General features: G+C 41.5%; 2 protein-coding genes and 1 long non-coding RNA gene across 3 annotated transcripts in view; 1 reads left to right on the forward strand and 2 right to left on the reverse strand.

Moving 5' to 3' along the window:
• Nucleotides 1–379: 379 nt before the first annotated feature.
• On the reverse strand, nt 380–17,043 carry LOC116046190. Its single transcript, XR_004104061.1, has 3 exons — nt 17,032–17,043; nt 11,844–11,849; nt 380–504 (listed from the first exon to the last, which is right to left on the reverse strand). It is a non-coding gene; the product is annotated as an uncharacterized LOC116046190 (long non-coding RNA).
• Nucleotides 13,453–43,316, forward strand: ephb3a (eph receptor B3a). The gene is made up of 15 exons (XM_031294356.2): nt 13,453–14,032; nt 21,243–21,307; nt 23,770–24,442; nt 26,464–26,619; nt 28,446–28,781; nt 30,024–30,148; nt 31,132–31,288; nt 31,495–31,603; nt 31,897–31,949; nt 32,424–32,546; nt 33,262–33,509; nt 36,716–36,931; nt 37,251–37,400; nt 39,113–39,306; nt 41,640–43,316. The coding sequence occupies exons 1-15, from the start codon at nt 13,969–13,971 to the stop codon at nt 41,749–41,751; spliced, it is 2,781 nt and encodes a 926-aa protein (XP_031150216.1). The 5' UTR covers nt 13,453–13,968; the 3' UTR covers nt 41,752–43,316.
• A 25,462-nt stretch (nt 43,317–68,778) lies between these two features.
• mfsd8l2 (major facilitator superfamily domain containing 8-like 2) overlaps nt 68,779–71,795 on the reverse strand; it is a 10,863-nt gene continuing 7,846 nt past the window's right edge. Inside the window, exons 11-13 of the mRNA XM_031294400.2 lie at nt 70,856–70,978; nt 70,564–70,694; nt 68,779–68,990 (exon numbers count right to left, since the gene is read on the reverse strand). Of these exons, the coding sequence (XP_031150260.1) occupies nt 68,910–68,990; nt 70,564–70,694; nt 70,856–70,978 (335 nt within the window). The 3' untranslated portion in view covers nt 68,779–68,909. The remainder of the gene's footprint in view (nt 68,991–70,563; nt 70,695–70,855; nt 70,979–71,795) is intronic.

Raw genomic sequence — 71,795 nt, forward strand, 5'->3', positions numbered from 1 at the left:
CAAACAAGGTTTCAGGGACTACAAGGAAACCCCAAACATGGCAATTAAAGAGGGTCTTCTGAAATTAAAACACACAGTAGATACACTGTATGAATGTGAAAGGGGATTTTCAGCGATGAATACTATTGTTTCACCACTGATAAATCAGCTGAAGATCGTCAATGTGTCCTCTTTGATGTTCGTAAAGTTAGTGGGTCCACCATTAGAGTTGTGTAACCCAACTAAGTTTGTTAGGAAGTGGGTGATACAAGGAGGTCAGCAGACCATGCTGCCTGTAGACAAAGGCAGCATAAACCAGTGGAGCCTGCCTTTACTCCTATTTGGATCTGATGAATCCATGAATTGTAGCATGTGAATAAGTCAATGTGATGTATTTAAAGGGGTGATAGAATGCAAAACCGATTTTACCTTGTCATAGTTGAATAACGACAGTTCGGTGGGTAAATAGGACATACATAGTAGCTCAAAATCCTATTGATACCCCTTTACTATGCAAATCTTCAACTGTCGCTGAAAACTGGTGAATCTGAACAAAGCTAAAAGTTGAAGTAAGCATCTCAACTCCTTTATCGCGCCCCAACATTTGCATAGGCTACGCCACTGACCTGAAGTCAGCTTAGTCTTCTGAATCTAGCTAGGTCATGCAGATCATCAGAGGTCCGCTATTTAATTACTAAATTCACTTCTGAGACTTTTTTATGTGAGAAATCAACTAGAGGTCAAATATGGGCCGTTTTACGAAAATTGATGGCTAATTGCAAATTTTATCCGACTGTGTGTCGCAGTTCAGCAGGAGCTCAGCAGGCTACGTGACAGCGGCCGGTGCTGCCTTCATAGACTCCGGCTCGCTGTGAGCTAGCTTGATCTCCGTCACGAAGGGAAGCCCGCGGCGCTCCATACCCGCGCAAAGTCACCGTTTCTGGGTTACTGGACTACAAAATGGCGAGGCCTGCAGCTAGCTGCGATCTTTACCCATAGGATTGAAGGGACAGTAGCAGCTAACAAAATCCCTAGCTAATGTTCACAAAATGCATTACATTGAAATTGGACACCATTGTTAGCTTTATAAGACCTTGGGGTATATGTTATATATGTGCTGTGACGAAATTCAAACTGTAAATATACTCTAATTATGTCGAAAGTGAAGCTAACTAGCTGCGATCTGTACACATAGGATTGAAGGGACAGCAGCTAACGAAATCCCTAATGTTCACAAAAATGCATTAAATTGAAATCGGACACCATTGTTAGCTTTATAAGACCTTGGGGTATATGTTATATAAGTGGCGTGACGAAATTCAAACTGTAAATATACTCTAGTTATGCCGGCAGCTGGCAACCAGCCAGTGGAGCCCCGAGCTCCAGTAGTCCAGTAGCCGAGAAACGGTGACTTTCACTGGGTATGGAGGTTGCCGTTTTCTCGTCAGACTGTGTGGAGCTCCTAAAATCCAACACGTCTTACCAAATTTGCAATTAGCCATCAATTTTCGTAAAGCGGCCCATATTTGAGCTTTATATAGTTGATTTCTCGCATAAAAAAGTCTCGGAAGTGAATTTAATAACGAAATAGCAGACAAACAATGTATAACTTTGCAGTGTCTGAAATATGAGACCTGCTGTCTCGTCTCCAATGTGTTTCTATGGGGTTCGCTCAAACCAATCAGCGCGTAGCTCATCTAAATATTCATGAGCATACCATATTTGGAAGAAAAGCTCTATAGATAGAATAAAAAAAATAGAGCCATATTCACAGGGTAGTTAAGGACCTAATAAAATAGCATTCGGGCAATTTTCAGCCCAACCAATGTTACATACCCTATTAGGAGACCTTAAGGAACAGTGTGGAATACCCTATATAATCATTCTATCACCCCTTTAAAGTGTAAACTATTATGTCTGCACACAAGTGTCTCAAGTGTTGTTCGGGTTGTTTCAGAATGCATTGAGTTGAGTAATTACCTCTCGTGTCGGTGTGATTAAATCAAACATAACATAAATTGCTAAAGAAATTGGCCCTGATTCTCTTTAATCAACATAATTTTCTTGTTTAAAAAGATGTTTACATATTTGCCAACCAATATTTTCAAACATGTTCAATTTCATACATTTTCCGAGGGTGAAATCCATTGCCTGTCTGTTAACATTAAAGGTAAAAAATAATAATAAAGTAAGTGAATTGTAAAGTAGGCCTATTTCTCTTTGTTTGAATAACTACTCAACCCTACCTTACACATTAATACTGGAAAAATAGCCCCTTTGGTGTAAAAACACATTAAGTCATTTTACGGCGCAATTTTGAATGATGACCATTCACCGTAAATAAGGGCTACAAAAGCCAATTTAACCACTGGCTGTTACTAAGCAGGGTGCTTGAGGCAGTGCTAAGAGTTTTTCTTTTACCCAACAAGAACAACAGGCAGAGTGAGCGGCCATTATCACAAACAATTGTGGTTTATGTTTAACTGCGGATGTGATCTGTTTACTTTAACTCCTCTTAAAGGACCACTTCCTTTTTTACTTTCCTGTTTACGTGACAAAATTCAATATCCCTTGTACTAATAAACATAAGCAATAAGCATAAACCTCTGAAAACTTAATTTGAACCCATATCACAAACACAACTTATTGTAATCAAGCTAAAAAAAACAACGCTACTGCCATGGTTTCTTTATGAATACAATATTTTAATTTTAAAAGCAAGAACATTTATATTTTGGTTTATGAGTTCTACTGTATATTTTGTGTCATGCTGATAACCTGCTAGTCTGACACCCTGAATGACAGTGAACAGGAAGATTCCAGGATGACCTCAGAGCCATGCAGGGTATACACAGTTAACTACTGTAGGTGCAGTGCGGCATAGTGGTGGTGCAGTTCAGCTATCTGTCCTCCTCAACAACTCAAAATGGTGTAATCCATAATTATGTTTATCCCATATTTTGCAGAGGTTGTTAGACTTCCTTTCACTGACTTTAAGGAAAGGGCAGCTGTTACAATCTGGCGTACTACTGCCTCTCCAAACTTGGATATAGTCCTTTTTTTTTTGATTCAGCCACAGTTTACTGAAGAGTATGGGTGCCAGTGACATTGGCTCACTACAAACACGGTGAAGGAAAGCACTTAAGGACATTCTTCCGATGTAAACAGGCTAATAATTAATCACTGTGTGGAAAATAATCGAGAAATGTGGATGTATATAAACAGAGGGAAACCAAATCAAGTGAACAATGGACAGATGGTAGAGTGAACTCAGTGAAGCCAGCATGCTCATGTTTAAAATGTGAGCATGGAGGCCTTTACAGTAAGGAGATGTGACAGGTGCTATATGCCTGCTTATCGCATGACTCAGAGTGCCTCGTCAGAACAGATCTATTAAACCTTAGACTTTTCAGAAAAACTATTTATTCTGTGAAATTCTTACATAAACGTCTTCATAGTTTTGGCCAATATTGTTTTATTTACCTTACTTGCAGCGTCAACAAAGGATACATTTTTAGCCTATTTTTTCTAACATTCAGTGCACTAACTGTATCCTGCATGTACTACAGCATCACAGTAACATGACAGCTTTGTTTACAAGCCCACTTCTCATGGGATAAGGCACTGGAGGCTCTATTTTGAGCTTGTGGCTGACTTTGTAAAAAGAGGAACAAAATCCCTCATTTTAACTCTTTCACTAAGTGTCTTTTCATTATTATCCTAAGCTAAGCTAACAGTCTCCTGTATCTTCAAACCATACAGATATAAAGAGTGGTAACAAACTTCACATCCAACTCTCAGCAAGAAAGCAAATACATGTTTCTTCTCAAAAATGTCAAACTAATCCTTTAATTGTTAATTCATTTTTATTTATTACTTCTACTAAGCAGCATGGTGGCCCAATGGTTGGCCTCACAGCAAGAAAACATCTTTCCCCTCCTTTTCTAACAAACTGATGTGTGATGAATGTCTGGTGTCGTAAGACTGCTGTGCCAGATGGGTGCTACATATGAAGCACTTTGAGTGTCTATGATAAAGAGCTATATAAATGTAATGAATTATTATTATTTTAATATTCTTATAGTTATGTTTATGTATATGTTATAGTTTGGAACTGTGAATGATGTTTGTATGCACAATAATGCCATACAAAATGTATGGCGCTGATAAATTGAATTGCCAACGAAATGTCACAGAAAAACCAAAGCTGTTTTACACCAAGGTCATACTTTTATGTTTTTTGAGATTTTCCTACAATCATCATCATCATCATCATCATCACAATCACCATCACCATCCACAGTTTATTTTTATATTGTTTTGCAGCTGTGAATTGCTTTCTCTATTTCTTCTATTGTATTATGTGCATTGCATTGTGGGGCAAAGGTTTACATTAACAGCAAACGTTTGAAAATCAAGTGGATTGACTATGCAAACTCGCTTTTTTGAGTACACTTATTTGTCATTTAATTGTAATTTTTCCAGTCTGAATGGCCTTCATTCTCAACAGCTGCTTAAAATAAGTATGCAGTGAGGAATTTAGTTATTGCACTTTGCCTTTCTTACACTAGAAGGCGCTCACGGACCACGCATGAATGATCCTCCACTGAAAGCATGAGGAATATACCTACTGAAGCATACAGCAGGTTGCATCATGATGTAATATTCCCCGTGCCCTCATGCCAGATAAAATCCCCAACCCAAATTTCAGTTTGTTTAGCAACCATGCTTCTCCCCATCCTCACTCTGTGTCACCACCCGTCGCAGGGCACAGGAGGAGAGGAGGGCTCGGAGGGGGCAGACAGTCACAAGCGCTCATCATCATCACAGCTACCTTTAAATTTGGCTGTGGAGTCATTTCTGATACATACAATTTGTAGCAGCCTGCAATCCCCCCAGGGGTTTGGTCTGGCTAATCTGCTCAAACATGAAGAAAGAAAACCTTTCTCAAGGCGTGACACACACACACACACACACACACACACACACACACACACACACACACACACACACACACACACACACACAGCATCTTCACAACCTCATTATGAATAGGTTTCAGAGAGCCATCGACCCACAGATCGACTCCTCGGCTCTTTTCTCCAGGCTGAGGCCCATGAGGTCATGCTCAGTGAGTCTCCAGGTGAAAGTGATGTCTGTTTGATGCACAGCTCCTACTGTTGGTGGAGGAAGTAAGAAGTCTTACATTAAAGGGGCAAACAAAACTTATACGAATTTATGGAAGGCAGAACAGACAATTCTGGTTTGTGATATTACAGAAAGTGGCTTTTTAGCTGGTAAATGCTAGAATATGTGAGAACACTTTATTATAACCATCACTGATAAATGGTAAATTTAATTAACGTTAAATTGTGATGTTAATAGTTATTTTACTACAAACAATGAAATGATACAGCAGCAAAGAAATGATAATTAATAATGTTTACTTATTATAAGTAATGCTATAAGCATTTTCACAGTGTCGTATTGTTTAAAAAATAAGTAATATATAAATAATATAAATACTTTTATCACTGAGGATAACCACCCTGTGGCCTGTGTTGACCAATACAAAAATATGGGCACCATTATGAAAACTTAAAATACATCATATTTCAGGGTAATTGGTGGTTATACTGGTTGTATTTAGCCCCAGGGGAACACATGAGCGGCCTGTGCAGCAATCTGCTCAGCCAGCATGATCATTACTGTGCTTGAGTAAGACCTGAAGTGGCGGATGCTGCTGCCTGACTCACATCATTTTTGCAGATTGTGCAGGGTGAGGGAACACTTTGTTAAAGTGTAGACCTTTAACTGGAATGACCGCCAAACTAAGCTGGGACAGACCGGAGCGCCAAAGTAAGAAGCCAAACAGTCTGACACCAATAACCTCACCTGTGGGGGGAAGTGGAGAAGCTGTTGGATAGTGCAGCAGACACCGCTTCCCTGGCCACTTGTCGAGGAATGTCACATATGATTAAGAGGTCAAAAGCCCTCAGGTTTTTTAATAGCATGTGTTAATAATGGATGTAAAAAAACTCTGGATGTTTCTCAACATCTGTATGCAAAGTTGCAGCATGAAGGAAATGAATGGAACACATGAACACATTTGCATTCAGTGAGAAAACAGAGTGATCTAACACAACTTCAATGACCACAGTGTAGGCTACTTCACTCTGCCCTGTTGTGGCTGCAAAGAGTGAAACTGTCTCCACTTAAAGCTCAAGGGGGCCAGCCATTTATAGGCTGGCCCCCACTGCTGCTCATTAACCAGCAGTGAGCTTATAGTTAAAACCACAGATATGTTTACAAGACATAAGCAGCGGCGGAAACAGCCGGTGCGCTGTCTCTCACTCTCCGTCTTCTGTTATCTAATTTGTCCTGTTTGATCGTGTCCCTGCTCCATCTCAGCTGATGAAAAACAATTGTCTGTATTCATTTTCTGCCTCCACTATCCCTTCTTCCTCTCCTCTGCCTTCCTGTGGGAGCCCGGTTAGTTGCGCTGTAGGTTGGTGAGGGATGTGAACATAGAGAATTAGCAAAGGCGCCAAAGTCAGTAATTGTTCAATTGCAGCAAATAGACCCCATGTGACCCAGCCGAACAAACTCAGGAATCAACAAAGCCCACCCAGACCCAGTTTATCTAAATTCCAATAGTATGCTCAGTAATGGAAAAACACTGTAGAAATGCCATTTCAAATAGACCCCAATGTAATCCCCAGCCCACTGGGGTCCATTTAATCAATGCTACAGACACAGAGGAGGAACAGTCTGCAAATGGAAGTGGAGTTCTGAGTCAGCTCACAGGAGATTAAAAACTAGAGGTGGATGAATAATGGAGGAGGAGAATGGTGGGAAAATTGCCGAATGTGGCGAATCATCAATAACGCCTCCTGTGAATAATTCTGAAAGAAAAAGACTTCTGCTGAAACTGTCTGTGACCACTAAAATGGAATTGTTCTTAATTAGTTTTTGCTGTGTATTGCCTCACTCTGCAGATGAATACTCATTATTTCACAAGCAAGCTTCCACTCATTTCACCTTAGATTAGGCCTACCTGAAATCTCCAGTTCTTGAAATCCTGCATTATGCAAACTACGATGACATAAGTGACAGCTTTCCACTGATTAGCTGTGAAGTTTGGGAGTCAGAGGAAGTGTAGCCGGTGTCTGGTGGAGCTCTGCGCCCCAACACTGAGCCGTGGCTGACGCTGACAGCTTCGTGGGAAGAGGAGCAGTTTTCAGTGAGACAAACACGACAGCTCGCCAAACCAACACCAATGCATATTCAATCAATCAGCGGTGCACAGAACCACACGTTGACAGCAGTTTGTGTGAAAAGCCCAGCAGTGCTCGCGCCCTTAAGCAGCAGCTAACAGCCAGCTCCCTGTCTGAACATAATCATGTATCATTACTTCTCCAATCAATGTAGCAAAGTGCCACTCCTGCACTATTTCATGTTGTGTTTCAACGGTGCTCTTGAGGACAGAGAGCTCTTTTTTTTGGCTGTATTAGCAAACGAGCTCAGACAGACAATGACAGATATTCAAATATATGCAGAATTATGTGGAAAGTCTTCTCCTTATTGTTTTTCCCTCATTATCTTATTGTGTTATCCCCCATTAACTTTGTCTCCCAGTGTTTGTTGACATATTTTCTGGTTTTCTCACATCAGCATCCCTAAAGAAGACAGATTATCTATCTTTGTTGTTGTTGAGTGAATTGTGCCAGTTTAATGGTCAGTTTTGTTTTAGTAGCTTTGCCATACTTGTGCTAATGTTTTCGCTCTGACCTCTAGACTAAAGCTTATAAATTAAATGTAGTCATAGGAACAGTGTATCATTTTTGGGAATATTCTTTTTTTTATGAGGGTTAGATGAGAAGATTGATACCACTATTGATATAAAGAGCGATATTAATCTACTCTATTCTGCACTAAAGCAAATAAGCAAACTATATTTCCCAAAATGTCATTTGTCATGAGCTTCATCAGGAGATGGAGTTATCATGGAATTTTAAATTACTGTAAGAAGAAGAAGACAAGAAGTCTTTAAAGGAGACATTATGCTCATTTTCAGGTTCATAATTTTTGGGTTTCTGCTAGAACATGCAACACTAGAACATGCTTTAATGTTGAAAAAAACTTTATTTTTCTCAAACTGCAGTATATCTGTCTAAATATACCTGTATGGCTGTATTCACCCTGTTTGAAATGCACCGTTTTTAGCACCTGTCGCTTTAAGCCCCCCTCCCGAAAAAGCCCAGTCTGCTCTGATTGGCTTGCAAGAAAATAATGGCTCACCTTTGCAAAGTTAGTTCTCAAACCAGGGGGGGAGCCAAATCTGTTTTCAGATCTAATCAGCCAACTAAAAACGGGTTGACTGGGCTGTCTTAGGCCCTCTTTACACGAATATGCTTGCGAGTGAAAACGACAAAATATTTTATCAGATGTGCCTTTCGTTTAGACGGTGACGGCATTTTTGGGGCTTAAAAACGCAAAAAAGTGAAACCACCCTCCAGAGTGGAAATCTTAAAAACACTTCACCGTTGTGTTCCCGTCTAAAGGGTAAAAACGCACTGTGCGAGTGTGTGTGCTGTGTGTGTGTTTGTGTGTGTGTGTGTGTGTGCCGTGTGTGTGTCTGTGTGAGCACTTCGCGCTACTAGGGAGAGGAGAGGGAGAGAGGAGGAGGAGAGGGAGACAAGTAGAAGGAAGGTTCTACGCAGGCACGTGGACTTGGTGGATCACATTTCACACACTTTTGCGTCACCATATGCACGCAGATTTCCCCCCCATAACGCTCGTCTAAATGCAGAATAAAAAGTGAGAACGTAACGCCACGTTTGCGTTTTCTCTTCAGATTGTTTCCGTCTAAACATAGCCTTAGTTCACAGTTTGTGGGTTGTAGGTACTCCAGATATCCAATTGTATGTGCACAAGCACTAAAGGTGGGCTTTTCATATGTCCCCTTTAAAGCACTCAGATCTTTTTTTGGACTGAAATTCTACGACATCTTCGCAAGCTCTGCTGATGAAGATCACGTGATATGAGAGCTACTTAATGGTGGTGATCATATTATCAATTTTATGTTCAAGTTCAGTTTAAAATTGTGAACTGCAGATTTAAGTTGGAATAGATTGCTATTTCACATGACAAATAACCAGAATCCATTGATATTGTTTGATGGATTAAAATAATTTATTGGAAAGACTTTTGTAAATATCTTACATAAGCCATATTATTTGTTCCCTGATTTATATTATTATAAATTATGCATATAGGAAGAATATGAACCATAAGTATGAATTCTGGTTTCTAGTTTTTTATGTTTAGAGCATAAGCCTAAAACATCAGGGAAGAATTTGTTAGATTAATATACAATTCATAGAAAAATCACTGCATGCGTCCAACATAAATCCATGTTTATTATACGCACACAGTGCAGTGAACTGGACAGACTCCATAACTCACAAGTACTTAGCAGGAGACAGTCTGGCTTTGCGGAGATGTTCTGTCTTCCCCTCTTGTCAGCTTAACACTGCTGTGCCACAGAGCTAGTTTTCATTCCCTCCACCTCATCCTTGGCTCCTCAGCGATCCTCTCCATACACTGTAAAATATGTATTTTTCCCCCTGGGCCCGAGAACTGATTTCTCATCTGCAGCAGGATGGGAAGACTCTCCAGACAACAATTCTTTATTCCACCTGTCGCGGCAACAACTGAAGCAAACACAATCCCCGGTCCAGTCAGCAACTGTAGAGTTTGAGATTTAACTGCCAGTTCATCATGTCTGAGGAGGTGAAAGGTCACACTGGAACAAACACCTGACTGCATGGGGCCCTTTTCAGTCAAAGTGATACAATCTGTTCTTTTTTTCTTCACATAAGGAACGCATATATAATGGACTGGTGGTATTGGTGGAAGTGATTTTTTTGTATCCATTAATACTTCTTCTCTGTTTGTGTGTGTTTTAAGACACACACACAATTCAAGGACTGTTGAAAAGCTGAATTAACAAGCAGATTTGTAAATTCAATTCAAAACACTCTCTTGCTCTCTTAGGAACATCTTCAAAAGACATACAAACAAGCGAGCTATAAGGGATTTTTAACAAATAAGAACCACACAGCAGCAGCAGCACTGTCACATATTATTCACATGACCCGTTCATAATGACTGTACCAATGCTGCCACGAAGGACACTGTCTGTCTTTTTTTTGTCTAATGCCTCATTTCCATTGCATGGTTCGGCTCGACTCAACTCGACTAAACTCACTTTTAGGTGTTTTTCTCTATTTTGTTTTCCAATGCGGATAGTACTCCCTCAGTGTAGGCAGGATTCTCAGCTGATCGCCATAGCTACACTGCATGAAACTGCCGTGACATCATCTTCAATGCGACACTCACTGGATCCTTTCATCGGCAACAATCTGTGCACTTCGTCAATTGTACGCCGTAGTTTTGTGGGCTGCGATTTAAAAAGAAATCTGGGGCAAGTGATTAAAATATTTCCGATCGCTATTGACGGTAGCTTGGTTATTTAAAAATGTCGGGTTTGTGCAGGATGTCCTTGTTGCATTAGTGACTTTTCTCTCTGGCCAATCAATGGTCTGCAGTGTTTTAACTCCACCTTTAAGTATCGGCTCAGCTCACTTGGAACCTTTACCGAGGTGGTACCATAAAAGTAGCAGGTACTATCCACAACTATTGATAATGGAAAACCAAAAAAGAGCCAGTTGAGCTGTGTAGAGACGTGCAGGTTAAACAGAGCTGTCTATCACTGGTTTCAGTAGTGGATGCTGACCCAAGCATACTGGGAATTGAACTGTAGTTAATTAGTGCACAAAGCCTAGGGGCCAAAAGAAACTTTGAGGAGGAGGTGATGGGGGAGCTGCTTGGAAGTGGGGGGGGATGAAGATTTGGGAGAGGGGGGTAAAGCAGGGGATCTTGTTTGTAGCACAGGGGGACTTTTGGGGGGAAACTTTGTATGTGTGAGTTCTGGTGTCAGGGTGCAGCAGGAGGGGGTTGGAGCAGTGGGAGTGGGAACACACAGAAGGATGAATTAGCAGTGTGAAGGGGAGTCTTGTCCCTGAGCTGAGAGCTACTACCAGCCAGCACACACACACTCTCCCTCCAGTGGAACCCGCCAAGGGACAAAAGACCGGGTGGGTGTGGTAGAAAGGGACCTAAAAGGAGAGACTGCAAGGCAGAGACTGCAAAGGTCCAAGTAGCCTATGACATTCATGTCATAGTTCATGAACTAATGAGGCCAGGCAGTCTGTCAAGACACTGCTTGCACTGAAGATGTCGCTTTGCTGAGTAGTAAAACTGTATTTTCTTTCATAAACTCCACAAGGGAAACCTACTATTATACCAGCAGTAGCCTATCCCATGGGTAGTATCCTATGTGTCGGTAGGTCTCTTCAATGTAGACTTTTATTGTGAAATTGATCAAATGATGCTAAAATATTTGTATGATATCCTTACATGATTCAAATGATTAGACAAAGTAAAATATGTGGATTTGCTTTTGATAAATCACCCAGTGTAACTCGAATCACAGATGGTTAAAGGCCACTCAATAACCCGCGGGAGACGCTGTCTAGCCTTTGTTGCCAAAGCTCATATTGACGTTCCCCGCCAATGCGACCGCAGTCCCTTTAATGCCAGAATTGATCGGTATTTAACGGTGTTGAGCAGAGCGTTCAGGCCGGTGTTACCTGCCACCAGGGCGGACAAACACTGCGGGCTGGTGGCCGCTTGCTGGCCAACCAACCAGCCTCCTCCTCCCACCTTATCTTCCTCCGCGCCCCCTGGCAGCAGCATCAAGCAACACGAGATTCAGTAGGAAGCCGGAAGTGTATCACTTTTGACTTCAAAATAAAAGCGTTGGAAATCATTTTTAGTGTTGAAGAAAGCAGCGGAGCTTTGGCAGCTAAAATTTGAAATACACCTCATCGCAGATTATTCCTTCACAGCGCTGTGCAATGCGAGAAAATCTCAGAGCTGAACCGGGCAGACACAGCAGTTTTCAACAGACTCAACCCGGGGTAATTAAACCGGGCAGACACAGCAGTTTTCATCAGACTCAACCCGGGGTAATTAAGTCTCTCTCTCTGTCTCTCTCTCTCTCTCTCTCTCTCTCTCGCTCTCTCTCTCGCTCTCTCTCTCGCTCTCTCTCTCGCTCTCTCTCTCTCTCTCTCTCTCTCTCTCTCTCTCTCTCTCTCTCTCTCTCTCCACACACACAGTCCGGTTCTGGTGGCTGATTAACGCAGATATGTGCTGTTTAGCTGGCCGGGTGGGTATAGCGCACTGCTATGAGTCCATGAGGCTAATGTCTGATTACTCCACATTTTCTTTTTTAAAGATTCTTTTTTGGGCTTTTCCACCTTTATTCGACAGGACAGCTAGGTGAGAAAGGGGAGATCGGATTCGAACCCTGGACTACTGCGTCAAGGCATAAACCTCTAATTATATGTGCGCCTGCTCTACCCACTGAAACAACCCGGCCACATTAGGCTACTCCACATTTTCATTAAGATATTTTGTGATTACATTCTGAGTTCCAATGTTCTCTGTCAGGTAAATCAATAAGTTAGTAGTAGGGTATACAGGGGAGTTGCATATGGAGTGGTTTGGGGTCCTTCTGTAAGTAATTTGGGGGTACAATTTGGTTTTGATGAATTCTACAAGCAGCAATACCACAGGCCAAGCAATCGGCCCGTTCCAAACAGGCACATTTTCAACGGGCACTGCACTAGCAATTGATTACGTATAGAGCTCATCACCTCAGTCAGTGATGTCAGAGCAGGGTAGTTTGACAAGTTAATGAAAGCAGCTGCTATGACATCACTAGGATGAGGTCATCTTATGTCCACAGACAGCACAGCAGCTGTGGTTTTCTACCTGGTGTGAGTCACCTTTGAATGGCATTAATTAGTTAATATTGATTTGAAGTGTAAAAATAAACAATGTTCAACTAGGGATAATATAAACATTATTATATATATGGTTATATAGGCCTATGGTATTTCGACCACAGACTGTGAAATTGTGTTGTGAAAAAGTGCCTTATGGATGACCTAAATATTGGCTCATCTAAACTAAAATAGCCTTAAAATAAATAAAATGTCCAATTTATTAGTTTATATATGACTATATGTATACTCTCTCTCTCTCTCTCTCTCTCTCTCTCTCTCTCTCTCTCTCTCCCAATTGCATAACCTACTGAATAATAATAAAATAGATAAATAAAACTAAATAAATAAAAACATTAACAATAATAATAATAATAATAATAATAATAATAATAAATTATAAAAATGTGGCTTTGACTTTCTTTGGCTAAATCTGGCACATTAAATCATATTATTGCTAAGTAAAGAGTGAATAAATGAAGTAATACATGAGTAGGCTACTATTACTTTGAAAGTCTTGACCTGAAGCTTGACGTTCATTGTGTCTGCCTTGACGCTGCCAGAGCCCCCAGCCCCCTCTGTGTGTCTCTGTCCCAGTGTTGCCATTCCGACGCACATCCCTCGCAGAGGAGCAACAGCTATACGGAGTTGGCCAAAGTGGACTACACAGATTCTTCTGCGGACAGAGACGACTTCATACCCGGGTTTCTAGCCTCTGCTCGGGGAGGGCAGCAGCCGAGAGATGCGCCCCTGGACAGAGGTTCGGTGTCGTTAAAGTCAGAAAAGAGAATGAGACTGAGAAAGGGCGCAGTGTAGGGCTCCTGTAGCATCGCATTCACAACTCCGGAGGAATAACGATACCTGATTGAATGCAAAATAAAGAAGCGATAGGTTGTTGTTTTTTTTATATATATTTTTTTTGTTAGAATGGGGCGGTAAGAGCCCTCATCACATCTGAAGACATGCGAATTGGGAGAGGAACAAAAAGCTCGGCTGCGGTGCTCTGTGTTTGAGTCTCACACCATCCAAAGGGTCCAGTCTACACACCTTTCTTCATGTTGCAAAAGCCTGTTTTATGACAATGGATTACTTGCTGTGTGTGTGCAGCCTCATTGTCCCTGTGGTGCTGGCTGTAGAAGGTAGGCTATGTGGTTTGATATTTTTATGACTACTTCTCTCGTGAATGAACAATGGACTGTTTGGATGCATTAGAATTTGGCAATAAAACCCCTAATTGACACCGAGAAAAAAATGACCATTAGCCTAACACAAGGAAAAACACGTAGGCCTGGCAAAAGTAAATAGTGGGTATTTTATCTGACAATTTAAATCATATTGGGGTCAGTCCCTTCTGCCAGTTTAAATGCCAGATCAGTCATTTATGCTGTTTCTTTTATATATAGGCCTTGGTGAAATTAGATCTGTAAGCAAGACTCCGTTCATGTTTTGGATAATTAAAGCTGTTAATAATGCGGACCGCTCTGTTAAATAGGCAATTCCGCTGAGTGATTGTAATCCATGTTTACATGTATCAGCACGCCCCGTTCCCTTTGTGTGTGGTGTGTGTGTGTGTGTGTGTGTGTGTGTGTGTGTGTGTGTGTGTGTGTGTGTGTGTGTGTGTTTGTGTGTGTGATGACATCCCAGTGTTCCCATTGCGGCTGAAGGACTGCCCTGTTGCAATTGTCCCTGTTGTTGTCACATCCACAAGCTGAGTGAAGATGCCCACCTGCCCCACATTTTCTCCCCACAGCACCAGAGAGGTTAGATTCACACCACTGAGACAGTAGGCTACAGAGGAGCGTCCCTCTATGGTCACTGTAAAATAGGAGTAACACTCCTCATATGATGCAGAAGGGGTTTAAACCTGCTGTTGGGTTTGCCCACCAATCAGTGCTGTGGACGCTTAAAGACGCAGACCAGAACAGATCAATCCCGGCCCTTGAATCGCCACAGGGACACACATGTGAGACACATTAGATGACGAGTGTGAATTAAAGGTCAATGGCTTAACAAGTATGCTGCAGCCCCTGAAGCTCTCTCCATCACCGAGGGAGTGTTGCTCCAGGGAGAAGCCCACCCTCGCTACTGCTGCTACCCACCCTGCGACTCCTCTTTGTGTTGTAGCTACATTTCTCTGCCTTGCCTCCTCCATTCCCTCCCTGTCCAATCTGCCTCCCATGGACCGTGGCCAGACTGATCCCTCATCAATTCTGGTGTCAGCAAGTAAATCAATGCAGCAGCAGCAGCCGTCCAAGTCCCAGTGGGCTCTCTCACGTCGTGATGATCAGCCCCGTTTCCCCAACTGGACCACTAACTGTTACTCAAAGCTCAGGGGTTAAATTATGTTTGTCCTCTGAGGATAAACATGAAGGGCAGATCATCGGATGGGTTTAAACGAGGGGGGAAAGGGAGGCCTTTTTTCAGAGAGTTGCATGTCGTTTATTTAGCTGCTTACTCAGTGGATTTCAACACATGGCTTGAATCTGGATTTATTTTTTTCAGACTGGCAAGTGTTTGCGCATGGATAATGCAAGCTGGACTGCAACTTGAAGTGTGTGTGCTTATTTACAAAAGCTACAGTGATGACTTATCTCCAATTCTCACAACAGACTGCAGTAAAAGCCTCAGCAACTGTGACATTTTTATGTTGTATTTCTCTAATTTACAGTCAGCGTTTACTGTACTCTTATTTTAAAAGCTCATAAACTAGATGGATGACCACTCAGAAAGCATTTTATAAAGTAATCAGACAGTATGTATGTGTGTGTGATAGTAAGAAAAGCATTAAGCATCATATTTTCAAACAATTTTCACATTAATAGAGAGCTTCATTGGCATTTCCCTGTTTTCCATACATCAGCATATTAACAAGAATATTTGTTGACCTTTAAAAGCAGATGCAAGCAGCCCTGACGAAAGATTGAATTATGTCAGCTTGATTTGTTCAGAAAGTGCTCATCAAGCGTCAAACTAAGTATCATACTCAATTGTTATCACTGAGATTCTATAAAGAGAAACATGCACTCAAATACAGATGAACCGTGGTTTAGAATGAGCCCAGAAGTCACATTTTGGAGCTAGAACGGACGATTTTATTTACACCCATTTATAGACACCCATTTGATCTGATCTCTGATGATGATGTTAATATTTCATATGTTTGCTTGTTGGCAGCGAGTGTCAGTGTAGTACAAGGCGAGGCCTCCCTTTCATGACCCGCTCTCACAAAGTGAATAAAACATTAGCATGTGCGAGCTCCCAAAGCGTACTGGGAATGCAGAGTTGTGTGGCATTTTGGCTCCGGCGGGTGATTAAAAAAAAAACAGTAAATGCCATGGGTAGTGATGCTCTAAAGTTCCCACTGCAGCATTGTTTTCTTACCCCAGAGGCAGAATGACTCCACTGCTGCTGTAGTTTTATGGGAGATGGGGGAGATTTCTGGATGTGAGTTATAGCAGCGTGGCGATCTCAAAGGCACTGTAAATTGAACAGGGAGGGGGAGAACTGTGGAACAAATGGGATCTTTTTCAATCTTAACCGTTTTTTAGGATTTAGTGAGTTGACGATAACACACTTTGGTGAATAGAGTTGTTTGCGAACAATAACGTTATTCACACTTAAACTTGAGTGTTAGAGCAACACATGAGCCTAGACTCAGATGTTAAGCTTGAGGATATACAGTGTCATCCGCTTCAGCTGGCTAATAATAGTTTTTGTAAAAGTGCTATGATTCTTTGTCGAGAAATTCTGTCTTCTCTTGCTACATGGGGAGGTCAAAGGTCATGTTCGGAGAAAAGAGCACCTCTCAAGCTGCCAGGGATTCAGTATCTTGCTCAAGAATGCTTCAGCAGAGTGAAATCACAGGGGCTTGAATCTGGCTTTTTGCAGATGTAGGACGGTCATCCTGTTGCCCCTGCATTGTGAGAGGTGAAGCCTGTTGAAAGGAGCATCAGCTCAGGCCTGCGGTTAGTTGAGGCTGAGTAAACCTGTCTCTGTTGCCTCTGGGCAACAGGGAGAGAAGAGGGAAAAGGCGACACACCGGATCAGACACTCAAGGGACAGGCAGAATCAGCAGCCTGTAGTCCGGGAGCATTCACTCAGCTGTGAGTCACAGAGGGCCGAGTGTAGCCAAGCAGACAACTGCCGCTGATTAGTTCCTCCTCTCTGGCTCAAATCGTGCTAATCAGTAAAACAACCTTGTTCACAATCATATATTTGGGCTCGACAACCGAAGTCGTTAACTGCTGTCGCTCATGTCCTCGCACACACAAGTATAGAAGACTCCTGAGCTTGCTTTTGTATTTAAGGATTTATCATTAAATATACATTTTCGTTGTGGAAAAATATATTTTATTTTTTTATAATTATATGCAGAGATAAACGTGATCTCCATTGTCAAGGCAACCACTTATTCCTCTCTGAATGTAATTATTTTTATATTATGCATCACTACTCATGTTCATTTATATACTTTTCATTCTTTTTCATCTTCTGCACATAGAAGTATTCTGGTTACAAATCACATGCTTAACTAATGCTCACCATTAAGAAATTATCAAGTGACTATGAGTTCTGTGTGATTAGTTCATTCTTAATGGATCCTCACTTAATGATCGTTAATTCAAATGTACTCTAATTTATGTGCCACCAAATTAGCTGGAATCCAGTTACATAGGAAGGCACTTTTCAGAGCCACACATTTAAGCAGCTTGAAAACAGAACTGTACCTGTTCTCATTGAAATATGAAGATGTTTGTATCAAACTGGAAGTCATATGCAAACATCCACATGTTGCTGCGTATTGGTAATAGACGATCCATTAATAATTAACTAATAATCACATAAACTCATAGTGGCATCATTTCTTAATGGTAATGCATGGGATTCATGGCGCAACCTCTAGCTCACCCAATTGGGTGTGCGCCCCATGTTGGCTGAGTCCTTGACAGCGGTCCGGGTTGCGAATTTGCAATTCCTAGGATGGCGAATGAATGTGCCGCATGCTCTGCCTTTGAGTAGCTAGTACTCTACTCGTTTCCTTTGTTGGTTGGATTAGTTAGGTATAGGCATGAGGGGTGAGAATGGTTAGGTTAAGGGTAAGAATACCAGGTTAAGCTAATCAGAGGCAGAGTAAGGCAGGCATTCCTTCACCATCCTAGGAAAAGCAAATTTGTGCCTGGATTTGCATCCTACTAGTCTGGATTAACGACAGTACGTCTAGGATAGTAACCTCATATCCGGCGCTGCCGGACGTTCTGCCGGATGTCCCTCACCTTCCGCTCTCTGTGTGTAGCTGTTCTCAGGCTACATTTACATTGCTACGCTTTGGTTTTTAAGCGGAGTTTTGAGCCAAAAGTGCACACAAGTGTTTTTTAGCTCCAGTAGAAGAAATTTAAAGTTTAAACGTTTACGCCGCCTTCACACTGGCAGTTGAAATCAGCTCCGATACAGCTTCGAAATGACTGGAAGTCATTCATTTCCTATGGAGATTCGCAGACTGCATGCGAATGGGTCCGAACTGGGTCCGAACGAGTGCGGTGCGGAAAAAATCGTGTCAGTTGGTCATCCGGATGCGTTCAAAAAATTGAACTCTTGCGAAAGGCTACGGATGGTTCCTATCCGACAATTCCAGCGTTGCTATGGTACTGATAAACAAACCTGCTAATGCTAATTAGTTAGCTAGCAACATCGAACTATTGACATTATACCGCTATATCACATTTAACCGACGTGACCTGTCAACGTCCTGGGCAACTTTTCTCCACGCAGCAGCCTTTCTATTTATATCTGTATAAGAGAGGTCATAGAGAATCAGACATTCAGACACTTATCAGTCGTTCTAGTCTCTCTGCCATTTTTGTGAGTCGCTTCCGAAGCTTTTCAACGGTGTAGTACGACGTCTGCTGGGGGCGTATTGCATATTACAGAGCTGATTTCAACTGCCAGTGTGAAGGCGGCGTAAGAGGAAAGTACGTTTAACCATGTATCCAGCTAATTTAAATTCATATATAAACATAAAACAATAGCATATTGTGTCAACAGTTAACTTCATTTAATATTCTATGTGGCATTTTCTTTTGTGGGGTGCAAATGTTCCACCAAAACATGCTCCTTCTCGAGACCATTTTGCAGAGGCACCGTCACTGCGTCCGGAGCTTAGTGCTGCCCAAGCCGATTGTTATTGGTTTAAGAAATGCAAACAACCCAGAGCGTTTTTTTTCCTCCTATCCTAGAATGTATGTGTAGTCGAGCCAGACATTACTCCGCAGCGCTGTGGAGATAGGTCTGGCAATGCGAAACTAGTTTCAAACCTGTGGCCCTTTGCTGTGTGTCATCCCCCCTCACCATCACCCCCTTTTCTGTACTATCTAATAAAAAAGCCCCAAAAAACATAGTAAATAAAAATAGAAACGTAAAATACATGGTGCATTAATTCATGCTTTAAATCATCTTGAATCATGCTTAAGGAAAAGTTCCAACATTTTGGGAAATATGATTATTCGCTTTCTTGTCGAGCGTTTGATATCTGTCAGCTAAATATGAAGCTAGAGCCAGCAACTGGTTAACTTAGCTTAGCACAAAGACTGGAAGCATGGGGAAAAAGCTAGCCTAGCTCTGTCCAAAGGTAACAAAATCTGCCTGCAGTTGGACATAAACCCCCATAAAACGGTGATTTGTTGTTTTTACTGTTGTTTGTTAGCTAGCTGACCAGGCTAGCTATTACCCCCTGTTTCTAGTCTGTGTCCTGAGATAAGTTAGTCAGCTCCCAGCGGTAGCTTTATATTTAGCAGACATGAGAGTGGTATTAATCATCTCATCTAACTCTCTGCAAGAAAACGATTTCCCAAAATTTTAAACTATTCCTTCCAGCATGTGTTTTGTACCCATAGTATAAAGTATTACTGATTTTTATTCAGCTTCTAGCCAAGGTGGACCTTGACTTGTCAGACTTAACATCATTTTAAAGGGGAACAAAATGCTCTGACAACATTCCGTACGTAGTTTGGCACTGCACATCAAATACCAGTCATCATCTCTTGTCAACTTGTTTCCATTAACATACAGCTAAGTTAATTTGCATTGAAACATGGAACTAGGAAGTCTTACTACTTGCTTTTGATCTTGTCTGTAACTGCAGTGTGAACGTCAGCACCATTTGAACACAGATGTAATCTATCCTGTTGGATGTACAGATCACTGTTCTCTGTCCTCTAAAAAGAAGAAAAGCCATTGTGGTTTCTCTAATGAACACGCAGCGCAGACTGTAAACACTGCACTTATCTCTAGCTCAGCAGCTACAGATGGACCAGTGATCTATCCACTTAATCAAACTTCTATTATTGACACACACAAGCCAAGGGCAACACTGTACTTGTGCCTGTATTTAAAGCAGAACCTCTAACAACAGAACAAAGCCGTGTCTCTGCTGTTGTTCTACACAGGTCACGCTATTTGTTTAACCTCTCAAACCCTACTTCAGCACCGCTATCAACGACTTGTGAGCAAATGGTGCACAGCAGGCGTCGTGTCATTGAGTCTCCAATAAAGAAAGCGTCATTGTTTCAGTAATTATGTGCTAACAACAACAGCACAATGGGAGTCGTGACCACAGCTGAATATTTAGAGCCCAGAGAGAGGGGTTGAGTCTTCTGAGGTGTAATGAACTCACTGGACCACCAATCAGGTGACGACTGATTGACAGCCTGACAACAATGCTCATTGATCCTGCTGTTTATTCTCTGTATCTCCTCTGATTGTCTGCAGCTCTCACCTCCTCGCAAAGTCGTTAACAACTAGGTAAAGAAAACAACTGCTTAGATCAACTGTTAACTCAGATTTGTCAAATCTGAGTCAAGAGGCGTCACGCTTATGGTGTTTCTGGTGAACCCCCCCAACCCCCACCCCCTCCCCAAATGTGATCTATTAAATTTCTCTGTGCTTATATGACCTCTCTCAACCAGTGCTAGTTAATGGAATATTTCCCATCCCAAGGCATCTTGGAGGATTCTATGTTCTTAGTTCCACAAATGAATATTGAAGGGAGTGCATTTGCGAGTGCCAAACACGAGAGAGAGAGAGAGAGAGAGAGAGAGAGAGAGAGAGAGAGAGAGAGAGAGAGAGAGAAAGCCTTAATTAGGCATCACAGATATGCCATGATTGTCAGTGCTTTCAAAAACTGAGTGCATGTGAGTGGAGGATATGAAAGAATAGGAGAGGAAGTTTTACTTGCAATCTTTGTCAAACAGAGGGAACTTGTGTGTGTTCCTTAATGCTATGCAAAATTTGGTTTTACCCCCTCATGCCATTTAATTCAGGTCTGTCAACCTTTCTCTTACTTTTAATTTGCAGAAACCCTTATGGACAGTCGGTGGGCAACCACAGAGCTGGCATGGACCACATTCCCAGAGAGTGGGGTGAGTTTGTGTGTGTGCATGTTTTGTTTTGTGTTCCCTTTTTTTTCTTTCATTTAACAACATTTGTTCCATTTGCTTGTTAATAGGGCCCAGTCTGCCTTGAACAGCACACCTCCTACTGTTTTATATCTTTGTTTTTGCGGTGTATGTTTGCTTTCCTGGATACTAAAACGCAAATGAGAAACACACTGTGTGACATTGCATGGAAAAAGTCAAAGATTTTCAGTATTTAGAACATGTAAAAAGCTTGTCAAAGGAATATCATACTTTAAACAAACAAATGAGCAGACACACAGAGCAAGTCCCCACAGTGTGCAAGGACTATTAGGTAGGCTCTACCTTGCATGTCTCTCCAGGATAGAGAGCCTAATAATTGAAAGCATGTGTCTGTGTCTTTTATAGTATGGGCCCAAGAGCGCATTACATGGAGAAATTAAGGTTTTCAGTTGATACCCCCTATAGGAATGGTGAGAAAATAAAACAACATGAATTTGACCCCAGGGCTAACAGCCTGACAGACCTCCCCCACTCCTGGCCAGTGTAATTTGTCTTCGCTACGTGAGCGCAAAGTCAGTCAATGGAAATGGCAGGTTTCCATGGAAACGATCTTCGGCAGCCCTCCTCCTCCCTTTCCCTACAAGGGCCGGCTCTGAATGTCCTAGCATCCATGAAGTCATATGTCACGACTGGCGAGGCAGCCCCTCTCCTCACGCCTGACAATCCCATACGTTTGGGAGCCGGCAATTATCATATTTGTCAGGTAGTGCATCAACGTGTTTCTGGTGATTTACGACATATAATGCTGACTCTTGGGCTCATCGTTTGGGAATAAATTGCACAGGAGCTCAGAGACGTGAGATGAGTTATGCATTATTTTCTTCCAGTTGAAATAATCAATTTCTGGGAAGCTCATTTGTTATGGAAACGAAGCATTCTGTCCAAGAAGGAATTAGGAAAAAAAATCTAAAAAGATTGACTTCTCACAAGGTTATTTCCTAATGGACTAAATTTATTGACCAATGAAGCCATTTATCATAGCCTATAATGTTAGTTACCATATATAAAGATCAGGTCCAACAACATATAAAGCTATACATTGACATGGTTCAGATGCTTTTCTATATTGACACACATGACAGAAGTCACGTCAAAGCTACATTATGTAGAAAGACATCAGTCTACCTGGTTTATTAACCCCAACATATGCAAACATCTTCTCTCAAGCTTTATGTGTAGGCATGGGAAAATATATATACAATATATATCGCATAACCTGAAGTGCTCAGGAGTGCTGCCACAGTGCAATCACACTGACAGCATTGCATTTAAATGGCCATTTTAATAAGTAACTCACTGTTTGCATTATAGATATATGGGGGGAAGTTTCCATTTAAAGTGTACAGTTTTATGCTCTCATCTCTCTCAGCACACATAACACATTTATATGATATAGAAACCAAATCTCTTGAGGCTGTTTCGATTGCACTGCAGCAGTATGAGCACTGCCTAGCATAGGTGTGTGCATATCTATTGATAAAGATCTAACCTAGGGCTGGGCAATATATCGATATTATATTGATATATTGATATCGTGATATGAGACTAGATATCGTCTTAGATTTTGGAAATCGTAATATCGTAAATGGCTTTTCCTGGTTTTAAAGGCTGCATTACAGTAAAGTAGTCATTTTCTGTTGCCAGATAATTTATCTTAATTCTCATTGTGAAGATATTTTGTTAAAGCACCAACTGTCAACCCTATAATATCGCCACAATATCGACATTGAGGTATTAGGACAAGAATATCGCGATATCTGATTTTCTCCATATCGCCCAGCCCTAGTCCAACCAACACATCTGTGACGATCTTAGCTGCAAAACATCCTTCTAATTCCAAGCCTCCAACACATAATCAGCACCAGGACTGTTAGTCAAACAGGCATAATGCGTGAAATGTATTTTAATGGGAAAATGTTTTCTATTAATAGCCTGTAATGATTGGAATTTTCTGAATGATTCATGTAATTAGAAGCATTTTAGCTGCAAATTATTCCTCACAGGCCACATGTACACAACCACACTGTGGGAATGTGTGTGTGCATGTGTTGCATTTTTATATTCTGTTTATAGCAGACATCACTTTGCTGCTTTGGATGCCCTCTATGCTTGAATGGTTTGCATTAGGATGCACCGCGTTTAACATTACTCTATTTTAATTAACAACATATTGGATGAGCGAGTTTGTGCTGTAGCTAAGTTGTCTGAATGACAAATAGAACTGTTGTCGCATAAATAAAAAGCATTAGATAATCAATTTAATTTAGCCTCATTGTATTCTTAAATCTACTCTTTTCTCTGCTTTGTCTTTATCAATTGTCCACAGTGTTTATAGTACGTAGTTGTTCCAGTTTCACTGCTGTCATCTCTTCCTTTGTCACAGTGTCTCTCTGTTGTTTCCACAGTGGGAGGAGGTTAGCGGCTACGACGACTCCATGAGCCCAATCAGAACCTACCAGGTGTGTAATGTCCGACAGCCCAACCAGAACAACTGGCTCAGGACGGACTTTATCCCCCGCAAGGGCGTGTTGCGCGTCTACGTGGAGCTCAAGTTCTCTGTCCGTGACTGTGCCAGCATCCCCAACATCCCCGGCTCCTGCAAAGAGACCTTTAATCTGTTTTACTTTGAGTCAGAAGGGGACACAGCTACAGACACCAACCCTCTGTGGAGGGAGAACCCCTATGTGAAGGTGGATACTATTGCCCCAGATGAGAGTTTCTCTTTGCTGGAGGCGGGCAGGATCAACACCAAAGTGCGCAGCTTTGGCCCTCTCTCCAAGGCCGGCTTCTACCTGGCGTTCCAGGATCTGGGCGCCTGCATGTCTCTCATCTCAGTCAGGGTTTTCTTCAAGAAGTGCTCCACCACTATTGCAAATTTCGCTGTCTTCCCTGAGACTGCTACAGGGGCAGAAGCCACTTCCTTAGTGATCGCTCCAGGGTCATGTGTGACCAACGCTATGGAGGTGTCCGTCCCTCTGAAGCTGTACTGTAATGGGGACGGCGAGTGGATGGTTCCCGTGGGCTCGTGCACCTGCGTTGCTGGCTTTGAACCTTCTGCGGATGGCACCCAATGCCAGGGTATGTGTTTTTTATCAGACATTTGGACTTTTATTTAAACAAACCTCCTTTATATGCTCAGTGCAAGTCACCTCAGTCTGTGCCCTCTTCTCTGCATTTATTGTGTGGCTCCTGAAAGGGGGTGAAGGAGGGTGGAGGAGAGTATGAATTAATGAGGTGTTGCAGAGAGGAGCAGCATACAAATATTGCGAGAGCAGGGCGGGAGAGAAAGATAGCGGGAAGGCACAGAATAGGGAGCCAATAGATTTGTGCAAGGAAAATGCAGATAGTAGAAGGGAAAGCCGTCTGGAGTCCAGAGAAAAGAGATATTAAAAGAGAAAGAGAGATAGTGTGCGTTAAAAAGGTGTGAATTGCCAACGATGGGATGGTAACAGCAGCCAAAAGGAGAAGAAAGACAAGGGAGGGGGGCTGCAGGAAGTCAAAGGCAGACAATGGCGGGCGTGAGAAATAGTGTCTAACATGCGCTGGAGAGCTCATTCGTTGCCATTTGGCGGCTCAAGGTTAAAAGCTTGCCGCCAATGCTTGATGAAAAGTTCTCCAGGGCTTCAGCCAGTGGTTGAGATGAGGAAGTGTAATTTCCTCCGCAGCCTTCCGTTAGTTAATCTACAGGCGGCCACACTCATTAACACCATTCAGACCAACGTGAGCCAACACTGCCATGCTAACATTAATCACTCAGACATTTCATTTCTTACCTCAGTCTGGCCGCACGCTCGCAGCCAAACACTGCAGATGGAGAGAAGGCGAAAAAAAAGAGGATCAAAGAAGAGGAGAGACAATAGATGGGGAGAGGAAAACATTATTGTATCGAAAACAGGAGAATCATCGTGCCCTCCAAAGAGGTTAATGGATTGAAGCAAGACAGTGGGGTGATTCAGCGCCCTCTCGAAAAGAGGCGAGGAAAACAAACAAATAAAAGAAAATGATGATGCACTGTGTAATAGAAGAAAAATAAATCAGAGAGTGTAGAGCCTAAAGGTCTCTGTGAATTATGAGAGAAAAAAAAGTACATTTTCATCTTATCGTCTTTGGCTTTTTAGTGCACAGTGTTATGGCTACAATGCGGGGCCATTAGCTGTGCTGATTTTCCTAAAAGTGCCATTGTTGGGAATTAGGGTGGAACTTGAGTTCAAACTCAAAGACCACTTAGCCTAACTAGTTAATCACACTCTCTGTCTCACTGGCTGGGTTTTATGAGCCCTCACGCTGACAGGACAGATGTTTGCCAGAGACCCCACTTTTATACCACCAGTTAGGAATGTGGCAAACAATAAAATGTGGGGCTCTGGAGGCTGCTATATCCAGGCCTTTTGCTGCTAATCCCCTTTATCTGAATCCTTCTTTAGTGTGGGCTTATGCTGGTTTATCCTTAAGACTCGATATCAGCCAACCTTTAGCGTGACACCTTGGAATTCAAATTAATCGCTTGGACACATCGTCTAAGATTACCGCACTTTGTATATTTTTCTGATAACCCTCCTTAGCTAATTTACGTCTGATTTGATGTCATTTGAATTGATTTATTGGCTTATAATGAAGCTGTTTTGCATGCATGTGGAGGCCTTGTTTGTATTAACCGTGTGGTTTGGAGATCTGAGGATACAACCGACACTGATTGATGGGTTTAGGGTGTATCCCTTTTCTCAGAAGCATTCTCCATCCCTGTTTGTTTGACAACAGCTATCTCCTGTCAGCAGTCTATCTTCATCCTCCTTTTCCTCCTCTTCAACATGAAACTTAGCTTTCACCCCGACTCTCTCTTAATGTCACCTGCGGAGAGAGTGAAAATGAAAGAGCACATGCAAATATATAGATAAGACCTTATGCTTAAATGTTTGCCATCTCTCACGTACCTATCAACATTTTCTGCATACATCTTGAGCTTTGCAGATACTTCAGAGGAACAGCTATTGTTATGTGACAGATGTGACGGCCGCTTGTCATTTAGATAAGTGACAAGCACACAGAGTGGTTTTGTTTTGTTCTTATTGTCCTTTTTGTTTTCTCTCCCGCCCATCCAGCTTGCATCCCTGGGACCTTTAAATCCAAATTTGGGGAGGGATCCTGTGTTCCCTGCCCAGCCAACAGTCGCACCAGTGCACGAGGAGCCAATATTTGTCCCTGCCAGAATGGTTTCTACCGTGCTGACAGCGACCCTCCTGACACTGCCTGCACCAGTAAGTCATCCTCCACTGCACAGGCTAAAATCCTCAAATGTTATTATGCTGAGAAAAATCTGAGGAGTAGAAGTAACATTCGGTGAATCATCAGTGCCAGGTGGCATCTATCATTGTGTTTAAAGTCCAACCAAAATCTAAATTTATTTCTTTGCTAAAAAATCAGCATACATATCCTCTGTGTTTTTTGTCAAATGAATCACATTTATTTGTCACATACACAATCATACATTTTAGTACAATGTGTAGTGAAATTATTTTCTGCTAGCTCCTAACCAGTAATAGAATAGAATACTGTATTTATTTGGTTGAAATTGTAATTAACAAAAATAATATAATAGTTTTCAATGAAAAAGCCCTAAAAACATTACACTACATGCTCAGCACCAAACAGAAGACAGACAAAGTTAGCAACTAGCTGGTGCACATAGTGGAGTAGTTAGTAGCTAAAGAGACAGACATTTCCCTCAGGTGTTAGTCCATATTTCAAATGGAAATTGTCTGTTTGGTGATAACCAGTCTTATCTGGTGCTGTGTTCTGCATGGATAGGCCTCTGAGAGAAGTTTCCCAGCAGTGGTACTGATGGAGAGCCTTGACTGTGCAAAATCACCCCCCAGGGGCCTTTCGCCATGTTAAATGACAAACAGGCCTCGCAACTCTCGTCACAGGAACACTGTGGACTCTGACATTGACCATCCCGTCACAGGAACACTGTGGACTCTGACATTGACCAGCGCGCACAGACAGGCAGGCAGGGACTCAAGCACCACCTCCGACTAAACACGCAAACACACACACACACAGGCCTGACAGTTCTGTCCCTGCGGGCTGTCAGAGCTTGTGCCAAGCAGCCTGTGCTTCGTGTTGGAAGAGAGGCTCAGCCAGTCAATGGCCGGCAGCTTGGACTCGACGTGTGTTTTAGATGGGTGTCCAATTAGAAGAGCCTCCACTCTGAACTGTGTGTGCCTAATTAGAAAGGATGGGGTGAGTGAAACACGGCTCAGGGCAAGCCGGCTGAGGAGCTGAACTCAGAGGAGAGGCAGTCTTAGCCGACAAGAGAGCTGATGGCCTGAGAGCCTCCCCTCCTCTTCCCCCTTTCTCTCGCTGCTTTGAGACAGCTTAGACTTTCTCCCGCTGGAAGCTAAGAGGGAGAGCCTCTCTCTTCCTTCACTGTAAAAAGATGAAAAGTATGTTTGCTAAACCGATCCTTTTTGCCTCCCTTTGCGGGTTATCGTGCTTCATCCAGGTTTCAAACACTCTTCACTCAAAACGCAGCACTTCTTATTGAACCGTGGTGGCCTTGGGTTATACTGATACAAGAACATGAATTTCTATCAAGAGTGGATTAGCTAAGTTTCATGAGCACCAAGAGGGTTTATGCATAGGAGCTACAGTGTAGAGCAGAATAGGATTGTGCTTTTCATAAAGGAGCATTACTTAGTGATGAACAGTGGTGTTCTGCTTGTGCATGACAAGTTGTATTTATCCTCCTGTTTCTGAATATGTTGATTTATTCATTTACATCAGGAAGGATTTTTCCTTGTTGTTATGTTTTTACATGTTTCCCATGTCCTTTGCTCCATCCTGAGGATTTGGTTGGGGCATGTAAAGCAATTTTATGAAAAGAATAGGATTGCACTCTTTTCCTATTTCTGTACTTGAAATACTTCATGTTGTTGCTTTCTTATAGAGATATTAAAACATTTATTTCACCATTGGGAGGATAATGTAAGCACTGCATAGGGAATATGACTAAAACCTCAGTTGTGTGTTTTTCCATTCTGCCTGCCCACCTTTTTAAACACCTACGTTTGTGTTTGTGCAGCGATCCCCTCGGCTCCTCGCAACGTTATATCCAGCGTGAACGAGACCTCGCTGTCCTTGGAGTGGGAGGAACCCGAGGACACGGGCGGGAGGAGCGACCTCGTCTATAACGTGGTGTGTAAGAAATGCCTGCGGGACCGGAGCCCCTGCACACGCTGCGATGACAACGTGGACGTCGCTCCTCGCAGGCTGGGGCTGAGGCAGAGGAAGGTAGTGGTGAGGAATCTGCAGGCTCACACCCGCTACAGCTTCGAGGTGCAGGCTGTCAACGGGGTTTCTGGGAAAAACCCCACCACACCCAGCTACTCCACGGTCAACATTACCACCAACCAAGCCGGTTAGTAGAAGAAGATCTGTCAATGTCATTGGATGTGTCCACAAACCAAGTTAATTCATAGGCCATTCAATTCAATTCAATTCAATTCAATTTTATTTATAGTATCAAATGCCTTTTTGCATCATTTTTGGTTTTCCATTATGAAAAAAAGTACCTGGTACCTGCCAACAGGTACTTTTTTTTAGTATCACCTCCGTCGAGGTTCCAAGCGAGCTGAGGCGATACCAAAAGGTGATGTGAAAACCTGCAGACTACTGATTGGTCGGAGAGAATCGTCACTAATCACTGCGTCATCATTGCTAGCGACAGAAGGGGGTGTCCTGAACAAACCTGTCATTTTTAAATAGTTTAGCCAGCGAACATTCAACGTTCTGTGTGTCGTGTTAGGTCGTGGCAGTTTCCTGCAGCGTCGCTATGACGACCAGCCACGCTCGCCTCATGAATGAGGCGGTACTAAATCTGCAATTGAAAAAGGAGGACGGGGCACTGCGGCCGAGCTGAGCTAAGCCGAGCCGAGCCAAGTCGAGCAGGTACCATGTAGTGGAAAAACGCCATAAGGGGCTGGTAGCAGTACATACATGTGTTGAAGGGGAGTGCAAGGACGAGTGGTGTCCGGCTGATTGGGATGGGCTGGTCTGGGTCTCAAAAATCCAGGGCTGATTTTTTACCCCAGTCCAGCCCTGGTGGATCCTAAGTTCATTCAATGAGTGTCTTAATGAGCTCTTAGTATCCAGAGTAGTAACGCCAACAATAAACATTGTTTAACATGCTCAGTGAGAGTCACAAATGAAAAACTCTCAGGTGGCGCTCTGCTTTGTTGAGTTACAGGAAATGCAGATAAAATGTTAAGTATAGTTTATATCTCCACTGTCAGCATTCAGCACTCTGTCAACCAGGCCTCTCACGTTACATCACTGACAATGTCACCTTTTCACAGACTGTAATTACTCTCCCAGGTAACCTGCACTTAATCCACCTTACTGAAGTTTATGGACCCAGAACAATAACTGTTCACTTTCAGGCCTCACAAATCAATCAACTGCCAAACAGTGAAGGTGACACATGTACCGTTTTTCTTAAACCGTTCAGGTTGAAGTATTTCAAATAATAATTATCTTACTGCGATGGCTTGTGACTTTGAAAGAGAAAATCTTGGCAACTTAAAGTGGCTCACAAGTGAAGTAACTGTCCGGGACCTTATAGTGTAATGTAAACTGTGTCCTCTCTGATGTCCAACCGCAGCACCTTCAGCAGTGCCCACCGTCCATCTGATGCGCTCCACCTCAGACACTCTGAGTCTGTCGTGGCTGCCCCCTGAGAAACCCAATGGGGTCATCCTCGACTACGAGATTAAATACCATGAGAGGGTAAGCTCTAAGTTTTTAGCTGTTGCCTTAATGTAGGTCACAGTGCTCGCCTTATTGACTCTAAAAATCTGCTTTTCCAGCCCTGGGCAGAGAGAAGCATTTGTATGGATGCTGAAAAATGTAATATTGAAATATGATGTGTGATCAAGTCTAAAAATGTCTATTGTTAGAGAGTCAGCCTATGAGCAGGTCAGACTCAGCAACTGGTGATGTAAATGCTGCAACATTGGTTTGATTAAATTCCCTAGTAAAGCCTGCAGATATAATATGGCCATTTTATAACCTTTGATGGTAAAATCCTTAGACCCTGACAGGGTATTCAGACTGAAAACAGCACTACATTAAAATAATTTCAGGGTCTGTGTTGGTTCCAGTTAGGGCAGTTTCAGTAATAGGTCCATTTGTTTGAAGGCTTTGAAGGCCAGTAAGATGGATTTACATGTATTTGATTAGCCAGTTCATCACTTTGCTGGATGCCTTCACATTGAATTGCAGCAAAAGTTGAGCCAGTTCTACTTTTTTGCTGGAGAACCATGCATTTTTAAATTGAGGTTCATATGTTCAATACTCGTACAAATAAATCTTCTAAATCACAAAACCCCCAAGTTGAACTGACTGTTGACTGGATAGTAACTTGTTGCATTGAAGCTCTAGTCACTGTTAACTGAAAGAACCATTCAACTGTGATATACATTATGTTGTATGTTCATGCAGTGCTAATGTCAGTCTGAACACGGCCTTAAACGTAGTCTACAGTATAAGGTTAAATGTTAAAACGTAGTGTAACAGTAGCAGAATTAGAGAAGAGTCATTAAATTGAAATTTGTAAGATGTACATTGTGTTATTTCTTCTTTAAGTTACACAATATTGCTTCATAATGCTATCTGAGAACCAAAAGATTGGTTATTCACCTACAAGCCGCCTGCAAACCATCAGGAAACACTTGACTCTGCTGCTTTAATAGTCCTTTGTTTGACTTCAGGGCCAGGCCATGTCCCACACCGTAACATCCCAGCACAGTTCAGCCAAGGTGGAGGGGCTAAAGGCCGCTACGCCCTACGTGGTGCAGGTCAGAGCTCGCACTGTTGCTGGATACGGACGCTACAGCAACCCCATGGACTTCAGCACCAGCCTCCACAGTAAGTACAACCTCTCTCCTGCTTTACAGTCTGTTGTTGATGATCTGCTGCTACAGTTTTCTTAATAAGGGTTCAAGCGTAGTAGTTTTTTAGGGCCGCATTAATTGGTAGCCATTACATTTGCAGTACAGGCCACCCTTTAATATCTTAAGAAGTGTTCCTGCTGTTATTTACTCATATGTGTCTGTGTGTGGTATTTGCTCCAGGTGACCCTCAGAAGTCGGTGCAGGACCAGCTGCCTCTCATCATCGGCTCGGCCTCCGCCGGTCTGGTGGTCATTGTTGCCTTGGTGGTTATCGCTGTTGTCTGCCTTAAGTAAGTGTTTGATTTTTATTACTGACAGCCTGAACTACATGTTTCATTTTGTTAGTTAGACAAAGAGGCTCATTCAATTTTAACATGCTTTCAAAGGGTGTGTACTTACTATTTAGCTTCAAGAAGGAGCTTTGCAAGATAGAAAAAATAGACCTGCCCTGTGAGTTTCATCCTTGGCAGTCTTTGGTTTTTATCTGATTGCAAGTTAGATATTAGTTTAGTTTCGTTGAACCTGGAAAGGGTCAAGACTGATAATGTGAATGTGACTCTGTTTATGTGCTGCTTGTTTACAGGAAGCAGCGCGGCGGCTCAGAGCTGGAGTACACTGAGAAACTGCAGCAATACAGTGAGTTCATGTGTTCAGCTTGATAACTGTCTCCTCTATGATCCTTTGGTCATGCCAGTACAGTTAACCAACTGAATCAATCAATTATCCAATCACCTGATTGAGTCAGGGAACTAATTTCCCTATTTGCTCAGAGGAAGTCCTGACCATGTTGTCTGCTTGATGTTTGTCACAACAATACTCCTTTTTATATGTGAACTTTATAATATATATGATATGTTGTTTTATTGTATTTTTATGGTGTATTTTCACATTTGACACAGGACAAAAATCTCAAACTATTTATTTAATGATAATAATGAAATTTAACATAAATTTGATTATTTTACATCATATATATTTGTTTTATACATTTGCCATTTTGTGTTGGATATCAATATAATTACATTTATTATTAACATTGTGACATTAACGTCAGCTGGATAACCCAGGCAGATATGACGAGATGACAATTCTGTCACTTTTCCCTCTCAGTTTCTCCAGGAGTCAAAGTGTACATCGACCCTTTCACCTACGAAGATCCCAATGACGCCATCCACGAGTTTGCCAAAGAGATAGATATCTCCTGCGTGAAAATAGAAGAAGTCATTGGTGCAGGTAAACAACGCCGTCGTTTTTGTCCAAGAGGACAGAGAAGGATTCAGGTTTATTAATCATTTATTTGAGCTGGAGTGTGGCATCAAGCCCCGAGATTCTGTAAGAAGTCCTCCTTGGGAGAAAAGGTTTAGGATTCACAGAGTGTGTATGAGAGCTGCTGGTGGGAAGGATTGAAGTAAAAAATCTTCTCTGTAGCTCTTCTAGCTCTAGTCTTTTTTTCTTCTTCTCTCCAACGGCATGTTGTGTCCTAACTTCACCTCAAATGACAGTCTGCTCCTGCTCGTTCAACCTTCCTCCCTTCTGTCTTTCTTTCTTTCTTTCTCTTTCTCTCCTCCTTGTAAACACTCGTTCTCAGGCACCAAATGCAAAACCCCCAAGTTCCTTGCCCGTCCTCTGTCTCCCTCCACTGCTCCCAGGTTGCACACTCGATCGATTTGGGTCACTCCCTCTCTCCCCAACATCTTTGACCCTTGACCTTCCGTCCTTTCCTCTTCTCTTTTCTAATCCTCTCCCACAGTTGAAGTCGACCCTCAACTCTTTCAAATCAGCTCCTTCACTCCTGAGTCCCACCAGTTAACGTTCCCTCTCCCTGCACTTTCCCCAACTTCCTCTTCTCCTCCACGCCTCCTCTTCTTTCCTCTGCTCACTCAACCCATCTTCCCCATCACCCTCACCCCCTTCCTCTCCTTACCCCCACCTTCTTCTCTCAATCCAGGTGAATTTGGCGAGGTGTGCCGTGGACGTCTCAAGCAACACGGTCGCAGGGAGATGGTTGTGGCGATTAAGACACTGAAAGCCGGCTACACTGAGTGCCAGAGGCGGGACTTCCTTGCCGAGGCCTCGATCATGGGCCAATTCGACCACCCCAACGTGATCCGGCTGGAGGGCGTCCTGACGCGGAGTTGCCCCGTCCTCATCATCACAGAATTCATGGAGAATGGGGCACTCGATTCCTTCCTCAGGGTAAGCTTGGCGGCAGGTTTCATGCCGCAACACCTCTGACCGAGAAGATTACTTTCTGTTTGTATCAAAGCTGAGAGAAACACACACACAGGGAGTCATTCACGACACCTCTGGGTTATCAGAAGGTTTTACTCTCTGTGAAACACCCTGAGGCGCTTACTTGCAGAGTGATAGAGATTAAATGTGCAATATAACGCCTGGAGACAGGCATAGTGTCTCTGCTTGACGTGACTGACTGATGCTGACAGGGTTTTCAACGCACAAACTCCTGGTGGAAAACTGTCACACAGCAGACCTTTTCGGTTTGCTTCAGTGCATTAGAGAGTCTTTGTACGACTACAGAATATTTTACTGATCAGAGTTTTCGGTTCAGACCACCGCCACCTACACAAAATGCTGAACAAAGGCAGGATGAGAAATGAGGTGTCACACAGTACATTTCCAGCTGCGTGGGGCCTATTACATGTCATTTACATTCAATGAAATGTGTTTTCCTGCATGGCTGCACTGTGAAGAAGTCTACTTAGGCTGGATGAGGCTACTTAATGCTTCTGGTGAATCGATGCCAAGCTGCTGGTCTTAAAATCAGTTTATCTTTAAGTGATATACAGCTGCTTGTTTGCATAGATGAAGAATCAATGATATTGATGAGTCTTGACATTGACCAGCTTGTTTTGATATTTCTTAACTTAAGTGGGCTTAATTCCATATAACTGTGCATCTGTGGTTCAATACTGGCTAAGGACCTTGTATATATCGTACCTGTTTCCTGTCTGTATGGACACAAAAAGGCAATATGCCAAAAAAACAAAACAAATCAAACAATACCAGGGCTGGGTATTGTTTGAAATGTTTCAATACTAGTGCCTATACAAGAGTTTTATGATTAAAAGTTGTCAAAACATAAGCAGCCGACTACGAGAACTTTGCCTAAATAAAATACCAAAATTGGCAAAATAATGATTTAAATCTGTGAATATATAATTAGTAGGTATAAGCAGCAAATCCTAGCTAGATTGGAACTCTCAGTTTATTTTCAATTTCCAAAGGGGCGTTATCAATGGCCATGGAGTAAAATGCCTCTGACGCGATTGGATAGACCTACAACCAATCGGAGCAACGAAACATGTGACGTGGCACTGAGCAACAGACAAATGTAAATAGACTAAAGTGATGAGCATCAGAATGTCTGAACGAGTGTTGCCATCAGAATTTTTAAATACTTCAGCAGAAAGTTCCACATCAGCTGCAGCCATCTTGGTTCTTTTCAAAAATGCCTCAACGGCACTCCACATTAAGCTAGGTTTATGTTGCCGTAATGTCCTTGGGACGGAGGTACGCAAGCCAAAAATGATGTCATCATGTATTTTGTGTAAAGCACGAAGGCTGCCCCATATTAGATCAACGGTTGTGATTGGCCTGGCCAGGATCTTGTTGGCTGGAAATCTATTTGAACGAGACGGGTACCAGACATATCTGCTCGAGCAAAACCAGAGAGACCAAAACATGAGCTTGCAGTTTTGTCTGGTTTCCGGGCTAGCTTTTGCTGCTACCAACTTCCAAAATGTGTGAATTTGCTCTTTTGTATTGTTGCCCAGACAAAGCAAGCAATTTGAAATCTTGAAAGCTGCAACCATTATTTTCATTATCAATTAATTTCGATTCAATTTAGTTTGCTTTCATATCTGTCAAAGAAAAGCAGTAAATCCTCACATTTGATAAGCTGAAACAAATGTTTGGCTTTTTTTCTTGAAAAGCCTCTTCCCTCCTTCTCACCCATTCCTCTCAATCAGCTGTCCCACAAATAACACAAGAAACTCCACGGCCTGTGCTGTCCCCGCTCCCGCCAGTGTCACACTGCCAGAGGAACTCTGAGTTCTGCTCCAACAAGGAGACTATAGAGTTAACTCTCTCTCTCTCTACAAACACACACACACACACACACACACACACACACACACACACACACACACACCTGCACAAACTGTCCATATGGGTCACACACATGAGACTTCGTACTGCAGCTCCCTGGAGACATGAACACACTTACACACACACGACATATGCACATGAGGAAGCATTACAGATATACAGAAATAACACACACACACACATATGTACACACCACCGTGGCTTTGAATGTCTGCTATGAATCATGGCTGTTTACACATCTATCCATTCTGGCTTGTTTTGCTGTCAGACTTCATTGGAGTGTGCCGACTACAAAGCAGAATGTTTATGGTTTTGTCATGTCACATCTTGTGTTCTGTGCTTTCTCATTGTGGAGTCAAAGCAGGGATTGATTATATGTTTTTTTTCTACTTATATTAAATTAAATATGCAGGTCATAAAAAGAAACCTCACAGCATAGTTTCAGCTTCATCCAGGTTTGCAGAACCTCTCATTTTTTTACATCACATAAGTGTGTGTTGACATTTGATTGATCAGTTTCAATTCACACACATCAGGTTTCATGAGCCTTCACGGGTTGGACTGCTGATGTATTTCGATGAGGAGTTTATCCCTCTGTGTCACGCTTCATACATGTGGAGAATTGTAAATTAAACCCTGAAAGCGCTAATCTCAGATTTGTTTCATGCCTCCCAAATGTTAACATAAAATTCTGCAACTCAGGGAATTTCAAATGAGGTAAATAAGCTTTGAGCAACATGCCATTCTAATTCAGTCAATGGGACGATTTGCAAGCGAAAAAAAAGCAAACAAAGCTTTGTGTTAAAAACGTGCACTGCCTCTACCGGCAACTAGTTTGTCAGTCAGCTGCAGAATAAAAAAATACCTGCAGTTGTCTGGTTTTGATTTCAGCTTTGCAGCTCCCATTTTGTTTTTGTGTGGAGTCAATATAGAGCCTTAATGGTTTTAGTACGACAGTAAAGAGTCTAATTAATCAGCTAATTGGACAGCATGTGTGAAAAGGTCAGCTGTCACTGACTGTCAGGAGCAGCCGTGAAGCATTATGACAGATGTCATGTTTATGTGGCCTCAGTGACTGATTTGCTCTCTCTGGTGCTTTCTCCTCCTCCTTATCTCCCACACTTCCCTATCGTCCTTTTCTCCCCATTTCAACACACCCTTGTTTCTTGTTCTCATTTTTCATTCCTTCGCTTTCCTCCTTGTTCATTAACTCCCTCTTTTGCTCTTCTCCTCCCTCCTCCACCTTTGCTCCATCCCCGGCTGTGTTTTTGTAGCTGAATGACGGGCGCTTCACAATGACACAGCTGGTCGGGATGCTGCGTGGCATCGCTGCAGGGATGAAGTACCTGTCAGACATGAACTACGTTCACCGAGACCTCGCCGCCCGGAATATCCTGGTCAACAGCAACTTGGTCTGCAAGGTCTCTGACTTTGGCCTGTCGCGCTTTCTGGACGACACTTCCGCTGACCCCACATACACAAGCTCGCTGGTCAGTATTATTTGTGCTCACTCTGTTTGCACACTCCGTGCATGTTTAATTGAGCTTGTTAATTGGATCCTCTTCACTTGTTTCACATGTGCATACGGACGCATGTGTGACTGTTCATGTGTGCCAATATTTGCGTTAGCCTGCTAGACCGTCTGTGAAATGTGCATTCACTTCAGCATGTGTGTGTTGTTATAAACGGTAGTGTCTCCCAGAGTTTTGATACCAGCCCCTCTGTGTGTGTGTGTGTGTGTGTGTGTGTGTGTGTGTGTGTGTGTGTGTGTGTGTGTGTGTGTGTGTGTGTGTGCGCATGCGCACGCAGGGAGGGAAGATTCCCATCCGGTGGACGGCGCCAGAGGCCATTGCCTTCAGGAAGTTCACCTCTGCCAGTGATGTGTGGAGTTATGGCATCGTCATGTGGGAGGTGGTGTCCTATGGAGAGAGGCCATACTGGGACATGAGCAACCAGGACGTGAGTTAGTCTGAAAGTCTCATGGTACAAACATATCTGTAGACCAAATGCACATTCAGGGAGTTTTATGTCTAAGTTTAGGGCTGGCTGAGAGTTTCACTGAGCTGTTGCAGCTTTGATTTCCAGCGTGGCATGTTGGACCTGGGCCTGTTCAGCTGTCTTTATCTCCTCATTGCAGATGCTAGTGCAGCTGTGTGTCTGTATGTGTTTTTACCACCTTATTTACAGCCCTAGCCTGCCCAGCCTCTACAAATCCATACTGCAAAGCCTCCCTCACACACACACACACACACAAAGGAAAACTCAGGAAAAGGCTTCTTTTTTTTTTTTTTTTTACGGGCGTTGTTACCTGTAGGCTATCTGCACTACACAGACATCGTAACTACAGCAGTGAGCTTGCAGGAAAGAAAAAGAAATCTCTTGGTTCTCCTCCCTGAACAGATCACTGTGTACACCTCCACTTTATTCTCTGAGGAATATCACACTGTATTGTGCTTCAAAAAGAGAGTTGATAGCAATAAAGCACAAAGAAAAAGGAGCCGAAATGAAAAATGCCAGTAATGTATGTATAACTTCCATAACAAAACCCACATGCAGTAATGAAAGCATCAAAGTGGAGGTCCTCTATTGTTCCCAATAGCATTTGTGCCACAGTCATCGCTCAATAAGCAACAGAGTCAACAAATGCGAGATATAAACAGAGGTACTCGCCAGCTAGAAGCACGACATAAAAATCAAAGGACAAGCAGCAGGAGAAGAGGGTTGCAGCAGAAATGTTTTATTGTTCCCAAATGGCAATTTTTTATTGTTGTGGGGAGTTAAAACCCATACAGAGCTTATGGAGGGAAATGCTGTTGCTAGGCGAAAATCAAATCAATGAGCCAACGTTTTCATCCCCCACTTATTATCTCTCCTATCAATCATGGCAGTTTTGAAGTGACAACTTTGAGACTACTTGAGAATATTGTTTTTAGAGTTTTATAAAGATGATGAAAAGAAGGTTGGAATGTGTGACAGCATGAGCCAAGAAACTGTCTAATGTAGGACATAATACAGTAACTTGGGATTATTCTTCCACCACTCAAGCAAAGACCAAACAGAGTGAGCATAACACAAGTGAGTCAGAGCCAAATGTTAACACTTTTTAGAAGCACCACATGAAATGTCCTTAAATCCTTCCATGGAAGATATTTTGGGTCGATATTTTGCACTTTAAATGTGAAATTGAATGTTCATTCGAACGTGTTGACCCATGCTAGCAGCTCTATGGATGGAAATGAAGGTCGGCCACTTTGGTTCAAAGTGAACTATCTTCACAATTATTGGATAGATTGCTGTGAAATATTATACTGATATTCATTGTCCCCCAACTATTGTTGACAACTATTGGATGGATGCTGTGAAATTAGGTACAGATATTCAAGGTCCCCAGATGATAAATTGTAACAATGTTGGTAATTCCTTAAATTTGTCCAATACTTTGGATTGTAACCACATACCTGCAAAACTCATGACATTCCCATCTGCCTCAGCTGTACTTTGTGTACAGTACAGCTCTAATTGGCAAATGTTAGCATGCTAACAGGCTATATTAAGATGATGAACACAGTAAACATCAGAGTGTTAACGTTGTCATTGTGAGCATATTACCACCGCTGTGCTTCAGTACAGCCTCGCAGAGACTTTTTAAAGAATGACTTCCTGTCCCTCAGGTGATGACGGCAGTAGAGCAGGACTACCGGCTGCCCCCGCCCATGGATTGTCCCATGGTGCTGCACCAGCTGATGCTCGAGTGCTGGATGAAGGAGAGGAACCTGAGGCCCAAGTTCTCCCGCATCGTCAGCACCCTGGACAAGCTGCTCCGCAACGCCGCCAGCCTCAAGGTGGTGACCAGCACCTACTCAGGGTAAGTCCAGCTGCAGGAACAGAGGAAGACTGAAGTAGCTTTTTGACAAGCTTTTCTTCAATAAAGAAAAATTCATGTCATAGTTTATGCCTTAGCATTGTTCTCATACTGCCTTTTTGAAGGGAGAGAATTTTTAAGGCAGATGGAAACTGTTTGCTTTTAGAAATGTGTTTTCTGTTTTTAGGAAGAGCAAAGCACTTCACTGTTGCAACATTGGCAAGTTTGCAGTGAAATTTAGTAACTTTTCAGACAAACTTGCTGAATTTACTTTCTAAATAGCTGCAGCAAAAAGTCTCACTGGGTTTATATGCTATGTATAGAGGGTTGGACCAAATGAATGCTCAGCTGCAACGTAATCTTGCAACTTCAGACCATTCTGAAGAATCTTAGTTCACAACAGCCACCAGACTTCACAGTATGTGCAGAAGCTTGATTAGAAATGTTATAATAATTTATAGCACATTTGCAAAAACTTTCATCATCAAGTCTGTAATGTTGGCTGTGTAGTTTGTTGTGCTGTTGGCTGATGTGGCAGCTACTGTAGCAGACCTTTGTTGAAAATATATGCATTATTCTGCTGGGATTTCCATATAAGTATGTTATGCTTTTCAGGTTTTTCCACACTAACGGCTGAATAGTGCAAACGCAAAAAGGGGTGATGCAATTCTCTCTCTTTCACCTTGTGTGAAATTGTACCCTGTATTGTGTATGACGGCTGTGAAGTGCAGGATGAAGATTCCTCCTGGTGCAGAGCTGACCGGCGCTCTGCCTCTGGGTTGTTGCAATAAGTTGTTACAGTAAAAGAAAAAATGGCTGGCCTAAAGAGAGGCACACCAAGGTTCATGCTTGTTGGGTGTGGTTTGTTTTATGCTTTCTGTTGATTTGGGAGGATATTTCTTTGAGCTGAAGGCTTTTACTGCCAGACAGATGTCTGCCTTCTTTTCTCTGACACTTCCTTTGGAAGTGTAGAAATTGACTTATTCATAGGTAGCGGTCCTCACGTTGACGAGTTGTTTTTCAACTTTGTTTTCAGCGCAGTGGCTCCAAATGTTCCAGCCATTTTTACTGACGTGTTTGTTCTGAAATGTGTTAGCCTGGCATGCAGTCAACAGTATGATTAGTGCTGCTTTAGATGCTAGATCCTCAGCTCTGAGTGATGTATAATGAATCAAGCGCACATCCTCAACTCTGTGCCTCTGACTATGCAATAGTTTCTTGTTACCCACAAAAAAGGCAGAATTCATACATATAGTATCCAGGTCTTGTGCCAGCTCCTTGGCTCACAGTTTCACTCTAACACAGAGCCCCAAGGGTGATTCCTATGCCAGGATTTTGGCTCAGTGAAGCTAATTGTGTGTGGAAATGTAATGGCTGACCTCGGTTTAATTCCCCCTATACTTGGCTGGGTGCTGGAATCTAGGTGATAGGACAGACAGCAGCCAGAGCTGCTGATGTGGAAAAGCAGGAGGTGATGAAGTGTGAGTAATAAGGGAGATTGAGGAGAAGCTAAAAGAGAGGAATGTGTTTAATTAGGTTGCTAATGAGCTTTTTAATGCATCAGGGGAGGGCGCGCCCAATGCTGTGATGGGAAAATAGTAAAGGGATATGCGTGTGTAAGTTGCGTGTGTGTGCGATGCTTGTGCGTGTGTGCATGTTATGCTACGTGCCGCTGTGTGCAGATGACATGCCAATGATTAATTTATGGCCTCATCTGTATGCAACAGCAAGAGAGATAGAGGGGGGAGCGGGAGGAAGAGGAGGAGGGAGAAAGGATCATGTTGTCAGAGCATGATTTAGAGAGCGTCTCCGGTGTTTGTGGGTGCGTCTGTACGCTCGCTCCTGCTCACCTGCCATTGGCTGCTCAATGATGTTGGGGCAGATAACAGAGGGAGAGAGAGGATATGAGATGCAGCACTATCTGTAGAGTATCTTCAACTACGAGGGCCTTAAAGGACGCTGGTCGAGCAACAAAGGACACACGGAGGCTGCATCGCTTTTTCCAAGATAGCGAAGGAATATGTTGAACTTTTATTAAAACTGGAAATGTGATGAGTAGATTTGGCGCAGCATTTGACTTGAACTTTGTTTATAGCAGATGAAGCTTGAGATCAGCAGATTTGAGTGTATCCTCAGGATGCTGTATTTTTATAGGTTTATGACCATTAGGTCTTAGGTTAATATATACTATGCAGAATTTAGCTACACCGACTCTAAGATGGATTAGACCTTTATCTACCTTCAATGAGAGCTCTTAGCGGAGTAATAATGAGATGTACCTTTTGTTTAAAGTGGCTGTGAACCTGCTGCTGACCTGTGCGGCTTTGTGTTGGCAGGGACCTGCTGCGGCTCGGAGGGACACTGCCGGGGCACAACAGGAAGAGTCCGGACAGCAGTCAGGAAATCGTTCGGCAACAAATGAGCCAAACTCTCCCCATCAGAGTGTGAGCTGCTGCGGCCAGGAGGATACAGAACGAATAAAAACTACCTAGAAACTCTGACGTGAAGAGCCTAATGTAAAATACAAAGAAGAAGCTACAGAGAGAGAGAAAGAGGACCGTTTTGGAGATTTCTTTCCAACTGGAGATGTCCATTTAAAGAGAACTGTCCATTGCAGTGTGTGTGTGTTCATTACTTGACACTTGTGGATTTGTGACTATTGACATAAAGCCAAACTTCCTGTTGCCCCCTCTCAGGTTGTGTTTGCATGTCTGCATGTGTTCTTGCTGGTTAGGAATCAGTCTTTCCTTCTCTTCCCCCTCAGACTGAGGACTGGAGAGCTCATACAGATAATAGGATTCAGTGTATAGATGATACAACAGTGCCAAAATAAAGCAAACGTTTGCTTAAAACTGACTCTTAAGACAGCTCAACATCTGTAGACCTTCAATCCAATCAACCTTCTTTTTTCCAAACCCAACCTGTTCTTTTATTTTGCTTTTTTTTTTTGGGAAACAAGAAAAAAAAAAAAAATTTCATCTGCTTCCTCTTAAATACTGTCTTCCACATGTACTGGGAGATATACGTGTTACAAATCTGTACAAAGCATCCGAGTCTTCACACCGTCTCTCTGTCTAAGGAGAGATGTAACTGACACTGTGCGGGACACGTCATGTGCATGCCAAAGTGGAAACTTCTTCATGAGAAAAGTAGAAATAAGTTCCACATTAACTGTTGCTTTGGTGGCATTTTGCTGTATGGACTTTAACGTCCATGTTTTCTTAATCTTGTTTGATTCATATACGCATTGTTTTGAATGCTAAGTTATTATCTATTATTGCAAAGAGGTGTTTTTTTTGTGTTTTTTTTTACAAGCACTGGGGCTTAACTTTTTTATTGCAATGCTTGTTTTTTTCAGACATTAACAAACCAGACAGACATGAATGAATGAATTAAGATGTGAAATGTTCTGCTCAGACAGAATAATTATAAATGAAAAGCGCCTGTGGTAGTGCTGTGTTGTACATTCTACTTTGGCGAATGTATTGCAGATCAGTGAGAATTAAAAAGGTCAATATCCAGATGATAGCATTGTGACCTTAATATTGACCAGACCTACAAATACTAATGTAGAACAAATCACTCATTGGTTTATTTCTCCTGACATGTGTTTTCTTCAGCACGCCAGCTGTCAGCGCAGTTCCTATCTAAAACAACTGCCTGTATATAACTATATTTCTATTAGACCAGTCAGCTCAGCATTTACATCCATCTGAGCAGATTCTGGCCTCTCTATGACCCTCGTTTATATGCTTGTTTGTTTATTGTTGAGGAGCAAACAAATGGAGAAATTGCAGTTTAAATGGTCATTACATATCTGAAACTATATGTTACAATGAAAGAAGAAAATGTGTGTCTGTTAGGGCAGACTTTTTCCTGTGCAATTAAAGGTGTATTAGATTGTAAAAAAAAAAAAAAAAAAAAAAAAAAAACGCCAGAAAACTAGAACAAAAATAAGCATTTCTCTTTCAGTATTTTTACGATAATCATATGCAAATAAATTATTAAACGGATCTCTGGTATTCTCTTTGATTTCTCGGCGGGTTCACATGGGCTGAAGTTCCGGGTCTCCTCTTATCTGGCCGAGGGATGAAAAGAGAGAAGAGCAAGTTTGTTTTACCTCCTCAGTCGGAATATCACAGCAGCTTTGGATGAACTCATTAAGATGGAAGATTAATCAAAGGCCGGTCCACGCAGCTTGCCTATTAGTGAGAACATAGGACTATTCTGGGGATTTCAGTCTGTTGCTGCTGGAGAGGCTTCAAGGAGGCAAAGTTAATCTGGCTTCACACCCAATGTCAGTGTTGTTTGGCTTTAATCTGTCAGCCAGGACACAAACCGGGTCTCTTTCCAACCAGTGCAGATGAGTGAAGCTGTCACCTTCTGTTTTTATTGACTTAAAAGGAGCTCTTCTGTCGGGGGCTCCGGGGGTCCACACTTACCCATTTGTGACTCATTGCTCAGACAGCAGCCGCTGTGATGGTGATGTTGTGTTCTCTACATGTTCTCTAATCCTCTCTGCTGCTCTCACGGGATGTACATACACGCGGTCAACACAAAGGTCTTGTGAAGCACACGGATCGAAATGTGCAATATATGCAGACACTGAGCCACTGAGTGTAATTCCACTGGGCTACCCACGTAGCATGCTTCACAGTGGTATAGCTGCTCTTTCCTTCGATGCAAGACAGAAGATGTGTAGAAAAAAGCTTGACCTTAGAGGAGAATATTATGCACACAAGCCTGCTGAGGAGGACGTCTTCCAGTGAAAAGCAGTTTTTTTTCTATTTTAAAGTGGTCCCAGCTTTTAATGAAGCTCTAAAACACAAGAGAGGATGTGTTTGCTTGGTATTTACCATTGCGTCTGAGATCTGACACAATGTTGAAAGATGAGATTTTGCATCCGGTTTACCATTAAACATTTCAAGCGTCTTCAGCTTCACAGGCTATTCTGGCTCGCTGCTCACCAGAGAAAACATTTGTGGGCCTCCATCTCAGTAGAGCTGGATGGAATGTTTTTCACCGCTGCATCTTAAAGATGGTGCAAAATGGCAGCGACCCTAAAGGAAATATCTCATTATCGTATTACAGACAATTAAGTGATGAGAAATCAGCTGCGACAGGATCTCACAGAGGTTTTAATGAGCGTGCTTGGTGGAGGGAAAACTGAGGAAGTGATGGCAGGATGACAGACAGTTTTTATTTGGTGGCTGCTGGTTGCCTGTCAGTGACCAGACAATCTGTGGTTCAACGTCAAATCCCTACATCACCAGAGTGATCCCCACGATTACTGCCAGATTAACAGCGGTTCAGCCGTTATATGTACATAATCACGCACGAACCCCAGCCAAGACAGGGCAGAGAAAAAAAAGACACGTAGGCACACTACAAACACACTTTCAAATGCATAACTATACATATTTGCACACACCCCACTCACACACAAATCTGCTGGTTTGGCAGTGATTTGTCAGATTTAGCTGCATCTACTTGTGTAGGCCTTCTGAATACACCAGTCAGTTTTCTTCCAAGCTCAAAGCACTCATTTGCCATCCTGTCCAAAGCAAGTTTAATGCCTCCAATTACAGGGGGTCTGCAAGCAGGCAGATTTGGAGCGGGGAGGTTTGGCAGGAGAGTTTGCTACGCATCAGGGCCTTTTAACAGAGTAGTGATTTGCTGCTGCTGGTGCTGAAGCTGCCTGTGCCGGCTCATCAATGGAAAACTACCCTCTTTATGGTGAAGCACATGCAGCACTAAGCCGAAACTGTGAGGAGAGACACAAAAATATCAAGCTTTTTAACGACTCGGTAGCGGCTCTTCGCCGCACTCAGTGTGGAGGAATTTCTGCATCTCAGCACCGCAAGCACAAATGGAAATCAAAGTCTTTTCAGCAATCATTTTTATGTAAAATGGGCTGTATTTTAATTGAATATTCTAAGATCTTACCCTGCAGAGTGTAATGGTGCAAATGAAGGAAACAGAGCACACAGACAAGATAGCAGCAGTAATGCTGAAACATAATAGGATGTGGTGCATTAAATATATACGACAGTCAAGGGAAAACTTTCTAATATCTCCAATATGTTCTTTTTTTACTCAAGTCAGCTTTGATTTGACTTTAATGGTCATACGTTTTTGAGTTACTCTATCTTTGCGGTTAACTATATTGTCTCTAAAGATTTGTATGCATAAATCCCAAAGTGGCAGATTTTATTAATTCATTTTTATATTGATAATATGCAGCAGAATTAGAGACATACTGTATAGAATAAGTATCTCTATGAAACTGCAGGGCCACTTTCATCACTCCACATGGCTTGGCAATAAATTAACTATTGCTCTTGCACTGTACTCTGACAACTAAAACATTAACTCAAATATGTAATATCTTTCTCACTTACACCCAATTAATTAAATCTGTCCTAATTACAGTGACTCATTAAGAACCTTAAGAAAATGGTGTGTAATTTCCCAGTTTTCCCATGCTTTTACAGTAAATCTATAAATCAGAATAAAGCCACAAGTTATGAGACATTCTTCTTTTTTAATCCAAATTAATGGATTACATTTAGCTACTATTTCTTATTACCAGATTATTGTAATCTTGTTAAAGATAATCCGTTACTCCCTAACCCTGGTCTTTAAGTATTATATGTGGACATTTCAGCGAAGCAGCTGGCACTTTAATGCAACTGTAATCTTTGCTGCAGCATCACGTCTGATGAAAAGTATAAATGGGGGAGCTGCAAAACATCTCATTACAGAAATACTCAATGTACCCTCAAATGATTTGTTCACATTTAATTAAAAAAGCCCCAATACAGAAACACCCGTACACACATACACGTACCCACGGGTTGGGATGGTAAATAATGCCTCCCAATTTCACCTTTACCTCCCAGCACTTTCCTTGTGAAAGCCTTCAGTGTTGCAGGGACTGATAATTAGCATGACAGTGCACTTTGTTTAGGGAGGCTTCCCTACCTCTGCCTGTCTGTGGCTTGATCTCTGCAGTGTGTGATCCATTAAATGGCCTCTGAAGCTTCGGACATTGATTAATAGGCGTCAGTACAGTCAGCTGGGTTTGAAGGACGGGATAACATGCATCAGAAAAGTGTCTGTTAGCAATTGGCTTAGCACAAAGACTGGACACAGGGAAACAGCTTGATTCTAATCGTTTTTACACTTTCGTACAAAAGCAGGAGTGTAAAAATTACAATTTCCCATTTTGTGCCAGACTATTTCTTGGCCGGGACCTCTAACTTCTTGGAGTCGGCCAAGAAATACAGAGCCAAAGTGAAACTGAAACCGGAACTTCCTGAAGTAACAAAACCTCAGTCAAAATCCTGTTGATATATGTAGCAACACTAACTAAAAATCCAGCCTTGGCACACAGCACTTCTCAACAGAGTGGTTCATATATTCATATAAGGATGGTCATAATTTTCAGAAAAGTAAAAGTCCTGCATTATGCAAATGTTCCATTTCAGAATGTTATATTGTATGATGATTGCTGCATTTATGTGTTCATCACTTTAGTGTTGCAGCTAGTAAAAGTGGGGGTAATTGGAACTATTTTATGTACTGCTGGGTATTTTAAAGGTACTCTAAGCGATGATGGGTGACGTCACTTCTTGTTGACGTTTGAAGTATTGTCAAACAAAACGGAGGCTAGCTCGCCCCTCCCTCCTCCTTATCCCGTCCCCTCCCCCTCCCTTCCGCGCACTAAACCCAAGGGGGTAAGCCAGCCTCCGCACAGTGACCTACTATGGAGCCATTTTGATGCTAATAAGCCATCACCCGCCGTTAGCATTCCATTGACTGCCATTCATTGTGGCGTCACTTTGACAGCAAATAACTTTACATCTGAAGCGTTTAAAGACTTTATTTGTCCATTGTTTATTTCTAAAGAAACATGACAATTTATGAAAGGCTCCATTACCTTGTATCTCACGTTATGGCCCCGTAGCAGGCGTTTTTGTAAAAATAGGCTAACGATTGTGTTATAACCACGTGACTTTCTGTCGCATAATAGACAAATTACCGTACAGTACAGGAGAAGCTCGCAGGCAGTTTCGACTTACATTAGCTATTTAAGTTTAATTACTAAAGTTAACTAGCATTTTAGTTAGCAATAATTATTATGTTATACATTATTTCCTAACATATACCTATGCTCTCCATCTCTGCAAGATTGGGAATAATTGAGATTTCTCTTGGCACAGCTACCAGAAGACTTACAACTTTCAGACAGGTTGCAGTCACATCTACGTTGTCAAGCTCAGTTGGAGGCTGCGCAGTAACGCTCAGCCATCACTGAAAAAGAGCTTCTAATAGACTTCACTGGTCTCCGTTGCAAGTCTACGGCGTTACTTTATCCATTAATTTTACTGTCTATGACTAAACCCCCAACCCCCAGCCCCAAATCCTTCTTGTCAGTTATTGGCTGGAACACTGTTATGTTTGGTGGTGCAGGTTGGTGCAGTTTGTTTTTGTTGCCGTTTGTGGAACCTGGGCTGTCTACAGAGACCGCGTTTTTTTACAGTGTGTTCAGGGGACAGGCAGCTAGCGCATAGTGAGATGTTTGCTGTATGTGACAAAAAATGTTGTAGCCTAAAAAATGTGTGACATCACTTAGATCACCTTTAATCTATAACAATAAATCAGAATGTATTTGTTTATTAAATTTGTATTAATAATCTGGATTTGCAAAGTAACCGCTAACTACGTGCATGCGTGCGTGCATGTGTGTGTGACAGCGTTGGGAAGGATACTTTCCAAACGTATTTTGTTACAGAATACAGAATACATGCCCAAAAATGTAATTTGTAACGTATTCCGTTACGTTACTCAGTAATGTAACGGAATACGTTACAAATTACATTTGAATACTTGGATTACTTCCACATTGAATTGCATTTCATAAGTGTAGGAATGCGGCCATCACATACAGTTTACTAAACAGACCTATTCTGGTGTGTTCTTCTGTTCCAACTGGCTGAATCTGTACCTGAACAAGCAGATAGATGTTTGTATTTGTCCCGAACTGCATACTACAAAAATCTAACCGCAGTCTAAGCTACCACGAGCTAATTTAGCTAACGTTAGCTAGCATGTCAAACAGGGCTAGTCAGTCTTTCAATGGCTCTGAGGCTAGTAAATCAGCACATAGGAAAATGTAAAGTCATACGTCAACTATAAAATAGCAAGGTGACCAGTAAAACTACAGCAGAGGACTACCCTTGGCTAAAAAAATTACTTTAAGATGCTTCTTCAGGTTGGTGGTGGAGTAATTTGGACGCTGAAAGGAGGTTGGTTGCTGGCAAGCAGAGGTTGCACTGCACAGTTATATTTCGTTCTGCCTGTTCTTTCTTTAATGTGAAATGCTGTTTGAATTTCCAAGATAGAATAGATAGAAACGCATTCCTGCCCTGGCTCTGTTGTGCCGGTTCCGGCTCCATCTCTAGTGATCACGCAAATAGCAAATTTTTTCGTTTTCATATTGGGGCTTCTGGGAAATGCATGGAGTTGCCTTAATTTATTCAGAGAGTGAATAATCTCATGAAACAGAGAAGTATCGTCATGTAATCCATTGAATTCAACAATGTAACTGTATTCTAAATACCAACTATTTAAATTGTAACTGTAACGGAATACAGTTACTCATAATTTGTATTCTGAATACGTAACGTATGTATCACGTATGTAACATGTATTCCGTTACTCCCCAACACTGGTGTGTGAGATTCTTCATTGTACACTGTATAAATTACAACAAAATACAGCCTGACGCAGCATCTAAAGGACCACATCTGACTGCCAGGGTGTCTTTCAAAGCAACAAAGCAGTGAGCTCTTGATGAAAAGAGGGACCAACAGAGATTATTAGCATGCATGTGATGTGAATGGGTTCGAAAGAATGAACAGATTATGCATTTGTATGTTTGCTGATGAGATAGAGGAGTTTAGGTCCCTCAATCCAGTTTGAATGACAAATCCTCACCAGGGGAGGGGAAAGGCCACGGATAAAGAAGAGCAGGAAGAGACAGACTTTAGTCTTTTGAGTAAACGTAGTGGGGGTGTGTGATGCTGTGGTCTCAGAGCAGATGTCCCAAAATGGGGAAAAGAAAAGAAAAGAAGACCAAAGGGATCTGTGGATCCTGAGCTTAACTCCTATCTTTCTAAATCTGCAAAGTATCTGTGTGGAGCATCGGGGCGGATCGCACCGCAGGGCTGCCAGTCAAAGTTTTGAGAGCTTGTTTTCAGAGCCCTTTTTGTTGTGGCCTGTGGAGCGTGTTAGCAACAAGGCTGTGAGTGTGAAGGCTGGCTGGTTGGCTTCAGGGACTCTCCTCTACATGTGGAGGGCTTTACAGTTCGCTGGAAAGATGAGGAGAGACAAGGAACAAAAACATGTCCGAGCTGAGAGCAGCGACAAGCCAGTATGTCGCACTGGCTCGTCCTGTTACCGGGGTCAACGCCGCTGATGTTGACAGTGATACGTGTTTCCACAGGTTTGTAATTAAATGGGAAGAAGGTTGTTTGACTGAAATGCAGCGTGATCTCTTTTTGTTTATATCACACACACACACACACACACACACACACACACACACACACACACACACACACACACACACACACACACACACACATATTCTTATCGCCTGAAACTACCTGTATATTTGAAATAAATGGCCTGCCAAGCATTTGATGGGCTGGCTAGAAATCCCAAATGCTTATAGTGCCTTGGCTGCTTTCAAGTAATCATCCCCATGGTAACACCTGACACCAGCTATTCATCATGCAGCCCATATAAACTCCAGCATATTCACAACAACACATCACAGTCAACTTTTCATACTCGCTGCTGACAAATAGCCACACAAATAACATGTCTGTGCATGACGATACGTTAAAAATTAAATCCCTTTAGCTGCACACGTGTGTGTGTGTGTGTGTGTCTCGTGTTGCATCATGCACTACCATTAGCATTAATTGTCAGTCGTTAGAGTTAATATGACAGGTGAAAGTGAATTTGTTAAGATGGCAGTGACTCTAAAGTGTTGCTGTAGTTTATACCAGCCAGTCGAGTGTGCAGCGTTAGTAGATGAATATTCAGGAATCAGAGCATCATTTAGCATTAACACAAGCAGAAATGGAAATTATTTGGCTTTAAATGAAAGTAGATGAGGATGCACACAAAGCACAAATAGACCTACTGTATGTAGCTGTTGTTTTTTATTCCTCACTCTCGCTGCGTTTCAACTATCAGTCAGTGATATTGACGTTTCTCACAGAGTACTACACTGTGCAGAATAGAGGAAAGGAGCTAGGGTAAGGAAATATTTGTGGGACGTAGTCATACACATCTTCGCATCACTCCTTCACACTGAGTCTGGGGGCACATATAGAGACCCAGGTTTTATCTTGACGCTGGGCTTCAATCAATTTTAGTTGGTATCGAAAGAAGTGATCAGATCTTTTACTTAAAAGTACCAATAGCAATAGAACGATAAAAAAATGTTCAGTTACAATTAACAGTTGCAATGCTCATAGTTAAGTATACACTGTACAGTTCCTCCAGGATTTTGCGATGTCGCGATCACGCCAATTCACACGAATTCAACCAATCACCGCGAATTTGGTGCGACTCGCAATTGTGACCAATCAACGCAACTTTAACGCAAATTTGACCAATAACCTGAAGTTTCCGCGACTTCAACCAATCCCAGCAGTCCCACGCGCTGTCAGTATGTGACTCTGAGAGCCAATGACCAAGCGGGAGTGAGAACGGCCACGGGTTGATCATTTCCTTGTTTCTGATGAAAACAAGACGTGTGTGACTGACTCAAACATCTCACATTTACCAACAAAACGTACAGTGAAAGACTGTGCAAAACATTTCAGACCGTCCTGCCAACCTGTATACATTTTAACATTAATGTACGCTGTAACGATTTTTCACTCTAAAGTCGCTGAAAGCTGCTGCTGTTTCAATCCTGTCGGCTCTCTGCAGTGGACGGGGCTGCTCAGGTCCCCCTGCGAACAAACACACACAATCACACACGGTGGCTGCAGAAAAACTGGAGATGAGACGACACGATGACCTAAATTGAGGACAACTATGCTCGTTATTGTTAGTGCAATGATAAGTTAAAGTCCAATAAGTACTTTATCAAACCGTATGAATGTGTGTCCCAGGCCAGGCCAGGATAGGAAATTAACTAACAATGTAAAGATCAACAAGCCACTGACACATATGTTCAGATTTGATTCATTCAATAAATTATAATTTTTTGTCTTAAATCCACCAGCCATTTTCATATTATACCAACATTTGCAGCATCCAGATCCTTTTTGGTAAGGTTGCTAGGAAAACTCAGCCTAGAGTCATTTTATTCTCCACAAAACAAGTTAAAAGAACTATTAAAAAAAAAAAACTCAACTTTTTTTGCAACTTTCACTGCCTCCCGCAACTTCATTGCAACAAATATACAAAAGCTCCCATGAAATCAGGCATTTTGGGCCGCAACAATCTCAAAAAAAGGCCACGAAATCCTGGAGGGACTGACTGTATAATATTTCCCTCAAGTCAAGTACAAGTGGCCTACTTCGAAATTGTATTTAAGTATAGTACTTGTCTATATGTAATTAACATTTAATGACGTATTTGCCATGCTACATGCATGTATGTATGGAAACAGGATTCCCGGAAATACTCATCCAAACTATTTTCTGTTATAACCTGTTTCCCAAAGAAAAAATAATGGGAAAAAGTTACATTCTAGGCATAAACCAAATAGGCTGATACGTACATATCACGAATACGAAGTCCTTTAAGTAAGTCCTTTAGAGTATCTGTAGTCTCGCTTTGCCAGGCCTTCCTCCCACAGTGCTGTGGAGGAGGGTCTAGTCCATGTAGCATTCCGGGATGGGAGAAAAACGTGCTTTGGTTTATTGCCATTATTTTAAACCAATCACAATTGTCTTGGGCGGTGCTGAGTGCCGGACGGAGCAACGCTGCCTTTGCAAAATAGCCTCGGGAAGGAACTTGTTTTGGTGGAACACGTGTACGTTCAAAGGTTGTTTTAGTCGTGCAACAGAAAACTCAGATTGGACAGATAGTCTAGCTAGCTGTCTGGATTTACCCTGCAGAGATCTGAGAAAAGGTTAACCCATAGATGTATGCATATTTCTCCTTGTTGCATTTAGTGTTGCTTGTAATATGACCAATGCATTTTAACTGGAGCTGAAGTTATACCTTAAAAACAAATAATTTTCCCAGGATTCACAGGATAGTGTGCTTCTGCTCCCGGTACAGAAAATGTCTAATTTTCGTGAAAAATATGAATCCCTAATGGACTCATAAACACACTCAGAATTCAGACACATGTTGTGCACTATAGTGCACTAAATAGACAGTGATATCCGACACAGTTATGAACCTGCTGAACATTAGCATGTTTGCATTATCATTGGGAGCATTAGCATGCTGTCATTAGCTGTGCCTATTAAATTCAGCCTCAAAGAGTCGCCAACATGGCTGTGGACTCTTAGTCTTGTTTAAAGCTAGATGTCAACCTTTTTTGTCCACAGCCTACAAAGTATATTAAAGTCATAATTCAGCACAAAGAGTGCTACTTTTTAAAGTGTTCGTCAAGCTGAAATATTGCAGTTCATTGTTATTGCTTCAGCTTCAAAGAGTGGAGTAGAAGAAAGCTGTGCTCCCAACTGCAAGCGGTTTGCAATCTGTGAACTGCAGATAATGAGGTGGTATCTGTTAGCTGGAAGAGAGCAGCCCAGCCGGACCAGAGCTTCAGTCTGTGGAGAATCAGCGTCTCATCCAGCCAAACATAAGCATAAGGTTTTGTAAGGTACATCCTGAATTCCTCCAGGTTTAATGTCTCCATCAAAAGAAGATCAAAAGGAAGGGATTAGAGCAACATAACAGAGGTAAGTGTGGAGAGGAGACTTCGCTAAACTCCAGAGTGCTTTTGATACCGCTCATCCCTGCCAAACCGTAGCCATGGCAACAGTGGAGAGGGAAGTGTGCGGCATTGATAAGAGTGCGACAGGGGATGAAGGGGTTGACAGATCATTTTGGAGAAGTCTGACCCTTCTGCAGAAGGGCCGTCGTCTTCTCTGGAAAATTAATACCATACGCAGATGGTGTGTGGAGATTGACAGTCTCGGACCCAAGTCTCTCTGCGGTAGCAATTTAACACATATCATACTACAAAGTGTTAACTTCAGACACTATTGAGGGTATTTTCACACTGTAAATGTCTGTGACTGGGTCTCTTCTTCAAGTCCTTTAGGATTTATCTGCTGTGCCAAGCTTACTCTGCTACACATTGTTAGGGAAATATGCGCAAAACTCCACTACCATGCCTGTAGCTGGGCTTTAGCACGGTGCTACTGTACAGTAACGGATGTAGAAATAGACGTTTAAGGACTCCAGTTTAAACAGGATGGGATCACGTAAGGTGTCAAATTAAATCTCGACACTGTTCCCTAATTTGTTAAAAACTGCTGTTCTTGTATGTAGGATTTTGTGTAAACAAGACTTGGAAAAAAGGACTTACTAGCTATAGAAAACCACTGGGAATGCTTTATTTCGTCTCTGAGCACATGAATAGAGAGAAAAGGAGGAAGAGGAAAAGCAATGTACAGTAGAAGGGCCTCCAGCCTGCCTCAGGGGCAGCACGCCGGATACAGCGTATGATTTCACAAACAACGTGTTTTTGCACCACTGATTCAGGCCGCGTGTACTTAATTAGTAAAAATGGACACTAATTGAGCCCCAGCTGTATGTGGAGTGGAAAAAAAATGAATCTCTAAGCACACACCAACCCAAGAGCTCCAAGTCTCTCTGATCCTCTTCTCCCCCCTGAGCTCTGTCTGTTCACTCACTGAGCGTAGCGGCTTGTTAGCACACTGGGAGATTTGTAAGGATAACGAAAAGTCAGTAGAAGATGGGAGATTCAGCATGAGGACGAGGGATTTCAGGACTTGTTCTTTGCTGAACATGTTGTGCAAGTGTTGTAGCACTAAAAAAACTCAATTTTTCATGATCAGTAATATATGTTTTATAAATCTAATCTTATGTTAAAATCGAGATTTGGCATTGCACTGTGCATTTCATAATACACAGAGATTGTTTTGCGGCATCATTTGCACATTTTGTTTAGCGAGGGAGTGTTAGAGCTGTATATGTGATTTCAGGATCTCAGCCAGACTGACTCAGCAGCTGCAGCTAAATGAATAAACACAACCAACTTGAAAGCGGACTTTACTAAAACATGTAAATTTCCACAAACATATTACCTATACAGCCAGAAGGCAAAGTAAAACCTGTTAAATCCAATGATTTTGTCTTGTTATGTGCACAGGGAGGCTGCATGTTTTTTACACTGAACACAAATCTGTGGAAATGTTTTAAATCAGTCAGTCTGCTTTGTTGTATCTGCAGGTTTCACTCAGTATGTTTATTTTCACGTCACACCTTTTCTTGTGTTATAGATGGTAAACTGACAGATATGTTCATGTTGTTGTCACACACAGATGCTCTCACATGTCACACAGAATGATCATAATAATTACAATCATTGCATTTGAGTCACAGTTGATGGTTTTCAGTCATCTATCTTGCAGGATCATGCAGTATGTAGCATCATGTGTCCCTTGAGACCAAATTAACACAATTTATCGATCAAACAATAAAATCATTACGGCATACGCTGGAGGTCAAGAATAAGTTAGAATATTACCTCAAATATATAACAGGAAATTCAAATTAGCATTATGCCAGAACATACTCAAACTAATTTAACTGTTGAAGATAAATTATTTTCAATCAGTATGTTATTAATGTTACACTGGCAGATGCTTGTTGTTCATCCTTCCTCCTTACTGTACTAAATGTATGAGTGATGGTCAGTTCTCTTGACGGTGACCGTTGATAGCCTGCAAGCTTCTCTTGGCAAGAACACAGACATTTTTCCACCAAGGCAGACTCAGTGTAGTTAAAAAGCGTTTCTGTTTCCATAAACTCTATATGTTCTCTTGTGAGTTTTTATGTCTCCATTGTGTCCTGGTCATCAAAGGGCTGGCAGGAATTCAGACTCCCTGTAATCTGATTTTAGAAGGACTGAAGAAGACGAAGAAGAGACTTTCCTGCTGTTTCTGATATAAACAATCAGACTGAGAAACAGTGGCTGACAGAAGAGTGCGATATGTGTGTGCAGATCCGTGTTGAGGTAAAAGGGAAGAATATACAAGGTAATGCTGTTTTTCACAGAGTAAATAATCATAAAGATAATCAACATTTAATGGTGTATATCTAATAATTGATCCCTGTAAGTCAGCTTAAAGGGGCAGTCCAGTATTTTAAACGTCAAAGTCAATTTGATAGTCATGGTGAGCACGACTCAGCCTTGTGTAATGTTGTATAATGTCTTCTGTGGCTCTGAAGGAGCTTTGTCAAGTTTAACAAAATAACCCTGATGATGTCATAGTGATCTCACTGGGGTTATCACAAATTGGGCTTGGAGACACATTTTTACCAGACAGGGAGGGTTTAATGCTGCAATCCATTGCAATTATTTCTGAGGCTGGTATTCCCGATTTTCGATCTAAATGCGTCCCAACGCATCTGCTCGGGAAAACATTGACGCCCGCAGCAAACTGATGTCTGTATGGCAATTCTCTGAGCTTCACAAGCATCTACAGAGGGCCTAATTACATCAATTACCACAGAGAAACGTCTGTCTTGCTCGTCTTTGCTCATGCAAATGATGTTCAACAACTGAAAACAATGGGTGCGTAATACTGTTAACCACAGCCAATAGTCTGAAATTACATTACATGTCATTTAGCTGAAGCTTTTATCCAAAGCAACTTACAACTTTGCAACTATGGGTTAAGTGCCTAAGGTTGATGTATTGCAGTGGGAATCGAACCCTGATCTCCCACACCAAAGGCATGTATCATATCCACTACGCCATCACCATCCAATAGTTGGGTGCACTTGTTTTGATGTGCAAAAGGGTATTAAAAAGACAACGTTGTTACAGAAGGTTTTTACAACTAAAACAGTTGACATGTGCTATGCCATGTTGCTGTGACGTCAGATGTGTTTATGTCGGCGAACTTATGTTCGACCTGGAATTCCCACTTGTATGACCGTTTCATTGCACTTTTCGATGTCGGAGGCATTTTTTTGCGGATTTCCGAATATAATGGAATGGAGCATAACAATAAACGCTTTTGTGTTGCATTATGGTAAATGTAGGACTCAGTGGTTTTGGAGCTTGACCCATACTAGGTAACAGAAGTCAGGATATGGTTGCGTCTGCTGCTTCAGTTTTGACCATCTCTTTCTCGGAAGTCCTCCATTTTTATGGAAATACATCTAACTGTAACTGAATGTAAATTTAAGACTGACACAATTTAAAGCAAGGTGGAACCAGATTCTGTGTAACTTGAATCTGAATTTTTATTTGAACATTGGTTAAATAAACATACTGTACATTGGGAGTAATCTGGGATGCAATGACTTGCTCAAGACACTTCTACAGGTGGTCAGGGGAGTGGAAGCACCAACAGTTAATGAGCACCCGCCTCTACCACCTTATTTACAGCTGCCCAACAACCTGCCTCCCTTAAACATTTGGGTACCACGGCAAAGGGCGTATAAGTTGGGACTAATGGCTTTAATAATGGTTAATGAAATGCTTTATACCTCAGTTACAACTTTTGAGTTGCCAGGTTGTGAAAGAACCCTTTTTGACCATAATCCATTTATTAAAAATAATTTAAAAAATGAATGACTGAAACACGAGGCATAATGCCCTGAGGCATAAATAATAATATTTATTAATGAATTACCAACAGTTAAAACTGTGTTATTACCTAATAAAAAAGGCTAAACACCTGCAAGAAAGTTTTTTTTACAAACTGGCAACCCACCTGTTGTTCTTATTAATGGCTTATGACTGATCTATAAAGCATTAGAAATCTTCTTTGGTCTCTTTTTTCTTGTATGCTTCTCATTGTAGCCAGACATGCAGCCATGCTGGAGCACCTAACTTTGATTAAATGTCCTTAGATTATATTTTAACACTTCCCTTTAATAATTGTTTATAATGTGATGCTTTATATACCTAGAACAGAATGTACACCAATCCAGTATTTTCTTTCCTGAATACAAAATGCGTCAAAACAAGATTAATGAGCTTATTTTTAAGCCTGTTTCAAATATGGTGGTTAAGCTTCTATTTGAAGTCTCATAGCTGCAGCTGCTGGTCAGGGGTCCAAGATGAGTCAACCTCCTGTCTCATAAAGCACACCTTTTTTTCGAGTAATTTCCATTTAAGGATGCTGATGAATCCAGCAAGGGCCAGAGTTTAATCTTATGCTGAGAGTTTAAATTGTAGACTTGATTTTTCAAAATTTCCCATTCAGGTTACCAACAGCCGCCACGTGATTAAAACACGATATGGAAGTTTAGTGAAGTGAAGGGCACACTTGATTTAATTAGAAGAAAGATTTTTTTCTGACTCACAATCGCCTTGTTTTTTCTCTGCTGTGTCTTCCCATTATTTTCTAATATACAGTAATGAAAGTCTGTGCTGATTGCAACCACACTGGTGGATCCTCTCCTCATTTTAAAACATTAACATAGTTTGCAACAACTAGATGAGCTCTTGATGAAGGCTATTTGATTAGAAAGTGGTGGATGGTTATGAAATGAAAGCTAGAATACCTCAGTTAATTCAACTTTTATATGATAGTCACTGATTGCACTTCTCCTAAAAACACCTTTTAATACTGACATCAACAGATATTATGGTATTATTCACATTACTAGTACATTTACAAACCTAAAAATGATTTTGGTTATAGCAAAAATGTACTTTGAGTGTGAATTTGAGTGCAGATTTTTTAGGAATTTTTTACCAATATTTCATTGCCTTATATCAGATTGATGACATATGGACATTGTGGCAGCATTGTGGTGTAAAAAGAGGGAACTTCAACCAGAGGAGCCTTTTGGAAAGCAAAACCCTAAATCCACACACTCTGACCTCCCTGTGGAGAGGGGGGAAGGGAGAGTGAATTTACAAATGGAGATCATTTCATATTAATCCCCCCGGGTGAGTTGCAATGCCAATAAAATCAACCTTAAACATAAATCAAATAAGGAGTGACGACACCATCAACTTGCTCATGTCAATCAAAATTAATTTGCCGATGAGGTTTCATTGCAGCCATTTAAATCAATAATGTAGTTATCGAAGTGGAGGACTCATATATCAAATAGAAAAGAGATAAATGATCATCTTGAGGATCCTGATTTTGGACGCATTAATAAAGACTTTCTTCAGTTTTATCTATAGGATACATGAAAAGATAAATGTATCATGATATTATTATAAAGGATAAATCTGGTGATATTCTTTAATTTTGTTGTCAACAAATCCAATGAAAAGATCGAAGCCAACAATGCATGAGTCCTCCCAACACTGTCTGGAGCACTCGGCTCCAGGACGATTGGTTCTTTCTAAAGGTTCTTTTACAAATATGTAGTTACATTTTTTTGTCATGCCAGCTATGGATGGCAGCGCTGGTCTCGGTTGGTCCACCACTCCAGACAAAAGTATTCCAACATCTATTGGAGGGATTGCCATGACATTGTGTACAGACAGTCATGGTCCCCAGAGGTGGATCCTACTGACTGTGATCCCCTGGTTTGGATTTCCATGAAATTTGGTACACACATTTATGTTCCCCCCTGGGATGAATTGTGATAACTTTGGTGATCCCTTAACTTTTCATCTAGTGACATTATCGGGTTAACATTTTAATTTGTCCAATATTTATAATAAAATTAATGACATCCCCATCAGCCTCAGCTGTACGTTGTGTTAAGTGCTAACTGACAAATATTACCATGCTAACATGCAAAACTAAGATGGTGAACATTACACCAAATTAACATCAGCATGTTAGCTCTGTCATAGTGAGCATATTAGCATGCTGATGTTAGCATTTAGAAGTATTGCTGTGCTATAAGTACAGCCTCACAGAGAGGCCAGCATGGCTGAAGACTTAGGCCGCCAGTAAGCTTCATCAGACGTGCTTGTCTGGTGGTCACGGTGGTTGCTTATTCAGTCCTTCTTTCATACTCAGTGGTTGCGCAGAGACAGACAGAATTTGTGACCGAGATGAAGGAAGTTAGCAACAGAGGCTTCATAGCATCGCGCCAGCAAAAGGAGTGGAGATTAGCGTGTCCACTCAGATGTCATGTTTTTTATAACTGCTGATCGTAACTGGAGCCAATACATACCTGTGACTACTGCAGGGTCATTTGTCGCAGGAATGAATGCAGATTGTAACCTCTCCCACTGCATACAAAAGCCAGATATTAGTCGTGTAAATGGGTTTTTTGATCAGTGGGAAAGAAGAATAACTCTCTTTTTTCATTCCTGACATGACAATTCTGTTACATTTTCTGTGTACAGATTGCAACAACATAAATGTGGGTGTGAATGTTGGATCGTCGGTTTCGGAAATTAACAGAAATGATCGGACACAACCCCCCCCCTAATGAGACGTCAGAAAGATGTGGGGGTGAAGGTTTTCAAAGGTATTGGATCATCGGACAAGCAATTCTAAAGAAGTATACTGGCCCCTTTAGTCTGGTTACAAAACTTTCAGAAATGTCCTTAAACAGCTGGGCACTGTAGTTAAGCAGGAGTAAATAGTGCATATGTGAAGGATTATTTTCAGCAATGGATTAACACACATTTGGTGCTCCAGTGAGTATTTACAGCAGCAAAACAGTATGTTGGAATTATTTAAAACAAACTACAATGCTCATGTTCATCATAATTTAATAGTTGAATCATTTTTTAATAAGAATGGAGGTTTATGGCACAGCGGAATAGGCTTAAGTTGTTAGTAGGATGTTGGTTTTGGTTTTTTAGTGGGATTTGTTGACAATAACAAAAATATAGAATATCACCTTTAACTTATCCTTAAAGCTTGTTGAATTTTGTATGCATAAATTCTTTTAATGATTAAAGTATCTTCTTTGTGTGCGAAAGCCAACATATTTGTGAACTTTTCTGAATTTATGTTTCGCCATTACTTTTCTATGAATCACAACCGGAGACTAAAAACATCCTCAGGGCCACAAACATAAAAACAGCAAGGTCAGTATTTACTCTGGCGTTGGTAATATAAAGCTCATCTCAGCACTAGTGTCTCCAATTACAACAGACCACTGGGCTCGCTGCTCTTCCTTAATAGCTTCCCCCATATCTGACACTCTTCATTTCACGTAATGAGAGTCTTCAAGATGTGAATAAAGGTATGCATATGATTTGGTACAAGGGCTGAAAATGAGATATGCCTGGAGGCTCACTTCAAACAAGACAAAAATTACAGCTCAAGAGAAACTCTGTGGCTTCAAACCAGACATCTGTTCTTCGTCCCTCATTGGGGCTGAAAGGAAGCAGCCTGGGCCTCGGTGCCAAGGAGCTCTTGTCTAAATCTCTGCCAACTTATTTGTCACTGTGGTCTCATTGACCAGAGAAACAGCCAGCCACTCAAACTAATAGTACAGTCATCTGTTGTTTTATCTCACAACTTGCAGCAAAAACCTTATCACACAGAACATCAGAGAGAAGTGGAGGAGGAAGAAAGAGGGAAGTGAAACCAAATCCCTGACTGGATTCACTTCCCACTGTTAACACCGTAAAGTCACCTAAAGTTTATTGCTTGTCCATTTGCAAGCAATCCAAAGAGAGGCTTTACTCTCCCAGGAAGCCTCAGAAAGCTCTTTAACTGCCTGACCTTCCTGTGTTTTTATGGAGCCGGAGAGCAATTTAACATGTTTTAGTTGCTCTGCTACACCAGCTAAGATGCAAGAAAGTGATATGAGGCAGGAAATCAGCATCAGCTATCTGACCACGGAGAAGGTTGCCATGCCTGCCATATCTGCCTGAAACATCTCGACCCCATTCGTCAGCGCACAACCCAGCTGGCCTCATGGATGTCTCTGTCCAGCTAGAGTTTATCATAAACTGGTTTTAAAGCCCATTATGCAATTACCTTAAAAACTAAGGACATGTAATAGAGATATTTCAGTACACAATGAAGCTGGAGGCTGGTAGAGACATCAAACTGCATCAACAATAGACAAAAAGACAGGGTCAAAGAAATGAAATCTCTAGAAGCCAGCTGACTCCCGGATAAAGAAACTGTCATACAGCCGCAGCTCCAGTTTATCTTTTAATTAACATCTCATACACCAAGACAAACACACCATCAATAATGCAACAGTAACATGCTACAATATTGATGTCAGATGAAATGAGTTACTTAGAAGGAGGAACTATTTTAAGCACATGTCCAACCCAGCTACCATGTGGGGCCAAGTTATTCAGTTAAAAAGAAAGGGAAAAATAGAGACGTGAGAAGAGGAGAGCAGCTGATGCCATGTGTGACTGTGGCCAAACGGGAGGGGACAGAGGGCCAACATTTTGTTTGTCAGGGCGAACAAATGGTGACAAACGATGGCAAATTGGAGTGAAGGCCCCCTGCTGAGCTATGGTCTGCCCACTGGGGTCCCAATAGAGCAGAGGTGCTAGCTCGGGAGAATAAAAGACGCACACACGTATAAAGTTATTGAAATGTAATAAAATTCGAGGCATGGCGTGCATACAGAAACACGTTCACACACACAATAATACGATGCCAGAGAAAGGAGGCATTGGGAGACTGGAGACGACACACACAAAGGCTCCCTGACTATCTAATCCAATGTTTCACATGAAAGAGTTTCTGCTGAGGACTAAAACAGCATTTGTCTTAATCCTATAAATCTATATGATAGAGACAGATGGAAAGTAAGTTCTCTGTGTCTCAGTGTCTGGAAAAAAAAAATCACCCTCACCCCAGACCCCTGATTTCCAGCCTCAAAGTGGAGTGAAGTTAAGTGAAACTCTCTGCGGTGAGTAGTAGAAGTGGTAACCACAACACGCTCATAAATAGATTCCGGGGGCCCGCTCCAGCCATGTACAAAAAGGTGTATATCATTTAATTGGCTGGATGAGACAAAGATTTTTAATTTCCCCTGAGATCTGGGTTGCTAACTTTTGCTTTTGCACTGCAGAGAAGAACTGCACTCAGAGCAATGCCAGGAATTAACAATATTCTCTTTTCCACGGGCGATGCTGTGATTTTTTTCTCCGTAGAGAGCTCAACAGATATTGGATTAATTATGCAGATGTTTGAATATCAACCCTGATAAAAGACTCTTACTAGTCTGTGAACCTTAGTGTGTCTATGCTCTGTCTCCTAAGACCTATCATGGCATATGCTTTGGCACAGTGGACACACTCTTCCAGCTTTTCCTCTCTCTCTCTCTCTCTCTCTCGCTCTCTCTTTCTGCCTCCCCTTTCCCTTCCTCCCTCCTTCACACAGACAAGCCATTGTGTGCGGGCACAGATGAGATTTGCATGCATGTTAGACTGGATTACACATGCAGGCTCTGGGAACCTGGACCCCTGTGGTCTCTCTTCACTGTTTGGGCCCGAAACCCGCAAGCTCTCCTTTCAATCTACGACTTCAAACAAATCTCACAGCTTTATTGGCTTAGGAACATACAAAATCAGAGGTTAGATTCCTTCATTTTGGGAGAAAACGTTTTTTTAAATTTCTCCGCAGCTGGAATTTGTTTCAAAATCAATTTCATGAAACCCCCTCATCAAATTTTACATCCATCAGCGGTCAGATTCATAACTTAGGGAGATGAGAGTGTGCGAACAGGTTAATCCTCTGAGTGATATGTATAATGAGAAACTTAATCCTTGATCTGAAGACTCTGTGTTGAAGAGGGTGGAGATAGCAGATAAGAGCAGCCAAATCTCCTTAAAAATAGCTGAGGACACAACAGCAATCTGCCAGGAGATGCAACAAACATTTGATAAATTGATTTGAATGTCATTACTTTCCTTGATCATATGTGTGCGAGCGCTTTTTTGGTCAAGCCTCTCCATCATCCGTCAGTATATTTATAACCCAATTGTTGACAACGACACAGCATTAAAGTGCCTGCAAATAGACAATAAAAACATTTCATCTCAAAGCATTTGTGTGTCATTACATTTATTCATACGAGCAGTAAATTGTCAAACGCTGCCTTCTTTAAGCAGCTAAGCTCCACGGAGCCTCTCTGCTCAGCAGGATTATAAATGAGATAGGATTTAATATTGATCCTCGCCTGACCTCCTATGAAGTTCTCATCATTTTATAATATTCTTCACACATGCTGTTAATGGGATCAATGGGCTCCCACATGTCCATGGGCAGATAAACCTTGACCTTATCACTGTCAGACAAGAAGCATGACCGGGCTTTTTTTTACCGCCACAGGAGGATAAAGGAGGGTGAGATAAAACGTGAGGATTGGCTATTTACTGATTTGTTTACCACAGTCAGTTATACAGTAGACAACAGACAGTAAGAAGTGTGTCTTATTTGTCATAAATTTTTCATGTAGCGGGTTAGACAGGTCTGCATCCTCCAATAGAAATAAGGCGTCAGTTTGAACACCATTACATTTTTGGCTCCATGGCACATTGAGCTTTGCTGAGTAACGCCACCTTCAAAGGGCCACACCATGAAATATTGGATAATTTTAACTCACACTGGAACGAAACCAGTTGATGAGCAAATGTACTGTCTGCTCTGAGGCTCTCTGGTGCTGCTGCAAAGAAAAAAGAAAAAAAAAAAAAAAAACCTCTCTCTCCCTTCGCAAAGCAACGTCAGGTTCATAAGCAAACCACATACCTAAATGAGCCTGATGATTATCTGAATATATTTCCATAGCTATTACAATGGGCTGCAATCAATGAGCGAGGCTGCTTTAAACTCAGTGCTCGTGTATGTCCCAACGGCATTAATTTCACTAAGGCTCACATATGAGTATGGGGGTGGATGATTGGTGTGGGTGGAGGGAATTGATTCAATGTATCTGAGGTGATGCCAGGTATGCAGAATACAAACACACAGTGATGGGAGCTATAAGAAATGCAGAGGGGGCTACCTGAGTGACTGTACGCATATGCATACCCCTGAGCAAAGCCGCCACATGTAATAAATCAAATAATTTGCCTTCCAGCAAGCTAGTCCTACGTTTTGAATCTAAAGCTGCTTATGTGAAAGGGGACATGAAAAACTGTGATTCATCGATGCCGAGCCACGAACACGCTGTCCTCTTTTTCTCTTTTCCCACTCCCCTGTCAGCTCATTAGTCGGCCATCTCGATATTGCAATATTGCTATATTGCTAAGACTAGATTCAAACACAGCTTTATGCTAGCTCCACACATAATACTGCAAATTAAATGAAGAAAAACTTTCACATAATTGGTAGCAAATGTCCTCCCTTTGTGTCTGCACACACACACACACACACACACACACACACACACACGCACACGCACGCGCGCGCACACACACACACACACACACACACACAGTATTGGACTTGAGCCACACCCTGGCAATGACATCCAGAAGTCAAGTTCTTAAGTCAGCAACAACGGTGGAACAGTAAATCTTTGACCAAGCTGGCAGGAGATCAACTGCTGACATCTATTTAAAGGATTTTTTTTTTAATGAATTGCCTTCACCACAGAAACAAAATTACATTCCTAATAAATATATTCCTGTAAAATTAAATATTTTAATAAATGATTTGTAGGGATACATCTTTCTGCACAAAGAATGGATGGCAGCAGGAAGAAAAAAAAAAAAAGAAAGTGAATCATGGAATGAATATGGCTGACCCCCCTCCCCCCCTTCCTTTTTTTTTACCGGACGATAACTCATCTATCATCTACGACCCATTAACAACCATCCTCAGTCTGGCTTCAGTAATGCCATCAGGAAGAAGAAAGCCACTCTCTGCCCCTCTCCTGACGCTAACATAATTGTTACACACTTGCTCCAGTCAAATGCTGTTTTCCTCTTTGTGACCAATTACCTTTATCTTTGTTAGGCGGCGATTAGCTTTCATAGCAGCTAAATACAAAAAAGTGAAAATAAGCCTTGTTTTTTTTTTAAGTGTCAGTCAACAAATGTATCACTCCCATCCCCCGTCCAGATATATTTTTCCTTTAGGTCAACAGTGTATCATATGGGTATAAAAACAAGAAAAATCTGATTTCTGTATAAAAATTGTACATTTTTATACATGATCTCCGTCTTTATTACCTTTGAATTTGCTTTCATACATGAAACAGAGATTGGGATCATGTTTTCTGCACTCTGCATAAGAAATACTGTATATTTGTATGGTTACATGTTTTCTCTCCTTTTCATTACTTTCACCCCACTCCAACCTACACTTTGCAAACATGCTGTTTTTACTTTACATAAATGGTAAATATGGATCAGCCGACTAGGTATATATATACAATATACCTGTGTAGATTATTGACGGTATGCATCAGAAAATAGAAATAACATTGACCATCATTGAGCATGGTATTTTCCTAATAAGAGCAACAAAAGGAGAAACCTGGGTTTAGAAATATGCTGTATGTAAAAATGAAACACAGAGGTTTGCTCCTTGACGCAGCAGCCACAGGTTTGACTCCAACCTGTGGCCCTTTGCTGCATGTCAATCCCCCCTCTCTCACCCCTTTCACGTCTTCAGCTGTCCTATAAATAAAGGCCTAAAATGCCCCAAAAAATTATCATTTTGGCATTTTTTCCAAGAAGCTATCTCGATTTAAAGGCATTAAATAGTCAAATGTACCTCCGTCAACCATTTCTAAAAATTAAAGTAATGGGAAGCTGTTCGGGACAAATACTTGTGTTGTTGTTGCCTGCAATATGCAGAGAGATAAACCACTCTGGCTCGGTGTAATCTATACCTAAGAACAGTTGAGGATAAGCCTTGGACAAAACATTTAAATTCAGTGTTCACAGTTCAGTTTAGTGTACAGCAGCAAACACACTAAAAAAAGCACTCAACACTGAATAACAGTAAAAGCTACCAAGATATTTTTACACTCTACTGAATAGCTAAAATACTGCACATAGCTGAGTTGCTCTTCCTCAACATGGCATAAAAACAGTTAGAATATAGAAAGAAGGCTGAGCCAATCATAGTAAGGTTTTAGTACAAAATGCTTCCATTAAAGCTCTACTACACCTTTATCTATTCCACAAGCAGCCCCCCAGAGCAACCAGGGTTTCCACTCTTTTAATTACTTTTACAATTACAGTTGTAAAAGTAATTAAAAAAAAACTCTATCTCCATAGCGACAAACCCTCATCTTTGCTTCACATAAATAATTGTTGGCTCCTGCATCAAATGGTTGTTCTGTGTATGTTTAAAATTTCATAACTTCCGCGTCTGATCTTACCTTTGGTATATTTAACATAAAAGCCCAAGGCCTCTGACTTTTCTATTTATGTCCTTGGGGAGTTGTGTGCTGCCTCTATAGAAGCTGAGTCGGAGCATAGTTGACTGCACCGATACAGACAATCTTGTGTATGAAAGCAGGATCATCACGATGAAGATTAAGTGGATGCCTGGTACCTTGTAGAAAAACATTTTCATGGATTATATAATGATAAAGTTGTGCAATCTCATTAAAGGCACTAAATATTTTTTTCTCAATCAGCTTTTTACTGTGTGCAATGGGGTCCTACATGAACACAACATTTTCTGCCAGCGTTTGAACAGTTTTGTTTATTTCAAATCAGAGATTTCTGTATTTTTTTGTTTCGATGACACCATCCATGTAATCGCATTGTCACCAGTTCGAGTCCATTCAGGGACCTTTGGTGCATCGCCTTTACTCATTACTGTTTGTTTGTTTTGTCACTTGGTAAGATACCGTGTGTTCACTTCTTGTTTTATTTCTGTAATAAAACCATTGAAATATTGATCTTTTTGATTCTAAAATGTAGTGTGACATAAAGTCAACAACCAGTTTCAGTAATTTAATTTACTCAGCAGCAATATCAATCCAAAGTGTGCTTACTAAAAGCTAGGTAACATTAGCCCCCATACACTACGGGTCATACTAGACCAAGTAAGACTGCAGCAGCAATATAGCAGCAGTTCATTGAAATGAGAAAGGGTGCATATGTTTATGAATTGAACTTTTCATTCAGAAGGAATGTGTCATTATTATTGATTTCATGAATAATAATTATGACACCTTGAAAATTTATCTTTTAAACTTAAACACAAATATTTAACGTTATTGAAGAGAACTGAATATTTAAATGCAAGTTTTAAGGGGCTTTAAAATGATTGTGGCTATTTAGGTTGTTGTATAGGAGTTTCTTTAAGAACACAAAGACACCAGGAATCATGCTGAAAAAGCAAGCTTTTTCAAAGAGTAAAATCAGGTTTGACCTAATTTGCGCCCTGTTATCTCCCTCAAAATGTCAAGTACCTGAATACGCTGATCAGGGCATGAAAGTACTTATATGTATTATGTCCTTGAGTCGAAAAGATTAAAATTTCCATTTCAGGCGAAAAGCTTCTGGAAAGCCAAACATCACATGCTGAGTGTAGAAAACTGGAAAAGGTTACTGAGCCTTATCTGCAATTATGCAAAAACACAAAGATTGGCCAAACCAATGTTCATTGGTACAAAGGGACTCTACGATGCCATGATGTTGCTTACAGCGTTCTCCTCTCAGAGGCAGATGTGTAGCATGCAGCACATCCTAGAGGAAAATATAGGCAAGAACAGCTGACTGTACAAAAGTCACACCTTATCATGTTTTGAATTATAAATACAGCCAATTAAACTTTAAATCCCCCCCATAGTAAAATGATAGAGATGGCTAATTAACAAGTACTTCTTAAATTTGGTTTTAATTCAGGAGCTTCTCATTTGCACATAAGATATAGAGGAATAGTTTCAGATAACATCTATCTGCTTTAGTCACATCTCTGTATTAACACTGAAGAGAACTGCAGTTTTACTCCAACACTACAAATACATATCAAGAAATCTGACCCTATTCTTTCACTGAAATGGAGCTGCTAAGACGTTGACAACTCCACTGCTACACCCATTATTTCAACTGTTTCATTTTCAGCTAGGGTTTTTTGTTTTTGAAAGACAAGAAATGAAAGATTTGGTACATGGGTCACATGCAAAAAAAATGCTCTCTTATCTTTTCATCACCACCTGGGAATATAAATAGTTCAGTTTAAAAATAATGGCTTTCATCTTCATTTACACCTCTGAATATTCAATATGAGAGCAATGGTGCCCCCTTGTGTAAAGTATAATTAATAGTCCGATAGTGATATGCATGCAAGGTAGATTCTAATAAAATCTGATAACAGAGAGATTGTGCAAAGTTCAAAAACATCGTCTTTTTACCTGTGTGATCACTTCTATGGCAGGTTCTGAGGTACAGTATGTGTTTGAACATTTTTATTCCACGGTCATACAGTTTCCTCTGCAGTAAACTTTTATTGATTCTCTCAGAAGTGAAGGGCACTCCCTCTGTCCGTCTTCAACCTCTCGGGCTCTTCAGACAGACTGCGGCGCTAGCCTCCGCTGTCAGAGCTCTGGGCGCACTGCACTGCCCTGGGCTCAGTCAGCCGGTCGTAGGACAACACTGTCATAATCTGCAAAAATGTACACCGTGATATGGCTTTAGAGAATAGAGAGCACCGAGTAATAAGTAGAGGCTATAAAAGACATGTTGAGGTAAGGATTTTACTGGCAAGTAGCTACTGTTTCTCAGTTTGGGTACGTGAAAAAGGCTTTTAATGGATTCTAATAGAGAAGGCACATACAGGGTGGGGTTGAAAAGAAGAAGTGCTGGGTTACTATGTCAATTCCAGCTCATTGAGAGTATGAAAATTAAAGAAGCAGTTAACATTTTGGGCAATACACTGATTTGCCATCTTGCTGAGAGTTACAGTAGATGTGAAGATTGATACCACTTTTATGTGAAGTGACTGCGCCCAGCCAAGAAACAGTGAGGCACGTAATATCCTGTAGAACCACAAATCATAATTTCTTACACTTTGGTATTTGTATGGATTAAACAAATTATAACATGGTAATAAGTGAGTATTACAGGTGCTGGTAGATAGATTTTAAATAAGAAGCTACAGCCAGCCCAGGAGACGCACACTTAGCTTAAAGACTAGAAATAGAGAAAAACAGATAGCTTGGCCAAAGATGCTCTATTACTAGTCTCGCATTGCCAGACCTATCTCCACAGCACTATGGAGTAAGGTCTGGCTACACCATAGATACATTCTGGGATAGGAGAAAAAAAAACCCTCTGGGTAGTTTGCATTTCTTTAAACCAATCACAATTGTCTCAGGCGGCACTGAGATCCGGCTGCAGCGACAGTGGCTCAGCAAAATAGCACAGGGAAGAACTTGTTTTGGTGGAATATATATATATATAGATATTTTTTTTGTTTTGTTTGAGCGTGCTGCAAAGACTAGAGATTGGCCAGATGCTAATTGTGCTTTAACGTTACAGTGTGTCCTGACAGGAAAAGCGCTGGAGGATTATTCGTCTCTGAGCTTAGAAGACAGCTCCGGCTATGAAAAAATGAAATCAGCTGTGCTTAAGGCGTATGAACTTGTGCCAGAAGCATATCGTCAATGTTTTAGATCTTGGGAGAAAATAAATGGTCAAACATACGTTGAATTCGCACGAGACCTAACCCTTCACATTAAACGCTGGTTGACTGCACTTGAGATTAGTACTTTTTATATGAGAGTTGGCTGTTTTGGAACAGTTTAAAAGTTAAATTAAAGTTTAATTTGCTTCATAGTCATGTATCCACGTACTGTACATTAATGAGAAAAAAAAGACATCACTGCTGCTGAAGCTGCTGTATCAGCAGATGAATATGTGCTGCTCCATAAGAGAAATTTAAGAGAGGGCACTGCTTGTGATGACGTGGGTTGGAAAATAAACCTGTCGCTGTTCCATTTGAACACACACGACCATTGAAAAATAATGCGGTAAAGTTTGAAAACACCACGAAACAAGTTTGACAAAACTAAACCCTGTAACTATTGACATGAGTTGGGAGTGGTATCAATCCTCTCATGACACTCAAAAGAGGGAATCAGTGTTTATCCGAAAATATCGACCTCATCTTTTAATTCATAATGTTACCAACTTTTTTTGATGCTATTAAACACTCAAATGAGCTGTGTTCTACTTACAGTGATCATTATGAGGAGGGCTAACATCATGCCCAGCATTACGTACAAGTTTTCAGTCAGTCCTCCCGCCCATAAAGGACCCAAGATGGTGGCCAGGCCCCCAACTGAGCGTCTGATACCTTGGCTGAATCCTTTCGGTGAGACGTCACAAAAGAATTAAAGGTTAAGTATAAACATTGAAATATGTCTTGAAAGAAAAGCATGTATAACTGTTCTGTGCATCACATATGCTGAGCTGCAATCTGTTGTTTCAATATGATGAATCATGCAAACAGCGGAAAAACAAGCCAACCTTGTGTTTTCTCTGCAGTAATTTTGGAGAAGAGAGACACCTGAGACACAGCCACAAAGGGAAGCCCCAGCAGCTGCAGAAAGACTCCGATGATGAAGGCCGACAGCTCCCATCCATATCCACCTGGCAGGGATGGAAAGAAAATACCCTGGTATTACTGAATTATAGACCTTCTAGTTTGCCCCCATATTATAAGGAACATATAATTAAACAATTATATTTACAGACTGTAATCTAACACATACATTAATTAAATATATTAGTAGATTTCTTAGCTATTAAATTATAATATTTTGTTTCTTTTTATTTCTGATATGTGGTGATAAGGATTCAAAGTGTGTGTCAGATCATATTTCAGTTATCCATCCCTTCTTCTCTCGGTTTTTAAGTTCCCTTCCACAAACAGGTTGGCAGCACCAGAGATAGCTCTATCTGAAAACTAAACCACTGCCAAGCTGGCAGCCACTAGATACTTGTTCTCTGCTGCTTTGCACCATGCACATGTTTGTGTGAATGTGTGCCCACTCAAACTGTTCGATGTTCCTGCATAAGCTGAAAGTCTACAAGCATATAATCAAATGCAATCAAACATGTTTCTTAGTGGTCAAATGTATTTTTCTTCAGGTATCTGCCTTTAAGGTTTCATTTCTTTGTTTGGTTGTTTTAACTGTGACTGTAACCAATAGAAAACAAAAGTAGGCTATGCTTTAACAAATAGCATTTTTGTCTAATTAGATTACTGTAATCCTTTTATATGTACTCAGGGACTCCCCAGCTCCAGCACCTGTCAGTTGTAATCAGAGCGATAAACGTGACGAGCTGCAACAGACGCAGGCCAACATGAACATACAGGATCCAGTTTGCCTGTATGATCTCCTGCTGGCCTGCCAGAGTCTGAATGATATAATTTACAGGGCATATTCAACTCAGCCAGTGTGTA

Source organism: Sander lucioperca, chromosome 9, assembly GCF_008315115.2.
Source record: "Sander lucioperca isolate FBNREF2018 chromosome 9, SLUC_FBN_1.2, whole genome shotgun sequence".
NCBI lineage: Eukaryota > Metazoa > Chordata > Actinopteri > Perciformes > Percidae > Sander > Sander lucioperca.

Coding starts and splice junctions, on each gene's coding strand:
- ephb3a (XM_031294356.2), top strand. CDS start 13,969: ATGACAATGGATTACTTGCTGTGTGTGTGCAGCCTCATTGTCCCTGTG. Junction 14,033..21,242: donor TGTGGTGCTGGCTGTAGAAG/GTAGGCTATGTG, acceptor TTTAATTTGCAG/AAACCCTTATGGACAGTCGG. Junction 24,443..26,463: donor GGATGGCACCCAATGCCAGG/GTATGTGTTTTT, acceptor CCGCCCATCCAG/CTTGCATCCCTGGGACCTTT.